The following is a 72,089-nucleotide window of genomic DNA, read 5'->3' on the forward strand; positions in this document are numbered from 1 at the left end:
AGACAGCATTTTGTCTGTCTTTATTTATATTTGTATCCCTTTACTTTCTGGTATTTTCCACCTTTTTTCATAAGTAAAAAAGTACATGAATAAATAAATACACCCCGCTTCACTTTAACAGATCTCAGTCCCAGCTAAATCTATATTCTTTTTTCATGCATGCTGACGAAAACGATAACCAGAGCTAACTAAATCTATACATAAGTACAAACATGTCCTGGATACTGCTAGAATAAAAGACACATTTGAGTGGAAAACAGACTCAAATAATATTGAAAGCTGGTGTTTCTACACAGGCGTGGTTCTTGAAACATTTAACATCCGAACCGTGTTAAAGGTCATGGAAAAGACTGTCATTCTGGCCTGTTCAGCCAATGCTTGGTTACCATGAAAAAGACATCTCTGTGGCTTTAGAGGAGGGGTCAGGAAAAGACTTTATCAGCTGAGGTTAACTGCGGCTGAAAGCTCTGTGGTGTGTGCGTGCGTGCACGCGTTAGAATAAAAAAAAAACAAAAAAAAACAAGAAACGCTGAATCATTTGACTGCAAATATAAATCAAGCATATGAGCAAGTTTCTTCAACATAAGTGGCCCATTGAACCTTCATAAAAAGACATAAACTGGTCGGGGCTGTGGTACAATGCCCTTCAAATACCCTATTAAACCACATAAAACCACTTTTTTTTCCTCAGAGTGAAGATTTCTGGCCGCTCTGTAATCGTACAATGTGCATATCCTTGGCAGGTTTGTTAAACCCAGTGGAAAAATAGAAAGCAAGAGAAAAATCCATAAACACAAATCCAGGCTGAATGAGTCTCCTCTCTCATTGGTGGAGTGTATTTTTTTTTTTTTTATCAAGATGACACAGTGTCATCCTGTTCTCATCCACAGGGTTAAAAATTGCCTCTAAATGGTTTGATAAGCATGAGAATAGCTTAAACCATATGCCATAGCTGTTTCAATCAACAAGTCTCAGCTCAGTTGAATGCTTCCAGGGAATTCTGAAGCCATGCTCAAAACAATTTTCATCCAAAATGATGGGATATCTTGCAGAGGAATGGCGCCCCACTTACAGCTGTGGACACATGTAGAATCTTTATCAAGGTGTACTTATAAGGTGTTCTTATTCTTTTCTTTTCTTTTTTTATGAACCTTTTTTTTCCTTCTCTTTCCAGTACATTTATTAATCACTACAGTTAAATTAAAACTTTATATTTGAAAATGATTAAAAAGCAAAACTTTCAATGGCATACAATGATAAAAAAAAGACACTTCAGCTGAGCAAGTCCTCCTTTAAGCTTAAGACAACTTTTTTTTTTCACGCATAGCCAGCCGCCCCACCCCCACCCGACACCCCTTGCCAAAATTAGGCTTGATAGCAGGGTCTGTGTGATAACTAAATTTGACATTTTATTTCATTTTTGTATTTGATCGTGTAATATCCTGCTGACACGATCTATTGTAATCATTGAACAGAAAAGACGTCCTCAACCAAAATTGATATTTGCAATGACTGCGGATTTCTCCATTAGTCGTACCATTTGAATACGATATCATATTGTATTAATAACACACCAGTGGGAATATCCATTGATGTCAGAGGCTCATAGATGTGGACTGCAACTTCAAGCGTGTTAAGGCAAAATCAGCACAAGACAATCTGGTATAAATGTTTATGGAAATGGAGCGTTGGTGGGAGAGAATGGGTGCCATCTTATAACTCTTGGTGGTAATAACGCCGTCTTGAAATCAGCCCTTTCACCGTCTGAAGTGGAGAAGCTGATGGACCGGTTTTCCTGAAGGAGAAAATGCATCAGAGAAGAGCCACTGTGTTTGGTGGGAAATGTGTAGTTACTGGCCGCCCATTATCATGGCAAAAACATGTTGTGGTTCAGGTAATCGTTGGTAATTGCTTAGGACTTTGTGACAAGCAGGGGTATGAAGAGATTACACATACTGATTCCCTCATATCTACTTGAAGCTTCTTTTACATGCAGATTTGACTTCTTGTTTGAGGAATTGATTGACTTGTACTTTTTGGTTTTGACTGAGCATCAGTGGATATATGCATGGATTTCGAAAGAAGTTTGTGTGGAGAACGATAATAAGAGATTACTGCATGCGTGCATGCATGTGTGGTGTGTGTGTGTGTGTGTGTGTGTGTGTGTGTGTGAATATATGTGTGCATGCACGTTGGTGTACATGTGCATGCACAAGTGTTTGAGAGAAAGGAAGAGAGAGAGAAAAAGAACAAGACAAAGAATTAGTGAACGAGCCTACGAGCATATGGAACTAAGACTGAGGGTCTGCATATTGCGATGCCATAGTAAAGAGACAAGAAGGAGATGACCTCCTGCATATGCATTAGGCAAGATCAAAGCCTATTCAAACAGATCCATCTCACACTAAGAGCGTCTATACATAATCTTATTTTTCAAACCATAAGGAGAGGAGAGATACAGGGAGTTATCCTGCTAAAATGAATTCAATTACAATGCATTAACCCCTTACTCACATGGTTAACACACACACATATCTATATCACAAGACCAATCAGTATGTCTGTCCACGTCAAACACAGAATAAAGCAAATCTTTTATTGTTGGATTGTATAGAACACCTCATGAAAAGGACTTTATACACTTATTTTTAACTTATGGATTGACCTAAAGATATTTTTCTACAAATAATAATCATCATAAAAAAAAAGAAAAAAAAACAAACAAACAAACAAACAAACAAACAAACAAAAGACATAATGCAGTTGAGACTGCGACTGAAAGATTTTTGTTCTTGATGAGGGTAATTGACAGCGAAGCAGGGATCGGTGCTTGGAGGTGAGGGCAATTTGTTTAAAGAGGTACCACCACCACTCCATAGTGTCCATTTTGTTTATTTAACGTTAACGTTGTTATTGTAGCGACCAGTTGCCCTTCTCTGTTGATTCCGAGGTTTTCACAGTGGTCCCTGAGAGCTCTTCAGTCATCAGGTTTTTCTGATCTGTATTCAACATGAAATATATGTTTACATTTGGAGAGAGAACCTGTTTGATGTCCTGACTAAAAATAAAGAAGGCCACTTTGGTTGTGTCATATCACTACAAACCTCTCAGTACAAGAGGAGAGATGCTTAGAGTGTTTCAAACATGTTGGTTTTAACCCTACTTGAGGCACATAAAAAAGAAAAAATAAAAAAGAAAGAAAAAAAAAAACAGAGGTATAAGAGTCTAATATCCTGCCCAGTTTCTCACAATACAGACTTCATGGCCATTCTCTGTTGTATGTCAGTGGTGTATTCAAGAGACACCCACCGGACCTATGCCAACTGATGTGACCACAAAAGAGCTGAACAGAAATCATAAAGGAAAATGTATATATTCTTCTAAGGCTGCATTGTAAAAAGTCTGTTTTGTGTCTGCTTGCCCTATTCAACCCTAGCCTGCTTTGAAAGGCAAATAAGTTATTTCACACGTAAATCCATGGCTCAGGCAGAGTCTCCCCAGACAGAAAAAATGAAGGCTGTATCACAATATGTGTATTGTCATTCTAAAAGACAATGGTCACAGAAATGAAAATATAAAATACAGGTATTTAATTGTCACAATAAAAATGAAAATTTGTTTAAATTGTTCTTTTACTTTATTCATCGTCATTTAATGCTTATATTCTGATTTTTTTTTTTTTTTTTCAGAAAAAAAGAAAAGAAGCCTAACACAAAATCGATATGATAAATTATCTATAATATCCAGTAGGAACAGTATTATAATATTTTGTGTCACTCCATGTTTATTACATAATACTCAATACCAGTAGCTTAACCTGGGATAATCAATAGCAATAGTTTAACCTGGGATTTTCCTCAGAGCCTATGATGTAGTGATTACACATGATCGCACACTTACCAATTGTGCTCTTCTGACTGTGTGAGGCGCTGTCACGCAGGATCTTGATGCAAATCGATCACTTCCCATTGGCCCCGGAAGTAAACTCTAACATTGTACGTAACAAACTAAGCTAGTTAGCATGAGCTCAGTGCGCGTTGTTATTTCACAAGCAAAAGCTAGCTAACTTGTTAGCTAGTCTTCTTCGTGTTTGTTGTTTTTAAACCAGTTTTAAAGCACCAAAATTCAATATTTTTGTGTCGTCTGCTCTATTTTTGGGAGATGGGAGTCCCCGCATTTTTTCGTTGGTTGAGTCGGAAATATCCGTCAATAATCGTAAACTGTATCGAGGAGAAGGTGAGCGTTTGTACACAATTTTTTTTCTTATCTAGGCCAATACTCAGTGTTTCAACAAAGCTAAGTTATTTACCGTATTCCGTGCAACTTTACATTTATTTCCCATGTGTAATGCGATGTTCATTATGTATTGCTCATTCGACTGTTTCAGGGAGATGTGTTGTGAAATATTTGTACGTACACAAACAATAGAGGGAAAGCCAAGGAGCTAGATAAACTATTATATCGCCTCTAAACTAATTTAGTTAGCTGACCTGGGATAACTTATTTCTTTGGATATCCTAGTAACACTCTGCACCTGGGCAACATTTTTAATTTGGGTATCAAAAGATTATTTGGGTAAAAGATTATTTTACGATGGTTCATCATTGAATGCACCTTATGTAATAGCCAATAAACCTGGTGAAGGGGCTCCTGCCACCTTTACCTGTGGATTAGTGAAGGAACATAAACATTTGAATGGAGCAATGAAAAAAAATCGTTATGGACCAGTGTTTGTCCTAATCTATTACAATGCCTCTGCATAGACACACCATGTAGCAGAGTGCGCACGTACGCAGTCTTTACTAAAAGTTAAATTCTTTGAGGACGCTGTTACCCATTTCTTTCTAGTGTTTTCCATAACTGTTTAAAACATAGTTGGCTTAAACTGGGCAGCTGAATTAAGGTGAACTGTCGTGAAATCGCCGTTCAAGAAACGAAAGTTATCAAACGCTTTTGATCCCACAAACGGAGGCGTGCCTTCCTCAGAATCCACGCGTGGACGTAGTTTTGTCAGTACAGTGTTTCGCACGAAACACGATCAACGCTTGGGAAAGTAACGCGTCAATTTTTTGAAAATACGTTTGGTCTTGACAGGAAAGACTGAGAATGCGGGTGATAACACTGACTAGTTAGAACTGTGTTAAATGGAGTAAAATGACTTCGTAGTGCTTTCTGTGCGCAGGCCAAGGAATGCAATGGAGTTCGAATACCAGTTGATACCAGCAGACCAAACCCTAATGAGGTGGAGTTTGACAACCTGTATTTGGACATGAATGGAATCATTCATCCTTGTACACATCCCGAGGATAAGTAAGTCTTGTTTAAATGAATAAAAATGTGGACCGGTATGATAATGGAGTCAGGCTAACACCATTGTTTACCCAACTTCAGACCTGCGCCCAAAAACGAAGATGAAATGATGGTTGCCATCTTTGAGTACATTGACCGTCTCTTCAATATCGTGAGACCAAGAAGAGTTCTGTACATGGCCATAGATGGTGTGGTGAGTGGTCTTGTTTTTCCTTTTTTTTGTGTCATTATAATCAAAAGGCCTGTATGAAAAATAAAAAAAAAGACATTCATTTCATGTGATGGGTTATTTGATTTTGAGATTTTTTTAGTGCAGTTATATACAGACGGTGATAAAGCGGTTGATCTGCCTCGTCTTTGTAGGCTCCTCGTGCGAAAATGAACCAGCAGCGATCCAGGCGGTTCAGAGCTTCAAAAGAGGGAGTGGAGCTCGCTGAGGAAAAACAGAGAATGAGGGAGGAGGTCTTTCAGAGGGGTAAGTGTGGGCGCAGAGTAACCCCCAAAAAATCTCGCTCACGGCCTTTTAATAATGAATGTACACAGAGCGTCCGCCCCCCCCCCCCCTCTCATTTTTTAAGGTCAGGCCCTGATGGGTTTTATTTCTCTCTAGCTAGAAAGTGTAAAGAAAAAAGAAAAAGTGTGTTTTGAAATAAATATAGAATGTGTTTTGGATTTGCAAATGATGTCTTAGCCAGGACCCCCCCAGTGGCAGCTCATGACATTACATGCTCCTCGTTAAAAAAAAAAAAAAAAGAAAATTATTTAAACGAGGGGGAAAAAAAAAGAACACGCCCAGAGTACCTTATGGAAATTAACTTGAGAGTAAGTCTGTCGGGTTAATTTTCTCGGACAATTTGTTGACTTAAAGTTATGTCTTTGTGCGTTTGCATCTGAAAAGCTTGAGAACTTCATTTGGAAAGTTCTGCATGTTTGTTTCCCATTGTGGAGAATGACACATTTTGCCTCTCTTTCAGTGGATCGTTTTAAAACGATATGTTTTCACTTTGCAATTTCAGGAGGATACCTGCCACCAGAGGAAATTAAAGAGAGATTTGACAGCAACTGCATCACTCCAGTAAGTCTTTAATTGCACACATACCTGACCAGCTCATGTGGTGGAGACAAGGTATTTGAGATACTTTTTTAGGGCTAGATAAGGGTTTGTTTGTGTGTTTTTTCCCTGGAGAAAGACGGAATGATGGAAAGAAATGACACCATAGTAGCATAGCCTGTTCGAAGAGCTGCTAGATTTAATGGCTGTTTAAAAGACGTGGAGTTGGTTCCATAGGAATGCATCTTCATATTTTCCTCCAGTCCAACTGCAGCCATTCAGCTGGGGGAAAAGGGCACTATTCGAAGAAAACCGTTTAGAGCAAACACGTTATTCTGCTGCCTTGAAACAACCTTAAATTGAACTTTTATTTATTTATTTTTTTTGCATTGGTTAACTGTTTGGTGCTCGAGAGAGCTTTTGATAGATTCCTAGTTGAGCGAAAACCCATTTTTATATTTCTTTATCTTTAGGATAATTGTGGCGGCCTATTAGTTCATTCATCCCTAAGCATAATAGGAATGCTGCTTCACTTGAGTCCCACTCAAAATCTAGTATCAGTCTGTTTTGCTTGTTGGGAAGCATTAGATAACGCATGCCTAAATTCTGTGCCACCTCTCACACACTCATTCACTCCGCCACCCACCCACTCTCATCTCCTGCACAGTGTAACAGTGAATTTAAAAAAAAAAAAGGGTATGGCCCACACCTGAGTGTAGAGCAGCCTTTAAGACAATGTGTTTGTCTGCATGAGGCAATCACTCCTTTGTTAATTATCATTTACTCTGTAATGAATTTAAAAGAAGAAGAAAAAAAAAAAGAACAGTAAATGAAGACTTTAAAGGTATTTTGTGTTGCATTTCACGTTCTGTTTCTTAAACGTGCATCGATGCAAATTTGAGACTGATGCAAATACCAGGTGATTAGTTTTGGAGTACTGACAGATGCCGATTACAGATACTAGACGATATTGGGAGTGGGAGGGGCAGACACATTATGGTTACTCATAAAAAAATTGTAATCATGTTGCATTTAAATGGAACGGTATTGTGTTCTGTGCTCTGTTGACTGTTCTGGCAAAACAACAAAGTTGGCAAATACTTACCGTAACCCCGGGTCATAACTCTGTAAGTCATTCTAGAGGAAAGTAGAAATATCTAAGTATCTTCTCTGCGAAGCCAGTAGCCAGCTGAAAACTGTCTGGTTGATTTATAATAATAAGCCCTGGGTGGCTGATCTAGCTGGACTAGGTAAGTGTAAGGAGAAGCGTTTTCCTTTTTAAATAGAAGCATTTCTGCACTCACAGGTAAGTCTGTTTCTTCTCTCCTTAACGACCCCGCGCTAAAGAGCTGTTCGCTGTGGACACTGGTACATGGTGCTGAGACATTTCTGATCTGTGGAAGTCAGAGTGGGCACTGAGATTGCTTTGCACTCTGCTTTTAGTTTCACTGAATATTTACAGTTATGTCATTATACATCAGTGCACCTGTACTTAAATGTAATTATGACGCCGATACCATGTATGAGTGTTTACTGTGCCGAATCAGCCTAATATGAGTACTAAGCAGTACTATTGGTGCATCTCTACTATTTCTGTGTAACCTGGGTAATTAATTATTTGATCCGTTGTGCAATTTATTCATTTTTTTTAGACAGTGAATTCTCAGTGTTTACCTGGAGATGATGTCTCTCAGCTGTTCTGTTGTTTCTGATACTGTGCTGTTGCTTCATGTAAACAAAACTTTCACACGGTTCCTTATTTGTCACCGTTGTGGGGTTTTTTTTTGTTGCTGCATTAATGAAATTTTCTGTGTTGATCTTGTTTTTCTTTCCTCATTTAGGGCACAGAATTTATGGACAATTTGGCGAAATGCTTAAGATTCTACGTAGCTGACAGATTGAGTAATGATCCTGGATGGAGTAACATTACAGTAAGTCATTCACTCCGGTCAGAGTCAGTTGAGTTGATTATGCATCAAGGCTCTTTTGGCAGTCATTTTTATGCATTCTAGGTCTTTCTGTCTGATGCCAGCGTTCCTGGAGAGGGAGAACATAAGATAATGGACTTTATCCGGAGACAGAGAGGTATTGAACAAGTGCTGATTTTCCTCAGTTAAAATGAACAGAGTACCTTATGGAATCACTCTTACTGTAATATCATTTCTATATATTGGTTTATCAGTCGGAAATTTGAATTTTTTTTTCCCCTTGTTTTCAGCTCAGCCAAACCATGATCCCAACACACATCACTGTCTTTGTGGAGCTGACGGTAAATATTCTAATTTCAGTCATACAGTTTTAAATTTTATTTTTGATGTGTTCTATTTTTTTAACTCAAATCCAGGTTTGCGCTTCACCTGATAGCGATTGAGATTATAATGACGATACGTTTTTTGGGTGTTTTTTTTCTCTCTTTTCCAATTGTTTTATCGGGCGTTTAAAAATAGCCATATTGCCTTAATTGAACTCACTGATGCTTGAGAGAAATTTAGCGAAATGAGAGGGAAACAGTCTAGTTAAGCTGTTTTGAATAGGTGCAATTACACCACACATCTGAACTAAAAGCTCTAGCATTCAATAGTGTTTGATGCTCTTAGTGGACAAAGGAAGGCAAATATTGCATCTAATTAGTTCTGAGGAGAACTTGACGCTTCTGTGTCTTTCAACGCATGTAAAGCACGCGTGTTGCTGAAAGCTTTTATTGTATGCGTACAGGAACCACGTTTACCGTGTGGACGACATGAATGCACAAGGCCCCATCACTCTTTGAATTCATTGTCTCCCCATAAACAATGTGTTTAAATATATCCTCCGGCTTATCACATTTTTCATTCATCTGGACTCTGAATAAGTGATGTTAGCGCCTTGAGTTAGCACTAATGCATCCGATTGGTGTTTCTCTCTCTCTCTCTCTCTCTCTCTCCGTCTCTCTCTCTTTCTTTGTCTATCATTTCTGTTCCAGCTGATCTGATTATGCTTGGACTGGCCACACATGAGCCCAACTTCACCATCATCAGGGAGGAGTTCAAACCCAATAAACCCAGACCATGTGCTCTGTGTGGCCAAATGGGCCACGAAATTAAAGACTGTCAGGGATTGGCCAGAGAGAAGCAGGGCGAGGTATTTGTTCCTGTCCTTTCTCTGCCCGGGGCCTCTGATTATTCAGCGGCCTCTCATTTCCACTGTTTGGATGCACACACATACACATATTCATATTATCGCTGGCTCTCTCTGTATCTCTCTTACTCTCAGAAGAAAATGCCATCTAGCCAAAGTGTTTGTAACACTGACTGATCTGTCTTTTGTCTGTTTCTCGTTCCCCTTGCCGTGCCCTTCCAGCACGACGAGTTTGCCGACACCGTCCCCATGTCTGAACAGGAGTTCATTTTTATTCGACTCTGTGTCTTGCGTGAGGTGTGTTCCAGTTTTTCCTCATTTGGTGTACTGACAAAAAAAAAAGGCATCTGTCGAGAACACGTTGTGTTGCCCCCTTAAGTTATATTTTTGATCCTTCACAGTACCTGGAGAGAGAGCTGACGATGGCCAGTCTTCCGTTTCCGTTCGACTTCGAGCGGAGCGTGGACGACTGGGTCTTCATGTGCTTTTTCGTGGGAAACGACTTCTTGCCCCACTTGCCCTCCTTAGAAATCAGGTGCGTGCAGCTCAACCGACCTGAAATCCAGTATGCAGGCAAACTGACTTGAGCGTGCAGCTCAGGGGAAAAAAAGTATTACTTGACGATACCCTTCCGGTACCTCCACGCTCTTGATTTGTCGTATGAAATGCTCTTTTCAGGGAGGGAGCAATTGATCGACTCGTGGGAATCTATAAAGATGTCGTGCATAAGACTGGGGTGAGTAACGCATCGCCGCCTGGTTTTGATGCTTTTTTTTTCTTTTTTTTCTTTATTAACTCCCTCACTCCCTTACTAGAGACAATACATTTTCTCAGAGATCCAAGCCCAAATTGTAGCCGCGCTAGAGCCCCCCCCCCCCCCCCCCCCCGCAGGGGGTTAAGTCATTTCCCCGAAGGACACGTCGCGCGGGTCAAGAACGTCAGTTCATTCTTTCCGAGTTCACGGCCGAGATGACATTCCTACGTAGGAGCCGAACGCGCTTCCTTCTGGTTGCAGGTTCTTTAGGGCTAAGCTGCCGCTGTTTAAGCCGCCTCTTTCAGAGTTTCGGTTTCTCTCCGGCGTTCCGTGGTCATTGACCCGTTTGTTCGTTTCTCTCAGGGTTACCTGACTGAGAGTGGCTTTGTGAATCTGGAGCGCGTGGAGCTCATCATGCAGGCCGTCGGCGTGGCTGAAGACAACATATTTAAGAAGCGCAAGGAGGATGAGGTAAGAAATCAACTTCACTCACCAACTCAGTTCACTTTAGCAAACCTTAGCACGAGTTCAAAATGCCTTGAACAGACAACCTTCAGAAGTTTCTCGGTGGACGCGGCGTTGGAAGCTGTCGAATTTAGGGATTAATTGAGTTGGGGGGGGGGGGAGGGGGAGGGTTTGAGATGTAAGGAGATTGACCATTTTCATTTTTCTATGCCTTTTCATCTGCAAATCCAAATCTTTCAAATCAGTCAAAACAGTTTGAATTTGTTCACGCAGGAGAATTTCAAAAGACGCATGAAGGAGAAGAAGAAGCGATTGAAAGTAAGTTGAACGCGTTTCATTTGATCTCTCTTTAAATGCATCTGTATTGAAGGCTCGCGATGTAGATTTGGGGGGGGGGGGGGGGGGTTCGTCTGATCATGTTTTCTCAAGGTGTCGCAGTGGTGCGCATTGTGTTTAACGTACACAATGAAATTAGATTTGAATGATGACAATGGGGAAAGGTCACTACTTTTCAGTGTACCTTAGCCAAGTTTTCTTTTCTTTTTTTTTTTTTTCTCCGCCGCTTTTTGTTAGAGCCGTTGTGAAGGCTTTGTGTGTTCACGTGTTGCTGTATGGAAAATGCATAAAAGCTGTTCTTACATGTACATGCCCTAATACTGTTTTAACCAAGGCTACTTCAGAGAGGAACGAGGCTCAGGAGGTGCGGCCAAGCTGTCTGGCGCCCATCCAGTTTTCCCAGTTTTCTTTTGGTTTTTTTTGTATTCAAGTTTTATTTTCCCTCGTACAAATCAAGGCCAAAAAAAAAATGATGGTTGTTTCTGATTGATATATATATTTTTTTTTATTATTATTATTATTCATAACGCGCAAGCTGCCAGTTTCTTACAATTTTCCATGAACGTGTTGCCTCTTATCATGTAAATACAGAATGGTTTTTCTAAAGGGAAGACATTTTTGCCTTATCATTTCACGACAGTCCCTTATTTTCCAAAACAAAGAGGAGCTCTCTTCGTGATGGTGCACATTTTAATCGGAGCAGAAAAGTCTTTCTCAGCCTGGGGCGGACGCTATGGTCAGCCCACATCAGATTCCTCTGGTCGTTAGCCAGCGATCTTCACACCCACGCAGAGTATTTACAAACGCTGCCTTCCCAGACGGTCTACAATGTCAGTCTGGTTGGCTGCAGGATGACCTTCTGAAAGTAATCACTGACCTTAAACACCTTGACAGTAGCTTCATCAGAGGTGGTTACATTAAAGAGGTTCAAGGCTTTCAGAAGGACCATAATGGGAAAGGAAATGTCACTGCTGATTTGGAGAATATCTAGAGCAAAGGGTATAGGCAAGTCTTTGCTCAGTTAGATGTGATTCTGTGTATTAGTGGAGGAACATTAGACTCTGCGTCGGTAATACCGTCAGACGCTCGAGTACGCATTGGTTGTTCTGTCATGTGTTGTTGTAACTGTCAAGTCGGTAAAACGTTATGCAGGAAAAGGGGGTATCGTTCGACAAACGGGGTATCATTCGACACTTCTGTGTTATTTAATCGCCAGGTGGTTTGGCAAGTCCATCTGGTTTGAGTTCTGCTCTATATTTCTGAGTTTTGGGTTCTCTTCTCTTTCCCTCCCTCCGCAGGCAGAACAGAGACCAGCATTTCTTCCCACCGGTCAGTTTGCCCCCCAGGCGCTGGGCGGGTACGGCAGACCTCAGTCCATTCAGAACGCACGGCACACGGCCTACGAGATGAGAATGCACGGCCGAGACCAGCAAAACAAGGTACGCCCTCTCCTCCAGGATGTGCATCCTCTGCTTGTTTGGCCCACTCAAAACCCGACTCTGTTCCGTTACTCAGGGCACGACATTTGATTGACATTTGATTTTGTCGTTCAGGGACCGCGTCTTGACCAGCTTTCATCCTCTGACATCATTATTAACTTTGAAACGCGCGTTTGACCTCCTGCTCTCTCTCTCTCTCTCTCTCTCTGTTTTTCAGGATGCTGCTCAGTCTTTGAAAGCCACGCTGAGAAACGGCAGCAAGGCATGTATCCATCCCGCCGTCCCCACTCCCTGTGTTTGTTTCCTTTTTTCAATCCACAACTCAACTAAACAACTACAGCCTACAAGCATCAAAAAAAAAAAAAAAAATATCGCTGTCTCGATAATGAAAAATATTTTTCCCCCCCTTAAAATTACTACCTGACTCGTGTAACGTTTCCAACCCTTTGTTGCGGGTTCCCCGTGCAGAGGACATAAACCTTGATTTACATGCAAAGTTGGACCTGCACTAGGAATTTCTTTCTTTTTTTTTTTTTTTTTCTCTTCTTCTGCTTCTCTTCTCTTCCTTCCATATTTTCTTTTCGATCTATCAATTGCGAGGCGTTATAGCCTCTCCCTATTTGGGTGAGCTCTTCAGCGGCAGATAGGAAAGCACAATGACACGAGCTGTCATTTGCACATGAATAAGGGGAACACAAAAGCGTGGAGGTTAAAGGGAGGGATCCGGGGGGGGTGGGGGGGGGTGATAGATCTTGGTTCTTTGGAACCAGGCTTTTTTTCTTTGCAGCTACATGTCTAAGTAAGATCCTCCCCGTGTAAAGGGCAGTAGTAAATCAGCCAATCAGTTTGGCTTCCCGTTAAAGCCCCCAAAGGCGGAAACAATACGCTGAAGTGTTTGATCAATATGTCCTCAGATTATACCCCCCCCCCAAAAAAGGGGACTTTTTTTTTCCAGGTCCGTATCTGGACGACGTGCATTTCAAAAACGTGCATTTTTAGGCTGTGAAGAACGAAGGCCAGAGTCTCTAAGGAAAATCGTTACTTTTTGCTTTAGACAAGTAAACTTGAAGGCTGATGGGAGACTGATTTTTTTTTTTTTTTTCTCATCTCCGTCTTTCGTTTTCGTCTTTGCTGTTGCGACCAGGCTAACGAAGGAGCGAGCGACAGCCTCGACGGCCGCGGGGTAAAGAGGAAGGCGGAGGACAGCGACAGCGAGCCGGAACCCGAAGACAACGTCAGGTAAACAAAAACAACAACAACGCCGCCGCCGCCGCCACCACCACGACGGGTCACGCACAGACACCGTTCTCCTCTTCTGTCGAAACTCTCGACGCAGCCCCTCCCCGACCGCGTGGTGAAGTGGTACATTCTGCCCGTGTGCTCCACTGATGAATATGGAAAAGAGGAGGGAAATGTTCTTGCAGATTCCTCTGTGATGCGTCTGCCAAAGCTGTTAAGCCCATCAGGCTAAATTGGTATTCATGGAGGCTTTCCGTGCCCCCTGCGGGACAGTGGAGAGGATTGAGCAGACAGATGCAGCTTACGCCTGATTATGTGAGCAGAATGGCGCTGCATTTATGGCGGCAGGGGGAAAAAAAAATATATATATATATATATATATAAAATAAAAAAAATCAACCCCGTCTCTAAGGCGGAAAATAAGTTTCCGTCCGTCCCTCCCCTCGGCGGGAACCGCCGAGGCGATGAAATGTCAGATTGCACCTGCACAAGGTTTGCTGAACAACTCTGCCAATTGAGGAGAGAAGTCTATTTGACAAACTTCTTAATAGTTCAAATGTTCATCTCAGCTTTCCTGCAGTCTGCCCTGAGTCAAAGTTTTTTGTTTTGTTTTGGGGTTTTTTTTTGAGTTGTTTGAAAGCATTTTTATGCAGATCAGTTCTCAAGGCCCAGAGACAGAACCGCGCAGGGCTTAGGGTGACTTTAAAGATTTAGGATGAGAAATACTGTTTTAATGTATCCTCTCGACCACCTCAGGTATCATGGCACGTGGATGTGTTTTTTGTTTTTTTTTTCCCCTCTCAGGTTATGGGAAGAGGGATGGAAACAGCGCTACTACAAAAACAAATTTGATGTGGACCTGACTGATGACTCCTTCCGGAAGAAAGTAGTGAAGTCGTATGTGGAGGGCCTGTGCTGGGTGCTGAGATACTACTATCAGGTAAGGGCAAGTCCACAGGGAAAAACAGGCTACACACACACACAGAGCCACACTGACACACACACACAAAGATTTGTACTCTGTATTACACCAACCACTCTGCTTCTCCTTTCCCTGGGTTCAGTTTTCAACAGTTTCTTGCTCTCCACCACTGATATTCATCATGAAAAATTAAGAGTAGGTGGGTGGATGGTGGAGTGTGTGTGTGTGTGTGTGTGTGTGTGTAAAACAATGACTGATGAAGTGAATGAGGTGCAGTGTTTTTATTTCCTTTTTTCCCTCCAGTGAGCGTTATCAGTTGAGACTTCACTCAGGTGTCATTGGACTCTGCAAGACACCGTTTGTTCAAATCTCCCACTCTCTACCCTCAGGGGTCTGTCAGAACCCTTCCCTGACTTCCTGTTTACTCACCATCAGCGGGATCAAGCTGCCCTGCTTTATTTGGATTGCGGTTTTCGAGCAGTGGCGTATTAGGCCCGGCTCTGTCGAGTCGTTGTAAATGCAGGTCCTGATCTTTAGCTGTAAATTCAATAATTAGGCATCCATTCTCTCCAGCAGATCCCTGTCTGATTAGGGCCGGGCTGGGGGATTTGCTGGGATGTAATTGGAAGCCGTGTGCATGCGCGGCCTTGTGTTGACTCCACATGCTCGGCCATGGAGAGCGCTCCCACGGGATTCGCTCAATTGCTTCATTATGGAGTCTCACTATTGATGGAGACGTGTCATCTCCCCCCTTCCACACATTCGCTGATTTCACACACACACACACACGCGCGCGCGCACGCACACACGCACACGCGCTCTCTCTCCTTTCACCCAAATGGTGCTGTGAGTGAAAGCAGTGCAAGTGTTGGGCAGAATTGACACCTGGCTGTAATTCATCTCCATTACAGGGGTATCAGAAATCATGTACCGCGGGCCCGCAGGTGAATTTGTACCATCGAGCCCCCAAGCATCTTAGAAAAGTCACGCTGTTGCCTGTTTATTTATTCCACACCAACAGTTACGGCGATATTAACCGGAACCCAGTGAAACCTTTTCAGCAGATACAGCGAGACATATTAGAGCTGAATTGGTTAATAACTCAGCCACACAACACGCTCAATTCTCTCCTGCACTTAAGTGAAGGTCACCTCTCAGTGGAATGGCAATTCCCTCGCTGAGGAGCGGCACTCTAGGGATGGATTTGAAGGGTTAATATCATTTGCACCATAACTGCGCAAATGCTGCTTTATTCCGTTTTTAAGACTGATGGAAATGAGACTCTATGTTAATTTTGTGTGTGCTTAAGGAACGGAGAGAGAGATACAAAGAGACAGAGCTCATTCAGAGATGTGCACGTTTGTTGACATGCCCTTGTTCGGTTTTTTTTTTTTTCCTTTCTTTTTTTTTTCTTTTTCTTTTTTTTTTTTCCCTCCTCCTCAGTAAATTGTAGAACTTTAAGCAACCTCAATTCACCTTCCTATCCAATTTCAAAGACTTAATTTAGTAAATCCGAGAAGGTATTTGTCGAGTGCATCAAGGTCTCGTCGAATTCAAACACGTAAAGCAAAGTGCTGATAGAAAAAGAACTAGAGAAAAAAAAAAAAAGCCTCTCTTAAAAAGTTCAGCAGTTGAATATCATATTTTGTATGACAGAGAGAGAGAGAGAGAGACTCTAGGTGTAACAGTAACACATTTTTTTTCCTCTTGCATACACGTCTGTGAATGCTGTGGGACTTGACTGCATCTCTATTCGATTGTATAGAAAGATCTTACAGTTAATGGTCATTGACTCTTTCACAGGGCTGCGCGTCTTGGAAGTGGTACTTCCCGTTCCACTACGCCCCTTTTGCATCTGACTTCAAAGACATCAAGGGGATGTTCACAGATTTTGAGACCGGGACCAAACCGGTGAGACAACAAACCGAGAAAGGAAAAATTGTTGTAAATCCTTTTTAATAACTTAAAACTGAACGCCTCTTTTGCTTGTTTGATTTTGTGCAGTTCAAACCTCTGGAGCAGCTGATGGCTGTATTTCCCGCCGCCAGCGGAAACTTCCTACCCCCGACATGGAGGGCGTTAATGAGCGATCCGGTACATTGAACCGTCTTTACCGTATTTAAACACCGCAATTTCATCTTCAATGGGATCATTAGACCACAGAATATTGTTTTGGGTTTTTTTTTGTTTTTTTCTCCCTTTGATGAGGGGGGTGAGGTTATATTCTTTTATTTGTGTTGAAACATGTAATGTTAGATTTTTGTTAGATTTTAACTATTCACACACCCCCCCCAACAGGACTCCCCCATCATTGACTTTTACCCTGAGGACTTTGCCATCGATCTGAACGGGAAGAAGTACGCTTGGCAGGGTAAGCAGAGCAATCGTTAAAGCAACGCGCTGGTTTTACTACGCGCGGGAAAGTAGAGCGTTTCCGCTGAGGCCTGTTATTGACGCGGTGTGTTTCAGGTGTCGCTCTGTTGCCGTTCGTGGACGAGCGCAGGCTCCGGGCGACTCTAAACGAGGTCTACCCTGACCTTACACCAGAGGAGGGTGGGTAATCCGTTCACGACCCGTCAGCATCCGTAAAACGTCCGCATTTAGGCTAGTCCTTACCCAACAAAAGCTGTCATTTTGAGGCAATATGTGAAATATTTGTTTTTAATATTAACGTGACGGGTACGTTACCTTAGATGTTACTGAAATAATAATATATGAAATATAGTACTACCTTGGTGTTGTTTCCTGTTTGTTACAGTGAGGAGGAACAGCCTGGGCAGTGATGTGGTGTTCGTTGGAAAGGCCCACCCTCTGTGTGACTTCATCCACGAGCTCTACCGTGCAGAATCTCACCAGGTACACGTAGTCATTTACATTCATTCATTTAACGGCCCAGTCGACCGCGTAAAGCAAAATCCCGCAGAGACGGGGCACACAAAGAGCACCACGGCCAAAGGAACAGATCGAAGGATCTCTGATGCACATCCGTCAGAAAACGTGGCTATAGAAATAGCAATCCTAAAAAAAAAAATAATCAATCACTAATGGCAGGCTCATACACCATTTCTAAAGAACTATGTAAGTGAAACCTGCTACCAGAGAACAGATGAACAAATGTGTTCAAGTCCTGCTCATATCAGGGAGTTTGCCCTCATTTTGCCTTGGAAGAGTTCAGCTGCTGACAGATTTGAGGATCCATAAGTTGTCCTCCTTGCTGTAGGGTTAACTAGAATAAAAGTTTTACGTTGCCATATGAACGCCTAACAGACAATGAGGTGGTTCATAAAATTATTAAAGTTGTGAATAGTTAGTCTATGCAATGGTGAAGATCTGTAATGGAACAAGCATTAACGTTTTCTGTAACAGTCTGCACACCTAAGGTATTTTGGTATACTTTTAAAGGACAGCTAAGGTTTTTACTGATGCATACCTCCAAAATTCATCTTTTCTGTCAGGAAAAAAAAAAATATTGATCAGACTGTCTACTCTCTCTGATCTTTTATATTTTTATCCCCTGTAATTTAATGCTAATTTGACTGCCATTGTCAGGTTTACTAAGATCATGTTGGCTGTTTTATGCAGTAGTATCTGAAGACGTCTTCCTGAGTAAAACCAGGTCTATGCGTCGGCAGTTCATTTGTCACAAAGAGAAGACGCAGTCACAGAAAAGATAACGATGATCTCAAAGACAACAAAACGAACTGATTGTTTGACACACTGTCCACAAAAAATAACGTGTTATACATAAAAGTAGACAACAGAGCTAGTGCTGATCTCAACACTGTTTTTCTCTCTCTCTCTCTCTCTCTCTCTCTCACTCACTCACTCACTCACTCACACACTCACTCACACACTCTCTCTCTCTCTCTCTCTCTCTCTCTCTGTCTCTGTCTCTGTCTCTGTCTCTCATCCTGTATGACTGAACAGCCTGTTGAGATACCTGCTGAACTGTGCCATGGAATCCAAGGTACATTAAATCTTGATGAAGAGCCTATTCTACCAGATAAGTAAGGAGCAGCCGTTTTATTCCCGTTTCACCACCGCATTTTTACGCCTCAAGAATTTTGGCATTTCTCGGCCCCCGTCCGATGAGACCGCCGAGCCGGTTCTAACGTGTCGTTTTAAAACGATTTCCCCTTTTCCGCAGGCCCGTGGAGTCTCCCATTCCAACACTGAGAGACATTGCAAACAACTGTGCCGTCGGGTAAGGCTCAGCTCCAACAGTGCCAGTCAGATTCTTCTGACGTTTTCGTCAGAAAAAAAAAAAAAAAAAAAGACTGACGACTTTATTATTTCCAAACGCACTTTGATTATGGTGTTGGGTAACCGTAAATGAGCTGCCTCGTAATCTCAGGTCATTTTTGCGAAGTCTACCTAATTCTTCTTTTCTCTGACACTCACACTACGGAGGACGGCGCGTTATCAAAAGCAGGATGAGCATAGGCTCTGAGAAGAACTGGGGTCAAACGGATGGCCTTTAACATTGTCCTTGTGCTGTAATTACCCGCTGGCTCCTCTGGAGGCCAGTCTGTGAATGGAATCCAGCCATTTGGCAATGCCCCGCACTACCGTTCAGACAAAAAATCCAAACCAGCACCAACGCTGGATGTTTTTTAACTTTAGAACATTTTGAAAGTGAAATGATTTGGAATCAGCTGTTTTGTAGAATTTGTCTGTACCTCTCAGAGAAAGCCCATCATGGGCGGGGGTCAATCATTTCTAAGATAACGTCCAAGGTCATTCAATATGCGCATGGTACAGGGAGTGAAACGGCTCTGTTGTCTCATCGACAGAATCAAATTTAAGGATCCGCAGTACGAAGATGGTCACGTGTTCAAGGCTGTCATCCTTCAAGGAGCAAAGTAGGTTCTCTCACCTGCTTGCCTTTTTTTCTTTTTTTCTTTTTTTTTTCTTTTTTCAGTGATTGAATACTTGAGGTTTTTATGGGGTTTTTTTCTGCATTGCTAAGATTGTTTTTTTTTTTTTTTGTTAAAAACATACATGAGCTCTGTACAATAAGCTTTTTGGACAAAAGACATGATGTCGGAAAAACACAGCGGAGCCCGTGGCTGCTCTCTCGCTGAATGCTTTGCGTGGGATTCAGCATAATGTCTGATTAAGGCTTTATTTATGCCAGTGAGATTATTCACATTTTCAAAGCTTTAACGAATGCCTTGCTATACCTATGTCCCTGAGGCTCCCAGTTTCAAAAGAAGCTAATTTCCCTCTTTTTTTTCCCCTCCCCAAAGGTCAATTTCATTTTATAAAACAGCTTTTTAAGCTTATGAAATAATTTCAATTATGATTTTTTTTTTGTTTTGTTTTCAACTGGCAGTAAATTCATAGGCATTGAAGTAGAAATTACTTGGTAATTAAAAAAAAAAAAAGTCTCTTGTAGTTTTATTTTATTTATTTATTTGTTTTTACTTATTTCTTTCATCGTACCTAAGTTAATAAATTCCATTAAAAAGAAATTAATAAATAAATGTAATTTCAGGATCCCCAACAAAGTACTGAAACCGGGAGACTGGGAGAGGTCAAACAAGCCATGGAGACCACAGCTAGGGTTCAACCCTAACCGACAGCAGGTCCACCTGGATCAGTCTGCCCTCAGAACGCTAGGGTATGTATGCCCGAACCCCGAATCTTTACGGAACCCTTGGTTCTATCTCCACATTCAGTATCTTTATTCATGTTTCATGGTCGATTACTCACTATGCTGTTTCATATCTACAAGGTCTTAGTTCTTTTAGTTTTTTATGTTTTTTTTTATCATGCAGTTGTTACACGGGAATTTTTTTTTTTCTTTGTCTCTTTGTGTAACTGTCAATTAATTTACTTTTTTAAGAAATGTACAGAAAAGGGGGAATGTACAGAAAAGGGGGAATAATTGAACATCTGGCTGAATCGGATGTGACTGTTTGCAGAATAAATTAGATTCAGGGCTGAGGAAGCACAGCATGATGTATGCAGATTTCGGCCCCAAACAAAGCTTTAATTTCTTAATGAATGCCTGTTATTGGGCTTGATTAGAGTGGGCAGACAGGTGTTCACTGCTCTAACAACCAGAACAACACACACACACACACACACACACCAAAAAAAGGAAGCTAGTCTAGGGTTGTCCTTCATCATTACCGTGATTTTGTGAACCGCAGCTTTGATGTTGAATCTCTCAGTCGTATTATTTTCCTTACTCCGGACTCTGTCTTTGCTCAGGAAGACATCATTCATATTGTTTGATTTTTACATTTAGATCATGTTTTGATTTATACACTTTTTTTTTTTTTTAATTCTTGCTCAAATGGCCTGTGGGTAATAATGAATGTGTAACTGGTTGTGAGCTCTGTAGTTTGTGCTGATTTTTGAGTTTCCTCTCATAGCCACCACGTGAAGCCACAGCATGGGGGCGGTCAGTACTCCAATGTCCCGCCTCCCAGGGGCCCACACATGAGTGGTCAATACAGCAATGCTCCGCCCTCCAGTAGCTATCACCAAGGGAACTACCGTCCTCCTCACAGAGATCACCAGCCTCCCTACCACCGTGAGTGCCCTACCATTACTTATGCAGTCTCTCACACACACACACACGCACACACACACACACACACACACACACACGACACTGCCTATGATAGGCTTTACCCCCCCCCCCCCCCCCCCCCCCCCCGTGTCCAAAAACACGTCATGTTTCTCGGCATCTCACGTTAGTCCCCTAGGTGCAGCGTCAAAAAGAATTCATATAAAGCCAGGTTGTTTCAAGTCATGCATAACCACACCTCCGCAGGCAGTTTTTATGGTCCTCCCCGTCCCAAGTCATGTTCATCTCTTAACAAGCTTTCTCTGAGCTTGTCCCAGATGTACCGGAGTTATTACCGCGGCGGCATATTAGACATGCTGTGATACAGTCGGGCTTCAGCACTGCAGTGCCCATCAGGGTGATCTCAGCTCTCTCGCTCTCTCTCTCTGTCTCTCTCTCTCTCTCCCCTCCTCACCACCTCTGCTGCAAGAGATTCCTCTCTGGCCCCCATGCCCAGCCTGGAGCCCCCGTAACTGCACCCCCGACTCCTCCCGACAGCGCTTCAGCCGCCGTGACTTTGATGTGCCAATTTGCAAGTTGATGAATAATTTCATCTAGCCGCTGATAGCTTGTGGGGGTGTTGAGGCCATTCCACTGGCACTTGATGCAAATGGAGGTTTTTTGGGGGTTTTTCTAGCAGATCTCACTCTCACTTTCCCCTTGGCCTCAACTGTTCATTCCTGATGGTAAATTTGCCAATTAAGTACAGGACACACAGCCCCCCTCCCCCCACACCCGCCAACCCTCCATTCTTTTGAGGAAGTGTGTTTTTTGATTAAGGCAATCAAAGTAAATACTCTCAACTCTCTGTGATTGTTCGTGTGTGTGTGTGTGTGTGTGTGTGTCTGTGTGTGCGCATGCTGCCTGCGTCTTTTCTGATGAGTCGTCTCCTGAAGTTGTCGGAAAATTAATTTATTGCCTTTGTAGTCGTCAAAAGTGAGGTAATTACCTTGTTCTACCGTAATATTGAAATTTCCGTCGCCTCGGTGCATACCGCCTGCCGACGCTGTAGTGGGTGAAATTAGACTATGTCCCTCATTCTCTGAGCCAAATGTCACACACCCTATGAAGGCTTTGAGGATGGACAATTAGCATAAATTGCTCATTGTTAAATCTGATATATGGAAAACTGGCTTGATAAGCAAAGTCCACTCCATAGTGGAAGGCTCTGGAGAGCATATTATCCTACTTTTGATGCTATGGGGATTTTATTATCCTTTGTACTGCTATTTTCATTTTAATTAGTGAAGTATAATCATTACCCCACATTTTTTTTGGTTAAAAAAATATAAAATAACAAACATTTAAAACTTGGATTAAATGATTTTAGCAAAAATGTTCCGGCATTGATAAACTTTGGAATTTTTTTTTTTTTTTTCCCCCCCAAGTATGAATTGCAGTCACTCAGTGTCTGGGATTTCATAACAAAATCTGCAGAATTTCTGTAGAATTTGAAACTTTGTCAACAGTTGCTCAGTATCTCCCATCTCTAACTCTCACGGTCTATTATCTCTTGTTTCTCGGTGAATCATGCATTTGAGGTATGCAGTGCTCAGGCCGACAGGCACGCAGAGGGGTGTGGGGGTGTGTGTGTGTGTGTGTGTGTGGAGTCATTACTCCTATCTGATATGGCCTATATGAGACTGTGATTCAAATAACCCATTATATCCCCTAATCAGCCAAGAAACACTGCCCCCCCCCAAAAAAGTCTATTTGTTTAACTCAAAAATAATTTGAAGGTTATTGGACAATAAAAGATCAGCGGTACTCTGCCCACGCAAAAGTATGAGTCTTTTTGTCCCAGTTCTAGCTCACTGCGAATATGGTAAAACCAAGCTCACGGCATAGACTGAAGCATGGGCCTTTTTCCCAAGGCACTTTGGGTAGTGTTGACGTTTGATTGGATTTGCTCAGTGCCTTGGAAGAAAAGGGGTGTGTAACCAAAGTTAACTTCCCTCTTTCTCCCGTGCCTCTACCCCCCACGGAGATGCGTCAACTGCACACATTGTGAACTTTTGTTAGGCCTAATCAACACAGCTGGTGCTTTCCTAGTCAAACTGATCCATATGGTTCCAGTGATAGCAGTTTTTGAAATATAGTTACTGGAATGTAATGACCGAAGAATCAGTCTTCTGTGTATCATCCGTTTGACCACCATTTGTTACGTTAGTGTCTAGCCATGTGGGCCACTATATCAAACTCACCTTCCTAAGGAAAGAGGCCTTAGATTCTTTGTCTGATCCATCTTTGAATGTTGAAAGAATGCAGGGGGGTGGGGGGTGGGGGGGGGGGGGTCGTATCTGTGTTTACTGTATGTGATTTGGGGTGAGACGTAATCCCTGTGTTAAGTTAATGAGTGAGCAGTTTACGGGGGGATTTTTCAGTGTAATCTTGTTTGTCCTGTGCATCAGCAGTTCCCTGAGCTCTATAGAGTCAGTTGTGTGTTCATTACTGTCTAGGGAGTGTATTAGCATTGAGAAGAGAGAGACCATTCGAATGAAATGCCTCCATACGCTCATCTTGTCCGCTGTTAGAGTGACCCGGCACAGAGAACTTTAGTCTTAAGGGGAAGATAATTGGGGTGAAAGTGGGTGGTCCCCCCCCCCCCCCCCCCCCTTGTGTTTTGGACCAGTGGTCATTACATGTGGAATTGAGGGTTGTTAGATTAGGAAATGGGTGAATAGCAGCTTTGGAGGTCTTTAGGTAGGACAAATGAGTTTAATATCAAGGCACTGCAGGTTGTCTCCAGAGCTTCTGGATTGTGTATTCCCTCATGGATAGTTCCAATTCAGTCCAGGTTTAGAGTCAGATGTGGATTTTTTTTTTTTTTCTACCGTTTTCAACTTATTTTTAAATAATTGTTAATAGCTGTAATTGTCCAGAGTTATATTAGCTACCACTCATACATTTTGAGAATAACAATAACAAATACTGCATAACCCAGACAGTGAGATGGTCAAAATGTCAGCAGTGTGTACCATTTAGCCTTTGGGTTATCAGGTGTTCAACTGTACACTACTGGGCCAAATGTGCAATTTTCTGTAATGCAGAGGCATCAAACCTGTGTTGCACTAGCTTCAAACCCAGGTTTGTAATTGTCAGGCTTTTCTTCGACTGAAGTTCTTTTCTTCATTTGGTCTCCCCTTCAGCTCTGCTACACACACACACACACACTCTCTCTCTCTCTCTTTCCCTCTCTCTTTCCCTCTCTCTTTCCCTCTCTCTTTCCCTCTCTCTCTCTCTCTCTCTCTCTCTCTCTCACTCCTCTCCCCATCCAAACCACTCACCGGGCCTGCCCCTATAAACAAACAAGTCTGAGGCTTGCAGCTGGTCATTGCCTTGGCAACAGCAGATTGGGAAGAAGCTGCTTCGCTACTTTGAAAAAGTGTGGCTTTGTGAAGGGCTTGCAGCACTGGACCTAGAGCACTTGAGCCTGCCACAATGCCGCCAGATGAATGCTTATTTCATTTTCGGGGGAAGAAATGCAAATGCAGCAGTTTTTTTTTTCTCCTTTCTTTTCTTTCTTTCTTCCTTTCTTTCTCTACCTTTTTTTTTTTTTTTTTTTATCCATCCCTGTCCGAGCCTGCCCAAATCCTATTGTTATCTGAAGCGGTCATATAACAAAATGGACTTAATTGTATCACTGCAACTGTTTTCCCTCGATTCATTTTCAAATTGCAGGCAGTTGTGATACCGGGGTTGAAGCTGAAATGAATTGGGTTAATTAACTTTGCTTTCAGGTTGCCTGCTATTCTCTGGCTTGGATATTTTCCTGTTGTCAAGCAAACATTTCCACAAAGTGAAGCTGTTCAAAGAACAGGGTCAGCATAGCGTGTTACAGACCTTTACAATGAGCAACTTTTTTTTTTTTTTTTTTTAAATGTTCACATCTTCACACAGCTTTTTCTAGAAATGATTACCCTTTCTGAATATTGCAAGATGGTTTTTTTGGGGGTTTTTTTGGTTTTTCTGGACATGATGATGGCTAAATACACCCAGGTGGATTTTCCTAGAAATTGAACACACAGTCTGTGCTCCTCCTATATAGTAAGTAGGTGGATAAGTTATACCAGCCAAGTCAGCATACAACTTTCTCTCTCCCCAGTCTTCAGTCTGCACCACTGACTCAGTTAATGTGATCCAAATACTGCTGTCCTTGATATGGAGTGAGTGTGTGTGTGTGCATGTGCTTATATGAACACCTACACACACACACACACACACACAGAGCTAAATGACACACTTGTTACTGAAATAAATAATTGCAAAACAATACTAGTAACACATTACCCCCCCCCCCCCTAGCTGAGATGTCAGTTTTTGTAACTGAATAAATTTTCTGTTTTCTGTTTTTTCTTACACTCTCTCTCCTAACAGATTCCTGGCAGCAGGGCTTTCCGCGAGGTCCCCGTCCGTCTGTTCCACAGCAGTACCCAAGGTGAGCAGATTAGCCTCTGTTTGATGTTTACACACGGCCCAGGTATGTTCAGGATACGTGTCTTGTTGAATTACGGAGGTCATTGAAAGGCACCAGACATTTGTAATAGTATAGGTTTTTCACACACATGTGCTATAGACTTACTTGCTATTTAGTTGATATCTGCAGAGGGCATGTGTGTGCTCTGTGTATACTACAGATTGAAGGATGAATTAATGTTGTAAGATACATGAAGTTAATGCTATAATACTGGACTCTATTTTTTTCTTTCTTTCGTTCTTTTTTTGGTGTGTTTTTTTTTCTTTCTTTCCTCTTTGTGGTAGGTGCTGATGGGCAGATTTGGGTTTTTTTGTTGTTTTTTTTTGGGTGGTGTATGGGGGGGGGGGGAGTGGAAGGGTGTCTTTGGACTGGAATTAGTTTCTGGGCAGGCTAAACAAATTTCTCTTGAGAAGGTTCGCGAGACTTAATGAGGCAGCACTAATGCTGTCCTGGCAATATCGTTTCTATACCCAGACTCGCTTGTGTTCGCAACAGACCAGCTATTGATTCTGGCTCCAGACCTCTTCAGGTCCCCTAATCAGCTTCTTTTTGGGGCCAACTTTTCTGAGTCCTGCCCCTTCCCATTGTGGGCCTGCCTCACCTCGGGTCAGTAGTTATTAGCAGTGACTGAGCACAGTTTCTTTAACTACTTAAGACGGAAACCGAGTGAGACGTAGAAGGAACCTGGAGGAGCGGATTATGGGTTCTGCTGTCCCTTCTAAGACAGGCATTGGAAGAGAATGTGACATGGTTTAGTAATGAGGGATGGCTCACATTCCTCTCTCTTCTTCTTCTTTTTTTATGTCCCCCTTTTTCTCTCTCTCTGTTGAGGAGGAGTAGGTTTAGAAAGAATAGAGCTGCGTGGATTTATGGATTGCCACATGTTGCTTTCTGGTTATTCATAGCAGGCCGTTAGGTTGGACAGGTCTAAGGGGTGTGTGTGTGTGTGTGCGTGCGTGCGTATCGAAGGCTCAACAGGGAAGGCTTAGCTCACCTGATTTGAAATATTTGTTCTGCAACGCTGTCGTGTCTTTTGATAATCACTTGTAATATGCTTTTTGGGATACCATGATTTTTATAGCATTTGCATTTGGAACATAGAGATATTTGATTTTAAAATCATTTTTAAAAATCGTCCGGTTTTAACGACAGCGTTAACTGTCACACTAAGGCTTAATTTTCAAACTGAAGCGTGTTTCATTTCCATTTGCGTGCTGTCCCCATGTGCTTTTCAGCATATTACAACTGGGGCATTGTACTATAACAAAAACTGCATCAGTCGGTCTTTTGTCATCTGATTGTACCATCATACGTGTTAACTCGCAGAGTGGAATGGAAAGAGAAATCAGAGAAGTTAACTCCCTGTGAAAGGGCTCAAAAAGTCTAAATCTCATAGCTCCAACTTTCTCCCATAGAGCCTGAGTGCGTGACAGAGGGCGTGTGTTTCAGTTCAGAACATCACTCATTTTTACATGTGGTTTCCCATGTGTGTGAGTTAAGTGTTCCATTGCTACCTGTATTTCTGTGTGTGTGTGGGTGTACGCCGCGTAGCCCTTTGCTCACACTGGTTTTTTTGGTTTGCTGTGTGCGACCCATACAGGCAGCAGTATGGAGCCCATGGTTGGGAGAGGTCCATGCAGTCCCAAGGCGCTGCCTACCAGCAGAACATGCAGAGGGCCCCGGGGGGCCCGAGGGGCTACCACCAGCAACAGGACAACCGCAGACAGCCACAGGTACGGCCTAACAATGTCCAGCCCCACACGGCTATGGGGGAGAAAAAAAAAAACCCCACCAGTCAAATTATAGTTACATGGTTCCTTGTTGCACATCTCACTGTTCAACAGTTTTGATTGGTTTGAGTGTATGTATGTTAGTGTGATTACGCTTCCTAAATTTCATTAGATTGAAATGCACGGTTTTACACAGAGGTCTTTGATAAATGAGTAGGGGGGAGAAAATGGCAATTTGTTTCTGAGTGCAGAATATTTGCGGAAAGGGAAGAGGAACTGATTACCACAAATTGCTGATTTGTTGTAATTTAGCATTAGGGTTTGTGTATCAGAAACGCACCAGCGTGTCTTTGTGTGTGTGTGTGTAATGGTTGCTTCTTTTTTTTTTTTTTTTTTCTTTTCCAGGGGTATAACGCAGGGAGGAATTTTCCTATGCCTCCCCCAATGAAACGTTACAACTGGAGCTGAATTTTCAGTACCGTTTTCAGAAGGCTGGAGGACCTTCCTTTTTTTTTCCCTTTTTTTTTTTTTTTTTTTTTTTTGACTTCGATTTATTTTTTCTGTGATTTTTGTCTTTAGAGGGGAACTGTTTATTTGTAAATTTACTTTCTCCTTTGTCTTACGGGGAAAAAAAATGTTCTTATGTACTGATTTTTAAGAATACTGCCTGTAAAATATACAAGTATGTTAACAAAAAATGTGTTTGAATTTGTCTCATTTTTGGAAGAGTGAAAGTGAGAGTACTGTCAGTATCAACTAAGAACAGAACATTATTTAACATCCCACCTCTGAATGCGTCTTTTCCATTTGGGGTACTGATCAGTATCGGTTTTTTTTTCAACTGACCCCCGCCAAAAAAAAAAAGGTTTACACTTTTTTCTTTTTTTTTTTTTTTTTTTAAATCTGCCATATATGGATTGTGGTCTCCAGATTCTTCTTTTTTTGTGAAATCATGCTCCCTGGTAGAACTGAAGATGGATCTTGCAACGTTTTAATTGCAGGTTGAATATTCATGTCATTTTCATAATCACCAATTATGAATGTAGATGGACAATTGAAAAATTGCCTTGAAATGAGTCCGGACCTAATTGGCAGCGATAAACTGGCTGAGATTTGAATTTAAAAAAAAAAAATCCCTTCCTGTCAAATTTCTGGCCATTTTGACTGACTGCCCAGTTTTATGCAGACTTACAAAAATCATTTAAGAAGCGTTTAAGATTGTGTAGCTTTTTTCTTTTTTTGGTCTGAGCAATTTCGTCTAACCACATTTAGATTTCGAGGATTACGCGGCCAAAATTATTTACAGTTTTAACATGTTTAAACACTCGGGTACAAAGAGGGATTTGCGGAATTAGTTTTCATTCTTCCTTCCTTTCATCAGTTTTCCCCAACTTATGGACTGCTTTTTACAATGCACATTCCTTTTATCTCAGTGGCCGTTACTGCCTTTGGTGGTACAGGTTTCCCGCCAAATACCGTTTTGTCTCGCAGAATTTGAATAATCATTTAACATATTTAACCGGACAACTCCTCAAATAATTGATGTTCATATTTACAAATATAAGCATACCGTCGAAAAAAAACACGTTAAAGCGTACACTGCTCTTTTCAGAAAAACAGGGCCTTAAACGGATTTAAAATCTGTTTAATTTAAAGGTTTAACCACGGTCTAACGTGGCATGCCTCGGCCAGGACATTTCATATTTATGTCGAACCAAATTAGCCTAAGCAATGAAGCGCAATTAAAATAGAACCACAGAGCACTAGCCTTATAAATTGTTGAACTGATTCGCAATTTTCTGAAGTTGTCTGAGAAACATCATAATTTTAAAACGTATAGGCCTAAGAAAATAATACAGTCAACTGAAGAGACGTACAAAAGAATTCTCAAGTTCTGCCGGTGTATTTCTATAGGCCTTTTTGAGATCCACGTAAATGGCGAAATTTGGTATTTGATTACTTCCTCCCATAGATGAGATGATTTTCAGTTTACGCCCCTCCTGCTACACCTTTACGTATCGGTATAAGCCAAACCAAACAATGATCGCCAAAACAGTAGGTATATCATGTGGATACTTTCGTGTGTGTTTCTGTCCATCGTTTATTAGTCATTTTTGATATTAGTTAATAGATTCGGGGTGGATACAAAGGGTTTTTTTTAATAATTCTTGTCGTTCGTAATAGGTCCGAATCCATTCCTTTCGCTTGCCTCTCAGCTGGGCTGTAGAAATCAATTTTCAGAAATGCTTCCACGTCAAGTGATTTATTGTTAAAATTCAACTGAACTGTATTTCATAGAATTATATATGCAGCAGTTTTTGTTCGTTTGTTTTTTAACTTACAAAAAACACATTGCCTTTTTGCCAGAATAATCCGTAAATTCTGCATTCCGTGTTAGATATATACAAGTTCAATCATTCGTTAAACTAAAAGTCTAACGTGTTTAACAATACTTGAGAACGAATTATATTTAAGTAAAATGACCTTTTAAATGGTGCCCATATATTGACAACACCGTATTCCCCCCGCCCGATTTAATCCCATCCCATTCAGCAGCGCGTACAATCCTTTTTCAAGCCAAAATTGTCCCATAGTAAAATTGTTCAGATATACACGAATGAGCGACCATATCTAGGCACGGAAAAGGGTTGCCTCTTTTAACAGGGTTAGAAAAAAAAAAACAGTTGCCCGTCAACCTAAATTCTCCATGGACATTACACACAGCGTTCTCGTGGGTGTTCATCCACGTTGCCCCATCATCCTCTTGATTTGTCCCCCCAAAATGAAAACTGATAAACAGCAGATAATCGCCGGCTCTACCAAGTTCTTCCATATAGCAGGTTAGAGCTGACCATATTATTGGTGTACTCAATTAGCGCTGCGTCCGTCTGAGCCAGGCTGTTCATCTGGCTGTGGAGGATAGGTGGGCTCGGTGACATCTCCTCCAGGTCTTGAGCTGAAGCTAACGCGCTCACCGTCTGGTTCTGGTGTTGGTTGATCGTGCCTCCAGCTGCTGTCATGACTGCTCCTGAGACGTTTTGCTGCTGAGCCTGTTGATGTCCAGACGTTGGCGTGCTGGAGCCGTTCTGACACGGCTTACCGTCCTTCACTAGTACGGGGACAGCCACTCGCCTTGGCGACTGTTGTTGCTGCTGCTGACATAAGTTGCCGTTGTCCTGTTGCAGCTGTTGTGTAGCTTTGTCCTTCGCTTGCCGTTTCATTTTGTACCTGTGATTCTGGAACCAGATCTTGACCTGCGTCGGAGTAAGATGGATCATGCTGGCCAAGTGCTCCCTCTCGGGTGCGGAGAGATATTTCTGTTGCTTAAACCTCCGCTCTAGCTCGTACACCTGAGCCTGTGAGAAGAGGACACGACGCTTTCTTCGAGGCGCAGCGTGTAAAGTTACCATGGACTTAGTGGCATCCATCCCTGTTAACGTCCCCATGTTCATTCCAGTGGAGGTTCCCATAAATCTAGAAACTTGCAGAAGTTGGAAACATATCATTAACATTAATTTGTTGTGTTTATGTGTTCAATAAACAAGACATTATTTATGATCATCTCTAAGACTGTGCCACTGAATAAAAAAAAATGAAAATATGCTCTTTGGTAAAACAGAGAATATTTTGACGGCTCTATGGCCTATGAACCTTAATTTCAATATATTAGAAATATATTTTGAATATTATAATGTTATAATTGTCCAACACCCTTCTGCATGAACGCCAGGACAATAGTCTTGAGAGCACTACTTACTTGTTGGATAGCGGGGTTCTGGGTTTGCGCCGTACCAAGCTGTTGCGGTTGCGCCATTTCTCATGGTTTCTTGGTACGATGGAAGGTCTCCCATGTTGCCAATGCTCCCGTTGCAATATCCTCCCATGGCAGTGTGTGAGAACTGAGACACGCCGTGTGGCATATGATAGGTAGTGGCCACCGCGGCATTGTGACCCATGCTATGTTGCTGCATGCTCGGCTGAGATACCTGAGTTTGCCGGTATGCGCCAAGAGGAGAAGCGAGGTTCGCGGAACTGTCCATGCCTGCAAACTTTTTGTAGGTCTCCTCTATCGGGCTTAAAATATCTGTCACTGAGAAAGGTGTTGAGTGCTTTGGGCTCAAGGACATGGTTCAGCCCGCAGGTAAATTTGCTGAAGCCGCCACAAGCCCCTGGTTCTCTTTGCTTGCCTCTTTACCGCTGGATGCTTACTGTACGTCAGAGAGCGGTCGTTGCTCGCTGGAGATCCAATTGATCGCCTTGGAAGGAGGAGAGTCGTGGACGCTCTTATCTTGGGTTTATTCTAGCCAGGCGCCAGGTTTACGACAAACATGGGGGGCGGAGCAACGGCCCCAACGAGCCAACAATAGTCATTGACATTTTACCAGGGTAATTGAAGAAAATGTTACATGCGAGTGAAAGATAAGCAAAGATTCCATGAGAACAGTTTGATTTCGAGTGATTTACTTTATAAGCTCCATTACGATGGTGCCAGTTTCTATGCAAGCTTGAGTCCGATTACTACAACAGTTTTTGCAATGAATCGGGTCATCGGATGTTGCCATAACAAGAACCACGTCATGTAGACCACTTTTATTATCTCGAAGCCAGTTTGGACACGCAAAAAATTTAATACGATGTGCGGAAGGAATATAGCTTACATGCGTTGATGGAGAATAATAGTTGGAATATCGATTTGAAGGTCACGAATCGATCATTTTCACACTGTGTATTATTAATGTGACCAGTTACTGACACATTCGATATATCTCCTGAAAACAATGTCTTTTCACAAGCAAACTGAAAGGATTACGTTCATTTGGTCGGGCAAACAATTAGTGCTACACACAATGCGATAGATAGATAGATAGATAGATAGATAGATAGATAGATAGATAGATAGATAGATAGATAGATAGATAGATAGATAGATGCCCGAAACATACATATACCTTCGCTTCAAAAAGCTTTTAGACGTTAATATCGCTTAAATTAGGCTTTAGTTTGTGTGTAAAATCAATTAAACAGTTTTCATTGAGTGTGATTCAGTAACAATGCTTTCTCTTGGCGTTCTTCTCCTAAAGAATTAAAATGTGAACATGCAAAATATTAGACAACAAAGCCAATGTTTAACATCATGAATTGAAGCATGGAGAGTTTCTGACACTCAGATGAGGACAGTCACACACACTCACTGATAAATGCTGATTTTCCATACCAGTCTCACATTTTAGAAAAGTCATAAATGTCCCGAATTTGTGGCGGCATTAAATCTTACGTTGACAAATATCTATTAGGAATATCTATACGTTATTAAATATCCAATATAAAGCGTCTCTCTCCAATTAGAAATGTGTCTCATAATCTTATTAATTATGATTATTGATGAGCTTGTTATTCATTCGTCTACTTGTTTCAGTAAGTCATTCTTCATTTTTTACATATCAGGTAAGGCAATATACGGCTGCTCTCAGTGATCCCAATACTATGCTCAAAAATCGCATACAAGATCCAACATTGCCACAAAATCTTCACGTCTTCAATTTCTTCCATTTCTTCAAAACAACAGGCCTATGACGATTCTGCTTTGATACTACAATTTTCCTCTCTTTTTCAGAAACAGGGGGCCAATATGACAGACTGCGAAGTGCAATTTATTTTATATGCAAATAGAAGAACCTCTCAACCTTGTGAACCATTAAGTCAGAGGGCATGGCTAAGGGCCTCAAAAACGCACCGGTATCTCGCCCGGCTCCGCAGTCCGTTTCGAGGTGAATGTAGGAAGACTGGAGAAATAATAAAATTTTAATTCGTGCAGTTAAAATTCGTTTATATAATGTTAGACAGACTCGTGTGACGCTGTTATATCCTGTTTGACTAAAGGCTTCCTCTGCGTCTTTGTTCTTCTTCCTTCTTCTCCTTCTTCTTCTTCCTCTTCTTCTTCCTCTTTCGAGGAAGGGGACAATGACAGCGTACAAAGGTTAAAATGAAAACTCGTCGAAGCAAGAAGAAATGCATCAGGTATCCGACTTTTATTAACTAATTCACAGTTGTCTCTCTATGCTCCTTCGAAACAGTTTCATTATTTGCTGCAATATCCGCTTTATCGATCCAATATTGGCTACATTACACATTCGCTGTACAATACGAAATACAGTGCCATCTGCAACTTTAAGAGGTTTAAAAATAGCTATACTATTTTGATCATGCAATCCATATTGCTGAATTATGTCCAGTTATAATATGCCTTCAGTGGTTGCTGGTCGCCAACTATGGGTAAGTTTTAGTTTGAGCAGGGTAAGGCCTTAGCCCATGATCAAATTTCGGAGAAATATAATTTCTACTATTTTGATTTGGCGAATAAGGTTTAGTTGGTTGACATATTCAATACTGGTATACTGATGCCCTTAACAGCGGATAATAGGCTAAATCAACATTTGTCACTGCTCTAAATGATCAGCTTAAATTAGTTCCACTACATGGTCCTACAATTAAAGTTTTTTTGCTGTAAAGACAGAAAAATCGCTCAAAAATGTATTTTTTTTCTTGTTCAAAGATTAGTGCGAATGGCAGACCTTGATAACCTACTCATACATCAGCAATTAAAATGTATTGACATGAATTAAACCTGAAATCGGTCTCTTGTAACAACACATTTCCCTTCTGAGCACACGAACCTTTATGAAGATATTATCCTAGTTAATTTGCAATTTGTATTTATTTCGCTTGATTTGTATTTTTATTTGTAATGTGGGAATACAACCAGGGAACCAAAAGGTAAAAAATAAACTGCTCGAACTAGCGTCATGTACGACATAGCTAAGGTTAATTTAAAAAGTCTTGAAGCAGGTGGTTGATGTGCGGGCAACGGGACTATTGATGTGTCCTCTTCCTGCGATGCTTAGAGATGAGAGTTGTGGAGAGGTCAGGAACGGGGTTTACGCGCTGTGAGAGAGCGAAAAACGGGGCCAAGTCTCGACCGTAGACCTCTCGAACATCTCATAGATGTAACTGAGGCAAATAAGTCTGACAGGCGTTGTTGCGGATGTTGTCGTCGTTGTTGTTGTTAGTGGTGGTGGTGGTGATGGGGGTGGGGATGGGGGTCGTTGACGACAAAATCTCGCAGTAGAGAAAATCTTTCATTTTTCCCTTAAAACGAAAAACGATCAAACTGGTGACTGGAAATCCTCGTGCATTCGTGTATGCGACAGGGATGTCTTTGAAAAACCGTTGGCGCGTCCACCTCTACGTTTTTTTTTTACTTTAATATGTCTTCCCACAAATCTAAACCGGAATACATCCTAACCGAGGACAAAAGAAAGTGTCAAACGAGTCCAGCCAGATGTGTGCAAAAGCTTTCTAAATTCAGTCTGGACTTAATATTGTAAATGCATCATTTGTACTGAAGTAGGATATATTTTCTGGCAAATTGATGGACTGGTCGGATCAACAAGATGCGACATCTACTTTGTTTGCCCTATATATTAAATCAGTGTAAACGGAGACAGGTCATAGGCCTAATAGCAAGGCTGCAATTACACGTGAACGTCAAGAAGCTCCATGTCCTATGGGGAAAAGGCGATTTGCTCAACACATTTTAATTTAACTTGAGCACATTGCACGCAAAATATAGATTAGTGTTATTGCAGTCTTATTGATCAGAGACAGGCCAAGGCCAGGGGCCAGCGTCTCAATGAGAGATACAGATAGATGGTAGTAATTTTATATCACATCACTGATGGGTTGAGAAGGAGAATGAGTCAAACTATGAAGAGATACATATTAGAAAATGGGTTCAACACTACCGAACGTTATGAGTCACTAGTAATAATAATAATAATAATAATAATAATAATAATAATAATAATAATTGTTATTCATTTTATTGTTGTTAGTACACGTATTATTTATATCATTAGCATAACCGTGCATTGGGTCTATATTATTTACATCATGCAATTCGTCGAAATGTTGCCAGTTATAGAGAGAGCTGTTGTCATTTTGAACCTCATTAGCTCGTTTAATTGCTCCTAAATATGAATTGTTCGTTCTCTCTCCCATGTTTCAGCTTTTCTCTAGGATTTCTTGCCAACTGCTCTTGAGATGAAACCATCCAGGTGTACAACAGTACAGTTGCGCTACTTGAGGATGCATACCTTCCCCCCGAGGAGGTGAAAGGTCCCTCCCAGCGCAGCACGCAAGTGACAGCCCACTTGAACGCTCTTTCTTCCACACCCGGCTTCTTTCTCCCGCAATTAATGTTACTCAGGGACTGAAATGATGCTAATAGATTGTAAAAAACATCAGGGGCTGCATTGTGGAGAACGAAAAAACTGCCATATATTGGATTCGGTGGTGCTATGCTGAACAGTGGAGCCCTTGTCAAATGACCAGTTTTTTTACCAACTTTATTTTAAGGTAGCATATAGTAAACAATATGCGACTGGAGATCTCTCTGTTCGGATTAAATAAAAGGTAAGCGCGAGATCTATAGGCTGTTGTGGAACTTCGTATAGCTACAGCAAATTTCAAATCTAAAAAAAACCAAAAAAAGTTTTCATTAAAATGTCGGCCCATCACAGTTCCATCTGTGACCATAAAAGGAAAGGCATTTGAGAGTGCTCTCAGTTGAAACAAAAGAGCTACAATAAGAGCGCGAAAAAAATGAAGTGTGAGCACATTAACTTTTCCAAGAATAATTTTTCTAGCTCACTGTTTTGGTGTAGAAAGACTGCATCATGTATTGTGCTTATATGGAATAGACATGGAGAGATTTATCAGTTTCTTTTTAAATCTAATCCCAAACGGAGATGATCCTAAAGTAAAATATACGTTGTAAAAGACTCGACAACGTTTTAATGCAGATCGTGTAATTTTCCGCGAGCGTCAAAACTACTTGGCACGTAATCTGACTTTTCAGATTGTCTTGCCATGGTAGTACAAATCTTAATTCATTCTTTGGATTCGTTTCGAAAAAATGTATTTTTCCTGAGATGAGAATTCAAAGAGAGATCCTGGCTTGTTTTACAGCCGATATAACGTAGTGTTGAGTTTAATATTGGATCTCCTATAATTGTCCGGTTATATGCGATTACATTTAACATATCCCATGAAATATTTTCAGCGTTGACTAAATATTTGATGAATTTGAATACCAGTTTATCTAAAATGTTTTATTTGTTAATTAGAAATATTCGTCCTGCAAAAGTTGTAACTCCTAACAGCTGTTTACCAAGATAGTACCTCTAATAATAACAATAACAATAACAGCAACAACACCATCAACAACAACAATAATAATAGTAATAGTAATAGTAGTAGTAGTAGTAGTAATAATAATAATAATAATAATAATAATGACGACGACGACGACAACAACAACAACAACAGTAATAACATTAACAACAACAGCAATAATAATAATAATAATAATAATAACAATAATAATAACAGTAAAAAAAAAATAAAATAAAAAATAATAATAATAATAATGCCGCCAGCTCTAGTCTGATATTAAATAATTATCACAGTTAATCTGGTTTCGCGTTTAACTTTCTTTTTTGTCTCGCGTTCTGTGCGTCAAGATATGAAGGTTTTCTGATGTAGGCCTCTTCAACCCCAATAACACCAAAACCAGTGTAACTTCAGCGCAGACACCATCTATCTATCTATCCGGAATGTATTTTTCTTTGTATTTACGCAGTTTGTTTTCAAATTTTTGCTGCTGCTCCCAGTTGCGTTATTACTGTGCGATCAAAATTGTGCTATTTCTTGCTTCAAAAATGACAGGTCAGTCAAAGGCCGTATGCGACATTTAACTACATCGTAACTTTGATTAAATGATTTAAACCCTATGTCCTTCCCTTAGATAGTCCAGATTAGTAATTCGTAGTTTGGCTTCAATGCTTTCTCAATATTTATCTCTACCGTCAGACCCGTAGGGAGCGTGCTGTATTTCTAAGACAAAAACGTGATTAAAATTTCTGGCAAGGAGCTGAGGGATTTGTGCGAACCGCTGGAACGTGCTAGAACGTGCTTGTAAAACTTGTTGTACGTTTTCAAAATATGCACGCCCATGTTCGATTGTATTACAAAAAACAAAACAAAAAAAAAAACCCTTCGGTGACCGACTTTTCCATACTGTGATGTAGTCTATTACGATTCATATTGAACATGAAACTGAAACATCATCAAGCAACCAGAGACTGTGTCACACACCACGTTGTGTAAGCCTACAGTAATAAGCTTGGACCAAAGCTCGTATCTCACCACTTGCGTTGCAAAGATGAAAGACATGCCCTAAACACCCTGATGCTAAAATGAGAATGACCAATAGGGCACTGGCCCACTCTAAAATCTGCTTGGGACGCACTTCAGCTGAATCTCTCAGCTCTTCATCGCCATCAACATATCCAAAGTAAAACTGCTGAAGAACTTCGTTGGTCCATTGCCTCGCACTTTGTGTATCTTAAGGGAAATAATATGTAACTGACATGTTAAATGGCAACCGTCCTGTTTCAACCATTCACTAGCTGGCCGGGATTCCTGCCATTTTGTGCATCAGTACAAAATTCCTCCTCTGTACGACAGGGCCCCAGAGACAAGGGGCCTGAGACCAGCTCAATGCTGAGAAATAGTCGCCTAGATTAAGGAACTCAAATTCCTTCTGAAAGTTACAGTCTTCTCCAAAGATCCTGATTCCTATCGTTCATTTTTTCTTCCTTCCTTTCTTTCTTTCTTTCTTTCTTTCTCTCTTTCTTTCTTTCTTTTGTTCTTTCTTTCTTTCTTTCTTTTTTGGTTTAAGTTTTGTATAAGACATTTTGGTATTTGAAATCTAGCCTTGAGACACAATTGTTAATTACAGCAGCTGAACAGAGAGCATGAAATGCAAACAAACAAGAGAGAGCCTCCTATTTCTCTCTCTAGGTGTTCTCAAGTGTAGCTAATTGCTTCAGGGAGTTAGAGATGAATTATAGTGCATCTGATATTAAATCCTGTATCAACAGCCGGATATTGCTTTAGCCAAAAAAAAAAAAAAATAGGAAAATATGTTAATGAAAACAGTAACAGTATATGGCTGCATAAACTATGGGGTTGTGATTGGACATTTAAAAGGGGATAACACTCTTTTTTTTTTTTTTTTGTTCTTTTGGTGACTGTTCATTGAGAGATGTTATATTCCTTATAATTAATTATACTGATGTAGTGGAAAAACAGAGAGCTCATGCTATGTTTATATTTGCCATGTTTTCCTTACAGACTCTCCTTACGTTGCCTGAGGCCAAGTTGCCTCAGCGCACACAACATCTGTAAACATCTGTAAACCGTATACTCAGTAAGATCACAGTGTGTCATTTTTGCCAGCATCTTGTTTTCAGAAAGCAGCCCCTCGCTATCTTCCTTTTAGGGTCTACCCCTAATTGGCACTGAAGTAAATTAAATTTTGATTAAATTGATTTTTTTTTTATCAGCCTAATTAAAGTGTATAGACTTATATAGAACTAAACCAGCGGGCTCTATGTCATGTCCGTACTTGAATAAAAATTGATTTTGTGTCTGACATGTTCTTTGAAGCACATGTAACAATTCATTCACGAAAACAACATAAACACTCAAACCCTGGTCTGTGATTGGGTTTCAATCCAACAGGTCTATTTCCATGTGGAGAAGAACTTTGGACAGTTTTACTGAATGAATAGAAGGAGTCAAAAAGTGAGATGAGGAAAAAAAATGCAAAAGAAAAGACACAGAAATAAGAGACATTTAATATTGTTTTTGCTCTCTTGTGTGTAATGGTATCTATAGCGAACTTGTAACACAGTAAAACATGTATTGACTTCGACAAGTATTAAAACCTCTTTTTGTTAGTTGGACAAAACATATATTCAAGGAGAATCTGAATAAAATCCAGCTGACCAGAAAAATCAAGATCGAATACTGTGTCCCACTGTCAGCTTACTAGATCAAAACAAGCACAGGGCAAACAAGTTCCTAAAAAGTTTATGAAGCACCGCCTATTGTGCGTGTGTGTGTGTATACACATACATACACATACATACATATAAATTAAGCTTCCCACTGACTTTATGCATTCAGTCCTCACAAAAACGTCCTCTAAATGAACCATAGCTATACAAAGCGCTCTACGTCTTTTTGCCTTTACTAGCCTCTCTTTCTCTCCCTCCACCTCCCCTCTCAGCCCAACCTAACCTACCTACCCCCAAACTCTTTCTATATCACAAATGCTCTCTCTCTCTCTCTCTCTCTCTCTCTCTCTCTGTCTCTCTTTGGTTTAATCCTCTGCTGCTCTTGTGAAGAGCAATAGGCCAAGCAGCTGTGCTGCAGCAGCACTTGGAGAGGCAACCACTCAACCCACTTAAAGGCAGGGTCCAGACCACCTGGCTCCCCGGCAGCTGACCTTCCGTCCTTCCGTTCAGCAGAGCACAATCACACACACACACAACACACACACGCACAACACACACACACACACATACACACACACACCACATACACGCACACAACACACACACACACACACATACACACACACACCACATACACGCACACAACACACACACACACACATACACACCACATACATGCACACACACATACACACGCACAACACACACACACACACACACACACACACACATACACACACACACCACATACACACATACACACATACACACACACACACACACCACATACACGCACACACACATACACACACAGCACACACATGCACACATACACACACACACCACATACACACACATACACACACACACACACACATACACACACACACACACACACAACACGCACACACACTCATACACACACACACACACACACCACATACACGCACACAACACACACACAACACACACAACACACTCATACAAACACAAAACATACACACACACCAATTGCTCAATTGCTCATCTCTTATGCTCAGAGGCTGTGAGACTGCTCTGTGAGGATGACGTTTAAGAGAGGTGACATGAACAGGCCGTAGAATGCGGCTGAACCCGCATATAATGTTTTACACAGAGGAGCTAACATACAGGCCTGTGACCTGCTTTGCCTTTCAGAACTTGCACTGAGAGTTGGTGCAGTACCCACTGAGCACAACACAAATAGTATTCTGGAAATACTGATGGTCTAAAGTTGAGGTAGGAAATGATCCTCACGGAAGACCTCATTTTATTATACCACTTAAACTTAAAAAAACCCTAAAAACTAAAAGTAACTGAAAATGTAAAATTGACTTCCAAAGGCTCCCTAAACCTAATCTGAATGTAACCAAGCCATGCTGTAAATCACCAGGATTAGCGTACGGGGACTGAAGTGACATCATAAACTGACCAAAAATTAGTTCACAGTTGAGGTCAGATTTGCTTATATGGAGAGATACCAGATTCATATTTAATTACATGTTTAATGTTGAAATATTTGGTGTCAGTCAGAATTTTAGAAATCAAATGCGAAGACATATTACTCAAACACAGTATGTGTACGCTTAGCATCGTGCAACTCGCAGCTTTCTTTAAGAACAATCACGTTTAACAGTTTAGCAAGGCAATTATCTGTGACACATTAGCTATAGATAATTTGTCTTAAAACCCTCTCCTTAAACAAAGTTACTGTCCCTTTTTTAAATAAAGAAAAACTATTCATTAAATTTAATGAATGGACCAACACATTAACTCATTGACATAAACGATTTGGTATATGTTGAGGATATTCAATTTGTTCCGTTCCCTTGGTCTGTATGTGCCTTCACATTTTCTCCGAGTTTCTGACTTCATCATTTGTTTGAGGTGCAAATATATATTGGACTGCATCGACTGTCTTATTGAGTTAATTTACTCCACCTTCGCTTTTTGAGAACAGGGACACTGACATGTAGCAGCCGAGTTTTAAATATCTTCAAGTTTTAAACATTTTTTTCAAATGTGTTGCAACATATTTTGCAACTTTTCTTTTGGTGTTCTGGCTGCTTTCCTTTATATCAGTAGAAACTTAATTATTTCTTGTATGAGATCTCCGTTATGTAACAAACTGTGAAGTAATCGACATAAACTTTCTTTCGCAAAACGAGCTAGGACATATAACGTAAAGCTTTTTGAGTCTTTTTGAAGCAACTGAAGCACGTTTTTCGGAGTCTTAGTGAAAATGATAAACATAACTCAAATGACTGCGATGGACTCGCGACCTGTTCAGGGTGTTTCCTCCGCCTTTCGCCATGTGAGCGCTGGGATAGGGTCCAGCACTATAATAAGCACTTTGGAAAATGAATGAATGAATGAATGAATGACACAGTCCTGTGTCCAATGTTTGTTGGATCACTTCTCAGATGTTCCCGCCCATTACATCAGTTTGATTACCTAAACTAGCGTCTTTGATTCCTCTGCTGAAATGATTGTTCACCAGATGTTTGAGTCAGATTTCATGAATTTCAAATTACAAATATGTTAAATAACTGGTTATAGACCAGGGACTACGAAGGATTCCTAAAAGTCTTTGACAAGCTGGGCCTCACCTTTTAGGTCGGAGTTCCAAGATGTGCTGAGGTAGGCAAGTGGTCTCCCCTTAAGAGCTCTTAAGAGAGCAGGCCAAGCGCAGACACGACCCTCAGAGAATCAGTGACGGATTAAATACTGACGCTAGCATTAAGTGTCTCAGGCTCAGGTCATATGATCGTTATTTTTGTTTGGGAATCGTCGGACGATGTAGTACAAATGTATAAACATATTGCGCAGGGTACAAGAGTCCCTACGCATGAACTCCTTCTAAAAGACCAGTAGATACTGGTAAAAGTCTCTCTCTCTCTCTCTCTCTCTCTGTGTGTGTGTGTGTGTGTGTGTGTTAATAAGGGCAAAACATGTTCTGTTGAGACTGGGCACTAGTTTGTTACTGAGATGCTCTCAATGTCGCCCTGAAAGTCATTCACATGTCATTAATTGGCAGCTTCTGATAACAACAGTTTTAGACGGTTGTCTAAAGGTTAGTGTGTATTATTGTATCTAAATTATGTAACTTTTTTTTTATCTCTAAAAGTCTTGAAAAATCAGAGGGTGCTCGTAGATGCCAGTGTAATTTTTACGTATTCTCATTCCAAAACCACAACCAAACACTACTAAATCCATGTCGAGCTTATCATATTTCTTCCCAAGCGCCTTAAAACCAGTGTTCCATGTTAGGCCACAGCAAAATAGCCTGGGATGTTACATCATCAAGTGGACTAGACCTGTGCTCACGTGCTTGATAACGGCTAGATATCACTTCATCCTATGCCATATTTGAAAGTCTTGATATTTTACATTGGCTGTGGTAAATCTGGTAGGAGCGCATAGAATCTTTGGAGAACGTTGGAAATCAAAAATCAGAAATCAGCCTTGTTCAATCAGGTAACATCTCTATGCCCATCTGCCCGCCTTGGACACCAGATTACTCAACAGTGACCAGCTGCTCTCATCGCCATGAACGTAGCCTAACGTAACATACACGTACATCATTTCAAAAGAAATGGTAGCAGTCAGCTGAATTATCTGAGTCATTTTCAAAACGGAGTTCATCGCTGGGGAAAAAACACTGACACTTCTAAATCAGTACGAGACAGTTATTCGGCGTCACTACACCAACGTTACTTCTCATAAGGCAATACTGCCATCGTGTGGTGATAAGTACAGCTACACATTCTGCGCAGTTCTTAGGTTAACAGAGCAGTTTACGTAAAAGAATTACGGACAGTTACGAAAACGGTTTGAAAGACGCAGACCTCCTTGCATCTAGATGTATATCTACTCGAGCGCAGATTCAACCTATACATTCTTTCTGGACGTAGATCGGAGGAAATTACGAAATATCACAGGAATTAATAATTGTAGCAGTGGGCCTATGTTACAGAGAGGCAGGGTAAAGACAAGAGGTGACGGGGTGACAGTAACTTTCGGTGTAAGGGATCCCTACCTAAGAACAGGTTTTTACAACAGAGAAACTGAATTATTTTCCTAGTAGGCCTACCTAATACCCACAACCAAAGATGTGCTATCAAAGGTAGACCTTAGATATCTGAAATAATTCTATAGACAAGCCTTTAGGCCCTGCAACTTGACCACACCGATCTCTGGTCCTTGCTGCTACTTTACAGTTCGTTCGGACATACCACAGAATAAATGATAGCATCATTCCACTTATAGGCCTACATTACTCCAAAATCTATGATAGGTACATAGTTGCTTTCGTAGGAATCTTGGTAACATCACACATAGTTTCAATCAAAAACGGGTACAGAGTCACATGGAACATCTGAATGTTTATCGGCCGCGTCGTACAGGTGCGCATGTTTTTGAGGGCTTCATAACCATATCTGTGGCTTTGGTCTGATCATTACGTAGAATTTCTGTGTTCAAAAGTCAGCGCTTTCTTCTAGCTCCCATTAAGTAGGTCAAAGGAAGAGACGAGGTTTGTTGTTAAAATGACAGGAATGAAATAAATGAATTCTGAAATTGTTAGAATTGTTGGCCAGTAAAAATAGTAGCGGTATTAATCCAGATGGTAATCTAAACGTATTTATCCAGATGGTAATCTAAAAAGTACGTAAAAGTAATCTAGAACGGCTGTGAATGTAATTTGGCGTGCTTGCAACGCTAAATTAACCCTCTATGAGTAACGTGCTGAATGCCTATCGGCTAAGTGAGATATGCCTAATATTTTCTCTCGTAAATATAACTAAAGGACATTTTTTTTGAAAAAATATTTTAATATTTCACTATTATATCTGCATATCATGGGAATACTCTTTTAAATCCTATCAGAATGTATTTAACAGCTTCGTTACATACTGGTTTCATAAATTTTTTGGGTCAAGACTTTTTGTCTTTCATTTTTTTTCTCTGTAGAGTAATATCAAATACATCAATAACTCAGGAACAAACTACATGTTGAGGGTCCTATTTTGAATTGTAAAATATTTCTACAAACGAAACCTAACAACTGTTAATATATCAAAGACCTATTTAAACAGCCTGAAGAAAATTCAGTAAAACAGGACTTTTTCGGACTAATTCTGAATTTGGACAGACTGAACGCAGTCTAATATTTCAAAATTATTTTCAAATAATTGTGCACAGAGAATTGTGAATAGGCCTATAATTTTCGTACAAATTAGAAAATAGTTTGTTCGTAAAATTAGACTTGGTGGGAATTACTGTTAACCAAATGTTACGATTTTCCTATTACCGTGGATTTACCCGAATCTTGTCTGTATGCTTTTACCGATTATTTATGAAGAGAAACAAATCAATGCTTTGCCGAAATAAATATGATAGAATTATTCGAAGTTTATTGACCATAAATATTCATATTTGTGGTACAAAACACAGTTCTTATTTATAAAAAATGTTATTACCCATACATGACCAATGTAAAACCTACTACAAAAATGTAGAAAAACAAAGGCAAAAAGGAATAGCACAAAAACTGTAGAGACTCTTTGACCTAAAATAGACTAGGATAAACAACCTCAACACAGCTTGAGAATATCATGTCAAGTATGAGACGACAAAAGCTTAGAATTCAACATCCTTAAGTTCGTTAACATGTTCCAAATTTCTTTTAGAGGCCAAGAGGCCTAAGATTCACCAAGTCCAATGCTGCATTTGAGTCAAATGATGGACCGCTGGGAGTTGTGAAATGGTGTTGGAACCAACATGACAACTGAGTTGCATTTGGTGGAGAGTTTGGGGGCAAAAAGGTGAGAGGGGCATCCCTGCATGCAGTGTAGCCGTGAGATCCTGAGGTTTAATTGTGTGGCACGGCCTTCCATCTCTAACCAAAACAGGAATAGCCACCCGTCGTGGTGAGGCGAGGTGGTGAGCTAGTTCCATGCCCTTTTCCGCCCGGGCCCTCTTCATTTTATATCGATGGTTCTGAAACCAGATCTTCACTTGAGTGGGTGTCAAACGAAGCAAGCTGGCGAGATGTTCTCTTTCAGGCGCGGAGAGGTACCTCTGTTGCCTGAAACGCCGTTCAAGTTCATACGTCTGCGCCTTGGAAAATAACACTCTTCTTTTCCTTCTCTTTCCAGAATCCTCACTGTCACCAGAAGTGTCTTTGTCTCGATCTTGAGATTCGTCGGTGGACAATTCTGGTGTTTTTAGGTCCTCCCGAGAATCCGCTGACAGGGTGTTCACTGCAGGAGAGGATCAGTTTATTACACTAGCTTATAGCAGGCGTGAGTGCCACCAAAGAGTTTCTTGTGACTATTTTACTTTAACTGTGATCATGTGCTTTGTAAGTGAACTACTGAAATGTGTGTTCATTTTTCATCAAAACGAAGAATCAATGACTTCACTCATTATGAGAACAAAGTATCTGGTATCTGGTTTGTTTTCACGTAACGATAAGCAGTTGGTCCTTTCTCATTTTTGAACATAACTTTGCAACATTTATCTGTATATATTTATATATTTCTGAATGAATTTAGGGGTTAAGGAAGATCAACACTTTAAAGATCAAAGGGTTCGCAGAATTCTAATGACGAAATGACGAATCCATGCTATACTGTGTGCAATTCACTAATAAATAGATAAATAAATAAATAAATAAATAAATAAATAGATAGATAAACAAACAAAACTCATATGACTTACATGAACACTGATAACCGTGGGCAGATGCAAGCCAGTTTGTACATCTTTCATCAGTCTTACATATGATATTCCTCGAAGGCGACAGTTGAGTAGTTTCAGAGAGACTTTGTGAGGCTCCAGTGGCGTCGTGTTCTGTTTCATCCTCTGTGCTTTCAGTTCCAGACCCTTCATCGTTCGTATCAGGGAGGTCTAAAATATCCTTTACGGAGAAGCCGGTTTTTGTGTTGCTCAACATTTTATATGTGTTATCTCTCTCTCTCTCTCTCTCTCTCTCTCTCTCTCTCTCTCTCTCTCTCGATATCTCTTTAGATATGAATATATCTACGAAGGTTCTGTGAAACCCGCAAGATTTCTGGATAGAGGTGCTCAGACCAAAACTGATAATCCGTCAGTGATGCTGCGAATCCAGAAACACTGTTACGAGTCGCCTTGTTGTATTGGAGAGCATAGACGTGCAAGACGGAAGCACCGTGCTGATGAAGCTGATGAGCCGAGACTGTGAGTGTCAGGCTATTGCAAGCCATTACCAGACCGATTGGTCCACATGAGGTCGATGTCAATACTGGACGTGTAATGAGAACGCATAGCAAAACGCAACAAAAAACGCATGCACACGTGTGGGCGGGTCTTTGGAGTCAAGTGGATGAGCACTGTTTTGCAGGGTGCGAAATAGTGGGGTTTATACGCTCTATCATTGGCGCATCATAAATACGATGAGAGGAATTATGGGGCACAGAACCACAGGGATGACGAGAGGCCGTTTTACGCCTCATTTACATATTAGAGGCGTTTATAGCAGAAATGGAAACCTTTTTGTAATAATTACATAGCGCTTATGCAGGAAAAACATTTGGAACGAAATTTGGAATGGAACATTATCTGTTGGCAGTTAATGGACTGTCTGTGTTGAAATTCAATTGTTTAAAATGGCAAGTGGCCAATTTATGGAAACCTTTTCGGTCAATATTTTGCTTCAGGCTTAAGTCAAGTGGCATAAACATCAAGCGCCTGACCTGTGTTTGAGAACAAGGACAAAAAGCCTCATCGCCGTGGTCCTTCAAAGCTCTTGCTTTCGTAGTTATAGGTTATGTGATCTGGGTCATTAATGCCTAGATTGGTCCTTAAAAGCATTTCATGCTCGGCAAAATAGAAGAGTGCAAAATTTCACAGCTGATGATGACGGCAGCTGTGACAAAATGTTGTAGGCCTACAATGGTCATGAAATTACTCTCTTTTCCGAAAGAATAAGGGTTTAGAGAGTAGACATGTGTCTACGTTGAATTTAACTAAGTGGATTATTTTCAGCACCCTAAATTGCTCATTAGATATAGCCTATGCCATCGTGGTCATGGGATAAAACTTCACAAAAATAATTACCCTGATTTTGCCTAAAAACAAAGAGTATACACTACAAAGATCTTGTTTAATAAAAGGAAAAAATAATTTGAGTGATTTGAAAGTACCCTGTACATGATCTCATCGCAAAAGGACATTTTATTAATTTCAAATTAGACTGAATATTGAGATAAAGGAATAGTTTTAAACAACTAATTCAGTGTAAATACACTTTAGCAGAGAGTGCACACTCTGGTCTCTTTGCATAGGCCTAAGCCAATGACAAGCCCCCGTAAGAGTAAACGTGGTCGATTGTTTTTGTGGAGGGTTATGCCGTCACTGTTAGTTTATTTAGCTTATGCAATGGTGGTTTCATACGGCTTGTGTTAAACTGAATGTATGCTCTATAATTTAATTTTAAACATTTTTAAGTGCATCAGGGCTTTTTTTCCTACATTCAGTATGTGACGTGAGTCACAATGCGCCCCATTTTCAGCTGGTTCTACGAGCCTCCTGGGTGGTCGGTCCGAGCAAACACAGATACAAACCGACTGCTAAGCTGTGGACAATGGGAGATGTGTAGACAAATGTCCGGCTCCTGTTGGAAGTTTTTGTGCAAGATCAGGTTTTGCATTTATTTGGGGGACGAAACAATGGTTGATTGACGCCCCTGCACAATGCTCCCTAACTGTTTGGAATAAATCTGAGGTTGCTTCTAGTTGTCATGGTATTCAGCAGCCATAGGCTATCTCTTCATTCATGTCTGAATCCGCGGACGTGTTTAATCAAAATCAAACCGTTATGCTTGACAAAAAATTGGTGAAAATATCCAAGAAGAATGTTTATCCGAGCAAAGCATTTTTTTTTTACACTTTTTTTTTCTACGACTATATTCGTTTCATTTCAGAATATTCATCTTTATTCTTACGGGGTTTGGCTCATTTGCTTTTCTGTATGGGTGCTAAAGAATAGTTACATAAGACAAAACTTGCAAAAGCAGACCTTATAAATCAAAGCAATCTAGAGATTCTAGCAGAAAGGATCCAGAGGTTTCGTTTACGGTTCTAAAGACAAGGCCTCTATCTGTACAGCAAAATGCTTAAGCTGATTTCGGCCTGATGAACTAAGCACGACATAGAGTTTGCTTCTAAAATATTCTATTTTCCACAAACGAGAAAGCCGAGCTTTACAAACGAGAAAGCAAGTATCGCACTATTGAATATTACGCCATATAGGCTATCTAACCTCCTAATGTCCATCCATTTTTTTTCTGGACGAAATTACACTTTTGTGTGACCACAACAGGAATCTGTTATAGCTACATCTTGGTAACAATTCAAAAAGAATAAAACGATATTTACTCTTCCACGTGTTTCTGTTATGTATGTGTGTGTTTGGATGGGGGTTAACGACAGTTCTGAGATCCAGAGCTCGATTGAAACCAGTCATATTGTAGGGTAATGGGTACGATGTCCCTTACATGTAGTCATGGAGCCAAATTTTCTCATATCGAGATTCAACTTGGTCACGAAACGGGACTTGAAGGGTGTCAGCGTAAAGCTATGGAGATGTCAAAAGAAATTCAGAGGGCGAGATTTTCAACCTCATTTGGATTCAGTTAAATTGAAGTAGTGGCAGTCTTCCTCACACAGTTTCTTCCCTTTCTTGCGCGCGCGTGTATGTGTGTGTGTGTGTGTGTGTGTGTGTGTTTCGCCCCCCTTGTACTACGTCACCCTCCAGTTTCGTGTTCTATATTTCACCGATTGGCAAACCAGAGAGTTATGCTTTTTGATATGGAAAGCGAACTGCTGTCCAGTGAGTAGGCTTAATGAGAAGTAGTCGAGTGAAATAGTGGTAATTATATCTTAATCTTTCAGTTTTATCTCTTCAAATTATGAAGACACTCTCCGAATCACTAAAAAATAGCCTATAAAATACATTCAATGACACCATTATTTTATTAACTGCATCACCACCTCTGTGTGTCTTTGTTTTCCCGGTGGAAGGGCTACGACGCTAAAATATGAATAGATTGTGTTCGGCCTTGTTGAGTGAAGTCAGCTCTCTTGCCTTTGCTGTACTGAGGTGATGCAAAGCTTGGTCCATCAGCAGTAATGACGATTTTTAAAACCACTTTATGTTAGCAAATAGCTCCCTCTAGTGACCTGAAGTGACAGTGACTAAATCGCTCTTTTCAGCATTGCACGAGGCCCAAAGCTTCCTACTTACATACCACACATATTTGCTGTTGCATTGCACAAATTCACCGGGCTTAAATAATTCAGCACGACTTCGATTAGCTCAACTGAATGTCTTAAGGTTAGTTGGTCCTACGCTATAAACAAAACTCTGCATTGACAAGGCACAGTGCGCAGGGCAAAAGTTGGTAAACCCCGATTTAGTTCACCAGTTTAGATTTAGTACGAGGTCGCTCGGTATTTCCTAGCTGTTACGTCCGTTTGTCCCTTGTGCACAAGTTAACTGTATTCTATGTTGTTCCATTAACGTCATTACGTTATTTGGTATTGTTTAGTATTCAGTGTTTAGTTTTATCCAGAGCATTCTCTGCTATCTTATCTCAGTCGTATCATGTGGTACCAGCAGCATTGCACCCTACGTCTCTGACAAGATTTTAAGAACAAATATACCAAATTGTAAATGTGGCTTTCAACATAGGCCTACATATTGTTTAATTTATGACTGAATGTAATGCCTCCTCACCAGTATCTCACCTGACCTGAAGTGCATGGTTTTGTCCACCTGGGGGCACAATGCGAATATGTGTACAGAGAGCGTTCAAATGAGCTGTCAAAAGAGCTATCACAGTGCAACGCTAGTAAAGACGTCATTCTTTGACTCGTAAGAGTGGACGTTTGTTTGTGCCTGTTGTGTATTTCTGAAAAACTAAATCTAAACTGATAAACGTGTATGCAAAAAGAAAAGAGTAATCTTGCTGCTTTAAAAAAAATTACTTTTGGAAAGTTAGAGAATACTTGGTTAAATCATCAGAAACCTCCAGACTGTGAGTAATTTTATTAATATAGCTTATCATGCAGCATTGTTACTATAACGCATGATCCTCAATTAAAAATGGTCCATCCTATCCCTGTAAAAATCCCCAATGTTATCATAACCCACGATAAAGCAATTTTGATGTGATAATTCATATGTATCAATAACTCGCTGCACTATAGCCCTATTTGTAAGGAGTTCACAGAAATGTTTGCTCTAGACTTTGACACTGGTGACTAGCTCGACGAGAATCCAACTGGATCGATCGTAGAAAGAGCAAGTTTGACGACCTTTGAGAGATCCACCATTATTGTGTGTGACCTCATCGTCACCTCACACAGAACAGTATAAGGTGTAATCACTTTAGCTCTATCATTTCATTCCTTCAGCCAGGGATAACGACAAAGAAAATTTGAACCTTGGCCGTCCTTCCGCAAAAAGATATAAATATCAGAAAGAATGAGGACACCCGATACCGACCTCTCATTATTTACGATTAAACGAATCTTGCTCGAAAACATACACAACTAAATCGCAATCCTCATTTAAACATTTTCTTATGTTTTAATTGTGGAGCAAAGACATCTAGAACATACTGTACGTCAAAGAGCAAAGCGTGATGGGGAATTTGATTCATTGTGTCGCCCGAACTGCCATTGTTTGTGTACAGAAAGTAGAAAAGCTGGTCCCAACAAATCTAAAGGCAATACAAGGTCATGGGCACAATGCCCATAACACAGCAGCGTGTCTGGCATAAGACAAAGACAACCAGCCTTAAGCTTACCTTTGTTCAAACATATATGCCACGCTATAGGCCTACGTATGAATTCTTGTACTTCATGGCCCCGTATCGCCCGGAGCGCTTGTGGGTTTGTGTATCGAGTGACTTTCCTTAACTAAGGATTTCCTTTATCGTAGGCTACAAATGATTAATCACCCGAAGCCACAGAGAGGAAAATTTGCCTGTCTGGGTTTACTGAGAAATTCAAGACAATGACGACACAAAAACTATTGCGAATTACGGCAGACAAGAGTGCAGATGATGGGATAGGAATTGTTAACACAAAGGTTTATACACATTAGCACGGGACGTCTAAGTGTGTAAAGCACGCGCATGCCACATGGTGTTATTTATTATGTAAGGCTCTTGATGAGACGATTGCATAATTTACTCTCAGTCATTATTTTACCATAATATCATGCGACAATATGTTCACAGTGAAAAACAGGCCATATATATTTACGGCACTGTGCAAAATTATAATAAGATTTGCCCACGAGAAAATGTTAAGCTGATGAATCAATGTGACAGTCCAACTGTTGTGTGAAAACAGGCTATGTAATTGCAAATATAATGCACCATAAGGTCTCTCATTTTTATTAGAATTCCAGCGATTGAATAAAATCTTTCAGTAATGACGTTTTAAATAAACTAAGGCAACAGTCGAAACCTGGCTGCTATAAAACAGAGTCCCTCCTCTACTTCGCCTTTACTGAGCCCCTTGAGTTTTATTTGCATTTCAAGTATTTGACCGTTTTATTGAATCTCACTCCTGTTCACTGGACAGGGGCTGTGTGAGGCAGGTTCACGTTCAAGTTTAGCACAATTTAATTCCTTTTAAGCTTTTCATCGAAAAGCAGTGAATATTTAAACAGCTAGCAGTTTGAATACGTAAATTTGCTAACATTGAAATAGACAAAATCCTGGGATTCATGGCTGATTTGAATTCTGTTATCAAAATATTTTTATTTTGATGATTACAACGCCACATCGTAAAGTTAAGTTGAAAACACTAAATCACTGTACCGATTAAACTAAATGATTTTTTCTGAATAACTGACTTACAGGCTACATAAGATGCATAAGTAGAGAGACTAACGAGTGTTCGTCTCGTAAGCAATAAATGAGCACGAGCCTAGTTGTAAAGTGGTAAACACATTAAAAAATAAAAAGAGAACGAACACTGAGGAGACCAGCGCATGCGTACAGTTAATCAAATGTATGTTAATGCTCATTTATACATGTCTGTATAAATGTCTTTATAAACATATCCCCAAAACGAGGATAATTAATTGTTAAAGGGTTAACCTTGATCTTTGGGCCTAAATGTCTTTCAAGATACGGATAAAATACGTAGACAGCAACTTCTAGTAATTCTTCATCGCTTCATCTTGACGCACCAGAGTCGGCTATCACATGTTTAATTTCGCATGTCACAACGCAGACACTTCCATGCCATATTTAACAGATTCATCTCTACGCATCAACAAAAGATAACATCGACTATAAATAGCGCGTGTCTATTTCCTGTTCGCTTTCATCTAGAGTATCGATTACCTTAGCAGTGGTTAAATTGACCTTGACTCATTGTGAAGAAGTCCCATTATGAAAGTCAGTGACACATCTCAGCAATGGTACATCTGTTGTACCGTCTCCGTTTAGTGTCACTCAATACTAGGATACATTTGCACCTAAAAGTCTACCTAATAATCCATCAGATATTTACATCTGCACGTTTTAAATTCAATATTACATATTACAGCTACTCAATCTAAAAATCATTTACACAACCTATTTCAGCATGAGCTACGATATTAATTCGCTGACTGTAGCCTATTTATGTCGTATGTTGTACAACTTAAAGTAAAATATTCAGAATGTCATTTATACCATACGAAAGAGACTGAAGGACAAAGAAAATACATTTTCAGAGCGCTATTAAATCTGACTGTGGAGAGACGGTTCATTATCAACTCTCTTCCATTTAGCACCGTTAATTAATTAGGAAATAAAAAAATGAAATAATTTTCTGACAAAAGTTTATTAATAAAATTCCCGTCCAAGTAACAACATAGCTAATAACATTTACATGTTACTTTTTTTCTTGGATTAAAACCAATTATTGAAATCCATTTTGAATTGTATTTATATAAGCATATTTAAAGTTGAACATAAAGCGATTTGTAAAGAGAGATACACTGTCCATCTTTGGGAAACTACACAATAATCTGTATTGACTTTAGTGTCAATTAGTTGCAGTTGTAGAATTAGAATTATGACAGATTCAACACTCTCCAATAACAAAGCAACGAAATTTCCCATGGAACATTTGGGACATTGGCACGGAAGGTTTGGGAATTTAGTTACCTTATAAAACAGCTATGATATTCTCAGCTACAGATTAAACCAGATGTCCCGAAAAACAGATATTTTAATTGTACATGACTATGTTCCGGACTTGAATTAATTACACGTAAAAATAATAACACGGATTTACTGTTAATAATTAAATTAATTAAGAATTATGTAATTGGAAATGTATAGGCTACATTTTAAAAATTTGTTGCGAACATGTATATTCTTTAAACTGACTGCGCTAAATATGGTATGATTTACCAAGCTTATGTTCTCGACCTAACAAAGTAAATTAGCTGAAATATACGGTGTAACGTGTTTCCAGGCTTGCGGGGATGAGGAGAACATGAACAGCGCTTCAACGGAAGTAACTGAACTACAATAAATCTGAGCCCTTGGGTACAATTTTACTCTGCCAAAGACATATAGTACAGAACAATTTTATGACATCCAAAAAACCGAAACCCGATACTGCAGATTATGAAAACAAAAATCCGTTGGTATATGTCCAAGAAAAGAAAAAAGGGATGGGATACCCCAAAAATGATTCTTGTTGCGAGTCGATTGAGAAAAATGTGTAGAATGTGTATAGTTAAAGGCAAAAGCGTATAATTAGAGATTACACTGTGAATGGGGGTTTTCTTAAATTGCTTGTGAAATGTTCGTGAGTTTCATGAGGAGTAAAAACAAATAGCACTACCGTAGCAATAGGCTGTACGATTTCAACTTAAGATATAATGTAGAAACAGCATAGACTATTCAGTATATTCAAATTACAACACATTAAGGACATTACCTAAATGTCATAACTGTCAAATAATTACAAACATAAAACGTTCGATTTGTCTGAGAAATGTTTACCTTTACCCAGGGTCCTGACATGAGTAAAAAAGATTCTCATTGCATTTCTTGTAGTACCACGACTCTCCATAGGGTGGCGACTCTCTCTGGTCTTCCTTAGGAAAAAAAGACCGCATCTAACTGTTCAATGTACGGTTTAAACTCACAGAAGAGCGTGTTGTCCTGTGCCTTTCAAACATGCTATCCGTAACTTTTGGGGAGCCGTTGCAAAAACAGGTTCTATGAGATAAAAACGAAGCGGCGTTCTCGTGCCCAAATTGTTAGGTCCATGTCAAGTTAAACTCCCGAAATTTCCGATATAAACAACAAAAGAAGGTATTAACACAAGTGCCAAACTCACAGAGCCCACGCAGGCGCATTCAGGTGGTTTCCAGTTGTATTGATTTTACTGAAGTCAACCTGGTTGCAGAGCTCAACTGTTTGGTTAAATCGTGAGGTGATGTCCTACAGTTTGACAGTCTGTCCAGAGGATATCTTAGCATCTGAGGACCACTCTTTTAATCATCAAATGAAATTTGTCCTCTCTGTCCTAAATAACGTCGTTATTATTACATTACATCAAAGTGAAATTTTGATTGTCGAGACATAATACACTGACCAAGGGACTTACATTGTTCTGTAGGCTTTTTGGTCAGGCTACTTCTCAGCTGTATGATGTTCCCTATAGTAGACCCACACTGTGATATTTTCTTGAAATATATCCAGCTGAAATGACACATTAGCATACTGAAGAATTCAAGTCCAAAGTAAAGAATTTCCACAAGAGTGAAGCAGAAAATCGAAAAAGACACCGTTGCGTTATGAGATTATATTTAATTGCCAATCAACGATACAGTGCAAATAAACTTGAAACCGTTGTAAGATCTTTAATAGAGGACTACTCTTGAGGACAAAACAATTCGCGTCAGTCCAAAGCTCCCTTTCCACATTTTTCTCTGCGCGAACAGGCCTCCGAAAGGGGTTTCAACTTTAAACACCGGAAAAGACTGCGTGGAACAGGAGACCAATGAAACAAGGGAGGAGTTTTAAGCGAAATTGACGCGTTAAATCAAGCAGACCACACTTCAGCTAGCGGGATGGACACATATCCGTATATGGGACAAAGATCGTAGAGTAGATCTTCCCTGTCACACACCTTTACTTACAATCTTAAGGAGAAGTAACAGGGAGAAGCACTGCAAAGGGGAGCATTTGGAAAACTCCTTTCCTCATGTGCAGACGGGAGTGCCAGCACTGTTCGTTTATTGGTGGACAAGTAATAAAAGTCGAACATTGCAACGTCGATGCAAATGGGTAAGAACGTCTGAAATTTATATGAATTTTAGTCAGCATTAAAGCAATCACCAAGTATCTCATGTACGCATGATGTTTATCTTATCTTTTCTAATTTATACGAATAATGGCATAGTCAGCCTTTGAGATACTGTATGTAGAATTCAAGTACACCTTAACGAATCTATTTGTTTATTTCTTTATTTACTTTGTTTAGATCTTCGTGTAATCTTTCATGTTTTGGAAATAGTACTGTATTTGATATGGACAGTGAACGGAGATCTCCGTGTGGGTATCCTTTAGGAAAAGCATATATGTGGTTTGCTTTGAACAAACGCTGAAACCAAGAAGTAATGCAGGCTGCAGTAACCCGATAGTAATACAGAGGGGGTTCACCGAAGTTAAGTTTTAACTTTTTTTTGTTTTTGCTTTTTGACAGAGCAAACATACGGCGAAGTAAACCAACTCGGCGGTGTTTTTGTCAATGGACGACCGCTTCCCAACGCTATTCGGATCAGAATTGTCGAACTGGCACAACTTGGAATAAGGCCGTGCGACATCAGCAGGCAGCTCCGCGTCTCCCATGGCTGCGTTAGCAAGATTCTTGCGAGATACAATGAGACTGGCTCCATTTTGCCTGGTGCCATTGGTGGAAGTAAACCGCGGGTTACTACACCCAACGTTGTTAAAAGTATAAGGGATTACAAGCAAAGTGACCCTGGAATATTTGCCTGGGAAATACGGGATAGACTGCTGGCTGATGGGGTGTGTGACAAATACAATGTTCCATCAGTGAGCTCCATCAGTCGCATTTTAAGAAATAAAATTGGAAACCTCTCTCAACCAAGTCAATATGAGAGCACGAAACCATCCCCTCCGCAGCTGCCCTATAATCATGTGTATCCATACTCTTATCCTAACGCCATGTCACCCTCCGGAGCCAAACTTGGCAACCCACCTGGTGTGTCCGTGACAGCGGGTCATGTCAGCCTTTCCCGTGCCTGGCCTTCGGTACACACCGTAAGCAACATTTTGGGGATCCGAGCCTTTATGGATCCTACTGGTTAGTATGTGAGCAAACTGCAATTTTTCGTTAGTTTCAGTTTTCTCCGAACATGGCGACCATTGTCAGTCCTGCTCACAGATTTGAAAAACATGCAGCAATTCACAAAACTGTGCTATATCATGATTTAATATATTATTGCTTTAAAATTAAATATTTGGTGCATAAACCGAAAGAATTATTCAGGTCATTAAGGCTCGGTGTAAAACCGTACTATGCATTGCTCTGATTCGAAATGAAATAATTGCGTAATAAAATAATTATGTAAAGTGTTTAGAGTGATAGGACTGTACCTGCACTATTGTAGATTATGGCAAGCTCTTGTTGTGAATGGTCTGCATTTTCACACAGATTTTAGGAATATTTCGAATAGCAGGTCAAGGGCACTACCTGCTCATTCACTGTCATATTCTCGATATTGTGTGGTGGCTGTAATTATTATTCACTGTAACTTGGTAAAAATCAACGTTGGTTTCTGTGAGGTAAAACTATGCTACCTTCCAATTTTAAGGCTTTAAACAGGCCTATGACTGGATCAGTGGTTCCTAAGCAAAACAGATCCGTAAACTGTCACCGGAAGGCCAGCCATTTAGAGTAGGCTTAATAGTACGGCTACAGTTACAGGTGTGCAAAGCTTGGACTACTGGTTCTCAAATGTAACGTCTTAAATGACAAACTAACTTGATGTGACATTAACTTAATGTGGTTCAGAACAGCGTCAGTTTTAACGAATAACGAACAGTGCCCGAGCACCTTTATGCTGTTGTACACTGTACCGTAGACATTTCCGTGTTTAGGTTTACAGTCTCCTCGCCGCTGCAAAGCTTCAAATTTGGAAACATTATGGTATTTTGTGCACTTTCGTGGAAATGTTATTATGGCAGACATTACAGAATGCAACAAATGTAAGCCATAGTTAGGAAAGATATCAAAATCGTCCCTAAACAGTTTTCCCAAACCATGATTTATTCTGTTTGTTAAATTCGCGGTCTTTGTGAGACAAATTGGTCTTTTTTTATTATTTAGAATAACAAATGTACCTTTAAAACGTGTTAAAATTTTCTTATTTTAAAAAACACACTCAAAATTCAAATATGAAGACGTGAAATATGGTAATTAACCTGTTACTCCTTTTAATCAACTTCCCATCGCCAGCAATCCCAGGAGCAGAGAGTTACCAGCCGAAAATGGAAGACTGGGCCAGCGTTAATAGACCCACATTTCCCTCCGCGCATGGTGTCAGCGGCATTGAAAAGCCACCTATCGAAGCGGACATCAAATACACTCAGGTAAAACCATCATCAGGCGCAATTTTGATAATATGCTATTAAAGCAAAGATAGCGTAACGCACATTACTATTAACGGTTATTCATTCAATGTATTGTTCAAGATGTGAAAACATCCCCTCGTGACCCTAACGTCAACACAAGCAGATACATTTGCAGGACATATGCAAAGTATAATTGGTTTTCTAGAAAACGCACCTCATCTGAGGCCATTTGTCTCAAATAGCATATTTAGCAAGACTCTCACCTTCCGACCTTAACTAATGGGGCCTAAAAAAGATGATCACTATGACTGTAAAACTGCAACTTGTCTTGTTCTTCAAATAGCCTACGAACACAAAAACTTTTAACGCGCTAAGGAGATGCACGAACATTTATTGCAAATTACCAAATGATCACAGAATGTATTTTTTCTAAATTCCTTTTCAGCCCTCATCCAACTTGTCCAGTTATGTCCCTGCATGTGCCTACTCTGCCACCAACCAATATGGAGTATACAGCGGACCCGCCGGGAACTACGTCACCACCGGGCACCACTGGCAATCTCAAGGGGCAAGCCTTGCCCATCCTAACAATGGAGCAATGATGCACGGCCCAAACATCCATACAGCCATGTCCTTCAAGCATTCACCACGAGAAGGTATCTAAATGTAGAGACAGTTGTTCATCCTAAAGACTCCTTTTGGCCAACCATGTGTTTAATGTTACATCATAATGGGGACATGTATTAAATATTTATTTAGGCTATTTGTGTTAAAGCTATTATTACATTTAGGGATTACTATCATTATTATTATTATTATTATTATTATTATTATTATTATTATTATTATTATGACTGATACTACTACTACTAGGTAGTAGTAATAGAAGTAATAGTACCAGCAGCAGTTGTAGTAGTAGTAGAATGAACTTCATTTCAGGTCAGGTACTAAGTACCACCCTAATTAGAGTTTAATCTAGTGAATGCACATTTTAAATAAGACTTCAGATTCTTTTTCACTCTACATAAATTCAAATAAAATTTGCTTATCCATAAAATTATGTAAAAGTAAACAAACATTTCTTTCTGCAAAATCATGACCACCTCAGAATATGTCTGTATTTTAGTGTGTCCCGACTTTTTTCAACTAATTCTGAGGAACTGGTTATATTTGAATGTCAGCACAAACTTCTAAGGAAATGTTATTATACATTTTCAAGATTAAAATATCAAAGTGCTTTCAACAGATGCATTTATCTCGTTTATCTATTTGTTTACTTATTTGTTTTCGCTGTTCTAAAGGTCATTTATTTAAGAGTTGCGGTAATTCATTAAATCTGGGTGTCAACGACATATGGGTACATGTGCTGAGTCCATAGTTCTCCCTAAACTACCACCCATTGTGCCACCTTGATGCAAGTCTAGGCAGCTTCTCGAGAAAATAAACCTCCGGTCCTGCAGGCTTGTGATTTTTTTTATTTTTTTGGTCGACAAGTTATGTGTGCTTAAATGCAGCTGAAGGGCTGAAATACGACTTATTTGCTACATAAACACTCCTCTTGTTTGGTTTCAGCGGGAGACAGAAAACCTCCTAGTCCTCTGAGCAAGCACCAGCACGAGGCGCTAAGCAGCGTGCACGGGCTCCCGCTTCCTACCTCAGCTTCGTAACACAACAAATGGTGCAGTGCCTTCAGAAATCCCATCAAGCTGTACGCCATTGGCCGTAACAGCTTCTCGACGCGCACTTTCAAGAATCACAACAGTAAGTTAAGACAATTTAGAAAGTTCAGTGGAATGTTACCTTGGTGAGCAAGACGCAGTCTGCATTGAATCCATTGAGGCTGATGGATAATAAATCTGGAAGGCTGTGGAGTGATCTCACAGCTGATTTCTGCAATATTTGCGGTGCTTCTTTGTTGTATTTTGTTTGTTTGTTTGTTTGTTTGTTCGTTTGCTCTACTCTTTTCTCTTCTTCTAAACTGACCTTCTTAAACCAAGCTGACAGAATCTTGACATGAGAACAGTGAGAAAAATTCTTTAAAACAAATGCAGTTATAGATGAGATTTTGAAATAGTACGTCATGAATTCATTTGGTTTTGCACAGGCATCTAAATAAACTGTCAAGTGAATACATGAAGCATGTAGAGAGCTGTTGTAGGCCTACGGCTTGTGCAAATGCAAACCAAGTGGAACGGATTAAGTTTTTATTGTATTTTCGTGTATCTGTTAAACTGTTTTCGAAATTGCGCTTTTATATTTTTTATAAATCCTTGTGTAAATATGCATAATAAAGGCATGTCAAAAGGGGAATGTCTCTCGTCCATCTTTTCCTCAAATTCTGCTTACCCACTGCATCCTTAATAGAGTATTTGCTTTGAGATTACAAGCTTGCATATATATATAGACACAGTCACATTTTGAATAAGATGTTAGGAAATAGGCGACAACGATGATCTCATAATATCGTATTTACAGTGAAAATGACTTTGTACACGACTTTTTTTCTTTTTATAATGTTTTATGAAAAACATATTTTAGTTCACGAACAAAATTGCGAAACCTGTCTGCCTTTGCCAAAACTCAGTCCTTCATACCAATTTTAAGTGGCGGTAATGATGCAGTGCTAGCATCGGCGCCTTCAAAGATGCTATCTCTGTTTCGATTTGGCCTTGTTATCCCAACAAAACGACCTCTCTCTAGCTGCCGAATGGAAAGAGGAAACTAACTTTAGAAATGTCAAAAAGTCAAGAAACTCGTTAAAATCAGCCTTGAAAAGACTTTTGTTAAACTCAGTCAACTCTGCGTAAATCTTATGTCAGCTCCATGGAAGGGTGACGCATCTTCTATGCGTGACGGGCCATTCTTCGCTCCTAGGTTATGCCACCACCATGTAGTCAGCTTAATGATACAATGATAACACTTGGGCCGTAAAGACAATAAAAACTCCATCAAAACATCAATACAACAGCCAGCAAGTGACTCAGAAACAAGCAAGCTGTTTTCTTTTGGTTAACTGCAAGCAGGCGGTTTTCTTCTGGTTAACTGGCTGTCGTGCAACTCAAAGCAGCGAGCTATATTTGCACACAAAATTAACGCAGATTTGAAAAAAAAAGAAGAAAAAACTATCTATTATCAACTGAGTTCTGATAAAACAACCGTATTCAGTAGTGTCAACGTGAAGTAGAAACTAGCAAGTCTGACGAGAGACTAGATTTGCCAAAACCAAAAAAAAAAAAAAAAGAAAGAAAGAGGAGAATCCACGCGGAGCGAATAAAAAGATATTGAACTTGTGAATGTGGAACATTTTGTACATTCCTTAGACGACCTTATGTAGCCGTCCACAATAAGTACGCCGTTATACTCATTTCCCTTAAACCATAGACATTTTAATGCACGATTAATTAACTTCTGAATCTAGCCAAAACCTTTTATGACTGTGTTACAACATACGCGCGGAATTCCTCTCCGCATAGCGCTTTGCGTTTTATGAAGCATCAGGGTCTCATTTCGGAAATGGTTTTGAGACTTTTATCAAGACAAACCATCTTTATGGTTTGAACATATAGGTCGTGTAGCTTGAATTATTGATTTATTGATTGTAATTATCAGTGTAATTGTCATACACTAAGGAAAATATTATTATTATTATTATTGTTGTTGTTGTTGTTGTTCCTGTTATTACTATTATTATTATTATTATGATTATGATTATTATTATTATTATTGTTATTGGGTGTTAATATTATTTCTATTATAAGAATTAACTTTGTTTGATAATGGTTCAGTATTTAACACATTTTACACAATCAGCAAAACAAAACCGACAGAACAGTTCGACTGAAAACACTGTCACACAAATTATTTCAAACATTCCCAAAGATTCTAATTGTTAATATTATTTTGGATTCTCACGCTAATTTCAGATTGACCACAGCCAAGAAAACATTTAGCATGATTAAATATTGTACAGTGCCTCACATTTTCTGCTTTGAAACTGTACATTTACTCAAAAAAAAAGAAAACTAAGTATAAAATTGACTACATAACCTCTAAAATAACAAATATGGGAAGAGATACACTAAATGTTCTTGCCTTTGTGAGATGTGAATCTAGTGTTCTTGTCACCAGCGCAGGGGCTGTTTCATTCATTTAATTTTTACAAATATTTCTTAGCCAAAGAAGGTCATCTAAATGTGTTGGGGAAAGACTTGTTCACAAAAGGAGACTTCAGTACATTGAAGAAAGCTATGATTAACAGCCAAACCATTTTACCTCAGCCTATTGTCATGCTACAGGAAAAGAGCATGACCTAAAACAACTACTCTTCACTCTCTGCTGTCTTGAGACCCGTTTGTTGTCATAGTGTTTGATCAAACTGAATAGAAAAACCTGAGCCTCAGAGATCCAGCTACTTGACACAGAACCACACAATGTGATGTACTTGGAACAACTGAGTTTACTTTGAGGACAATGCTGAGTCAGCGAGAGGGAAAGTTTTCACAGCGAAGACAGACTTAACTCTGCACTATATCTACAACTCAGTCACCGAGGAGCCGTGAAAGATATCGTCACAGAGGCCCTGAAACCAGCATGTACTAACACCACACATACAAAACGCTTACAGGCCTTCTCTCTCTCTCTCTCTCTCTCTCTCTCTCTCTCTGTCACACACACACACACACACACACACACAAGGGCATACAGACACATACACGCATGCACAAACAACAGCCACACAGACACACACACAAACACACACACACAAAATGCCCATATATATAACCTGATTCTTCATTGATTTTAAAGCCTTCATTCTCTTAAAACACTGGTTTCATTTGAACTGTTCTCTAATTTGTTCAGAAATGACTTTGCAAAATGTTTTTGGAAGTACTTAAACATGGTGCTCATCAATAAGGAAAAGCTTGTGTTTCTGTTCAGCTGGAAATCTGTTTGTATTCAGCAAAGTAGAAGGATTATTTGTTGTTGTTGTTTTATCAGACAGAGAGTAGTGTTCAGTTTTAGGAAATATTGAAGAATGACGCCCATTTTTTCCATACTAAATTCTAACATATTATTACAGATGCATCCAGAAACATGGGAAATGACCTCACACAGCGGTGCTCTATAATTTGAACACACAGGAGCGATTCTCATCAATACATACTTCCATATGCAGAATTCGAGTTAAATTCTGAGGATAAAAACAGGCTTTTCCTGCTTTATGCGGGACGTGAAAAAAAAACAAACAAAAAAAAACCCCAAGAAAAAATCAGCTTGAAATTTAAATTGCATTGCACTTTCAACAGCGGCGCAAGCGGACATGAGTCCTCTTTCATCCCTTTCTGCTAAAAGTTTGACTTTGTTTGCTGAGGCAAGTCTAGTAGCCTCTGCAAAGTAATGAGACATGTAACATGATCCTACAGCAAACACATATATCTATACGAAGGCATGACTTCAGTGACAGAGGTCTTAACTAGGCAAGGATGTGGCCAGGCCAGGTAAATAATCAGCTGCAAATGAACCACGGCACAATTGTTTACAGCTGTCATTTGGGATCCTCCAGAAAGTGCTTTGAAACGCTCACACCGGTAATGAATCAATTTGCAGAAACACTTTTAGGCATTCAGTACCGCTATCAAACATATCAAATGGCAATTGGTGTTTACAACCTAGAGGGACCTGGAATTTTTTTTTTGTCCCCCTTCAACTATTGGGTGCTTTAATTTTTTTTTTCTTTTCTTTTTAGTCACACGCTTATCTCGAAAATGATCCTTCGGTCTTTAAAGCACACAGCTTCATGTTTATTTAGTCTGTTTCATAGCTGTTCAATGTAATTTAACCACTGCAGATTCGAAACAGTATTAAAATGCAAAGTATTTTGTTGCACACCTGCAATATGGAATTTATTCTCATTAATCTCTTACCTCTTGCTCAAGATCTAAGTCTGTGCGTACATGCATATTAGAAAACAATACACAAACTCATCCATCAACCATTACCACATGACTTAATATCATCACAAACTTTTTCTTTTTTTTTTTTTGGGGGGGGGGGGGGGGGGGGGGGGCGCTGGAATTTCTTTGCAAACTGCGCACTAGCAAAGATTTAAGATACATCAAAGTGTATTTCAAATCATGTCTAAAAGTTAATAGCTTATATGAAAAAACAAATCTAAAAAAAAAAAGGTTTGTCATTTTCTAATTACTGATTATTAATAGCTAGTGATATGTCAAACTCATAGTAAGACATAAAGGAATGATGTTAGAGCTGCTGACACGCTAATTATGGGGTATTATGGTCTAAACAGTTTTGTAAGGAAGTTGTTTGACTCCTGTTATTCTTAATTGTTCCCCACACCTTGGAATCAAACATCATTTATCTTTGCCAAGTCAAACATGATGAAGTACACTGTACACACCCCCATTCCGGGATGCATGCTTTCAATGTCTCACTCATAGCAGTGCAGACTCTAGGCGCCATAAGATACACTGCAGCCAGAGCGTGAAACCACAGACTGATGTCTCCTCCTCCTTCAAAACTGTCTTCGTGAACATGACAGTACATCACACACACAAACCAACATGGTTGACTCTCCACCGACATGAGACCAAAACGCTAGACAGTCGAGAAAAGCAAACATTATTCGCTCACACCGCAATCAATCTACCGCTGCCCATAATGGGTCAAAACGGACAAAACATCACAATAATCGACATATTCTTATTCGGACGGACCACTGGAGAAAAGGTGCTTGCATTCCCTGATGGATACAAAGGTCCAAGTGACCGACTCATGTTACAGTTTCTTAACAGCGCCAGAGCTAGCCTGGAGTATGAAACAATAAAGAACAAGTCTAAAAACACATTCTGTCTGACTTCACAGAGTTAAACAAAAATGTCATCTCCTTGTCCTGAAAGGCTGCATAACAACTCAGTAAAGTGTAAAAAACTAAAATCTGCTGTTGGCCTTCTATCAAAAAGCAACAACAACAAAAAAAAAAGTTCCCTGAATTTTATAGACTAGATGAAGCTAATCCTGAGTGTTTACTGCTAGAGTGATTAGTGACACATATCTTTGCCCGAACGATTGTTTAGTGCGCCTGCTCTAGCGTGAGGCACAGTCATATGCAAATGCTTAGCTTCGTTGGAAATGACAGGCATTGCGCTTGCTCTAAAACAGCTCCTTTTTGGGTAAGATAACTGTGTTTATTTGTTCTTCTCAACAAAAGCCCTGTGTGTGGTTACATTGTGGAATGGCTGCCCAACTCCTCCTGTGTCTGTCCATCTATTTGCCTCTCTAAGACTGTGTGGTCATCAAACTCTAGTTCAAGTGAAACAGACAACCACAGGTTTTGGTTTCAACTGGAGACTATTGCTTTTCTGCTGTTCTTGTCAAGGAGTGTTGACCAACTCGTACAACTCATATTTGCTGAAGAAACATAGGCTCAAACAAATGTTGTGTTATGACTCATTTTTTTTCTGGTTTCGGAAGAATTCGTCAGGATCTTCCTGCCATATGGATAAGAAAATGAATGAGCAAAAGTCTAGTTAAAAATGAACTGAAGTCATTCAAAGAAAAGTATATCTTATATCTAAAAGTATCTTATGAATTGACTGTTAGCATCAAGGATAAGATCGAACGGTGAAGCTCCTTTGACTGTACCTCTAGATGATGGCCAAATACACTTATCTGTACACCTTATATGGCCAAAATTGCAATTCTCACTTATGTCATTCAGTTGAAAACATCCATTATGGCTACAGATGGGAACATGTCTTTGGTGACATGTCATAGCTTGATTTATCTCAGGTCCTGTGACTTATTCTCATTGTTAAGCGGCAACCGAACAAATAGATCATCTCTCCGGGCCAGTTACCGACCTATATAGCCGGACTTACTTTGTGCCTCCGGACACAAGTTGTTTGTATCGTGGCCATTGTCAGAACGGACTGCGGTCGTGAGGTGTTTTGAGGTGAGTGTGAAGTGTATACACACGTGTGCACTCTGAAAGAACAGAGCGTGACTAAATGGCACAGTGTTCCGGCTGAACGCACGACTGCCTCTCAGGTCTAGTAGTGAGCTGAACATAGAGCACCCAGCTCTAAAGCAGGGAGATCTGAGCAAATTTCCCCTCTGTCTAATTGCTCCAAACTAGCTTGACTCACAGTGATTCACGACAACACACCAATTACGACGTAAAGTTTCCCTTCATCGCTCAAATAGGTGGTTCCTTTTTCATTTTAAACGGCATTATGGAGAGCTGAGGTGTGTCAAAAATTGAGATAATACTGCTGGTTCAGTACAAAGTCTGACACTAAAACTTAAATTATGCCTTGCATTTATCTCCATTTATTTTGTCTCCTCCATTGTCCTTTTTCTTTGCTAAGCATTCTCTCCACCTCTCTCTTTCTCTCTCTCTCTCTCTCTCTCTCTCTCTCTCTCTCTCTCTCTCTATCTCCCTCTTTCGCTCAGTCTTTTTCTCTCCCCTCTACAAACCTCCAGTTCAGAGCTCCTGTGACATCATTTCCTCTTTGTATTTTTTTTTTTTTTCTGTTTCGTTGCTATGCTGCCTTGTGACCTCATGAGGAACAATATCAATATAATAACATACATTAACAATTTAGAAATGAGAGGTTAGCAAACTATTATTCACAAAAAAAAAAACAAAGAAAAAGAAAAAAGGAGTATTGTGGCCTAGTTTTCTAAATTACTTGAGAAATGTCTTGATGATCATTTAAACCTGAAACTCACGCATAATTAATATGAATCATAATCTATGGATTTGAAATCATACAAAAAGTGCAATTACATGCATCAAGACCCTCAATAATTATGTTTTTAAAAAATCCCCCAGACAAACAAGACAAATTGGAAATTTGGATACAGAGTAATAAACCTAAACAACAAGCATTAACTTCATAGATCAATGGAAATAAGACTTTGACCAATTTATATTACAGACAATGAGCATATAACAGATTGTCCACCTAAAAAGTTACCAGATCCTCAATATCTTAGATTAAGCATAACTCCTGAAAATTCTGCAGCATTTACTTATGTAGAAAGGAGAAGTTATGTTTAATCCAATCCTAACCATTGACTCAGAATTTAAGTCTGACAATGCTTCATTATGGAAAAACTCTGAAAGGAGATTTATAAAAAAATTCACTGTTGAAAGGAAAGGTTAGCAACAGCATGTTAAGTAAACCAGACCAAGTCGAACTTGTTTTTCCTCTGTGGCATCAGGTCTACTGGCCAGGTTCAGCAGCTCAATTGAACTAAACTGCACTTGTGTGAAAACAAAAGACACGCTGGCTTAAGAATTGAGATGTTCTCCATTGATCTCAATGCAGTGACTGCCCCTGAAAAGCATCTGCTTGAATGCCTCTGTCGGCCGATAGCATCTCTAATGAATAGCTGCGTGTAGCCTACGCCGCGTTGTTGACTGATAGCAATCGGTCTACGAGGGGGAGGGAGAGTCTTGACGGCAATCTTCAAATTCCATCTTAACTCTCTGGATGTCTTCCACACTGTCGAACGCCCTGCCGGTGCCCTCTGAACAAGCCTGCAAAGGAGGCTGTTCTCAGGCACCACCCAGACTTCACCCCCCAGTGAGTGTGTGTTCTCTTTGCCTTACCCTATCACCACTTCGTAGGTACCGTGCTGATGGCAACGGCCGATAAAGCCATTCGTGCTTGCTCCTTCTGCTGCCTGGCTGTAACACCACGGAGTAGACCAGCAGAGTGTTTCAGTCTGCAATGGCACAACGCGCATAATTTTCCTCTTCTTCCCAAGGGGGACTTTATCTTTAGCCAAGGCAGGGAACTGTGAACAATTAGTGAATTTCTAGACTGGCACTGTAAATACTGTTGCTCAAATTGCTGTTGGAGCGGTGGGCATTTTCAAAGATCACTGGTTACTGGAAAACCCAACTTAAATCCATGCAGTGTACAGGCAAATCTATAGCCGCGTGGACCAAGCAGAGTTGAAAAATTCTTTACGATTCCTAAGCGCCACGTGTCGCCGCCAGATCGTTTGTAATCGAATAAGTCTCAGGTAGACGTCGTTATCACCTATTTATTTTCTTTTGGTCTTGCAGTGAAGCATTTTGTGGATTACCATCTTAAATCATCATAGCATACTTTTTTTTTTTTTTTATCTGAGATTGTGTTAGCATACGAGGTCAATGACCTTTCAGGAGGATGGTTGCCATGTTTTCAAGGAGTGTGTGCAGTGACTATAAACTCTGGCACTGGCACGACGCCTTGGACTGCAGTACACTTTGTGAGGCCTGTGAGCCGATCTGAGTAGGAGGTAGTCGAGTTTATCGGGCAGCATGGTCGATCGTATCTTTTACGGTCCTGCTGTTGGCTCTCCACGGGTGCAGGTCTCACAGATGCCAGGTGCCTACATCTGACAAGAGCTTGTGGTGGAGTTGTTCCAATCAGACTCTAGTTCGTCAACTTTGAAGGTCAGATTAATAAAATCTGTTGTTCCAGTTCAGGGGCGTAAGGCCAGAAATACGTGTAGTGATTAGTCAAGCTATCGTGATACGCAAGTCATGTTTGTCATGTTTTTGATGTTGCTCATGTTAAATCTTCAAATAGATCATGTTCTTGCACATCATTTTAGTTCTCAAGTGAGCTTGGTGTCATTACAGGTGGGTTTCTTGGTATCCCTCAAGGCGCAGTCATTGCTGGTACTATGTGTTTTACGCTTCTGGGAAGGAAATTACAGTCGCCGAGAGCAAATCAAATATATTGCAAGTCTTTGATATTAGGTAACCTTGTTTGGATTGTTTTATAATTATGTAAACAATCAGTCACAACAAAACAGTGACCGGAGTTAACAAAACAACATTAACCTTCGTTATCTGCTACTGGCTTGCGAGATCTCTGTTTAGAAGCAAAGAAAAAAACCTGCAGTTTTTTCATTTTTTTTTTCAAATAATCGTTTAAACACATTCATTTGGAATTTCTTGGTTTGCTTGTGCATTTTGACACAACTGAGACTTACTGGGTTGAAGAGGCTAAATTAAGGTAGCTACCAACAAACTGGCATTAGCAAACTGAAACTAGCAACATTAGTTTCCTTAACCATACAAATAGTCAGGGATATTGCTTGCTAACAATGAAGAAATGTTTAGCATACTACAGCTCAGTACAAAGGTGAAAATGAAAGGCTTAACTTGTAAAGATGGCTGTATACCTTCCAGAAAAGCACTGCTTGATAATCTGTCTGCCCAGCTGCACATGAACAAAAACCATATCTGGATGTTGAATGACTAAAACACTAAAACTGGATACATTTTTTTTTCAGTCACTGTTTTTAAGGGCCTACCTATGGACACTTTTAATGATACTTGTAAATGTTTTACTTCTGTTCGATTAGTTAGTTACTCTTCTTTGTTTTGTTAGTCTTGAGTTTTGTTTTTTGTTTTTTTGTTTTTTCTCTCTCTCTCGCTCTCTCTCTCCTCCCCTTACCCCTGTAAGTTTTTGGCACTTGCTGGGCTGTCATTGTGAATGAGAAATTGTTCTTAATGTCTTGCCTAGTAAAATAAAAGTTAAATAAAAAAATAAAATAAATAAATGACAGTTCTGTCTTCCATGGTGAATGGAAATGAGGAGTGTTCTTTCCTTTAAACTCCCACCATTTTTGGATTATCTCTGGATCATTAATCTGATTTTAGGTAATTAGGCTACTTTGAACACAGAGAGACAACATGAGATCAGTGGTGGAGGTGGAAATTCTCGAGACTGACGTGCCTGAGAAACTTGTTTATGGTTATTTGAAAGCGAGCAAGAAAAGAGAGTTACAACAGGCAATGGCGTACTTTACTAAACATTGCTTCTAAAGCCTTCTAAAGATTCTTTTTTTTTTTTTTTTTCAAATCCATAACTTTCACAAGTGAAACTATTTGGGACGAAACAGTCAGGAATTTAAGTGATGTTCTGTCAAGGTAATGGGTGACATGTTCCTCTTCGCCTCTTCCTGTCACTCATTGGTCGGTGAGTTTCTGAGAACATGAGGTCAGAGTTAACAGGATGTAAGGCTATAAAGACATTGGTCTCATGGGAAACCTGAACGCACAGCGTCGCTGGAAGATCTACTCCAGCTACTCGCTCCTCTTCCTCAGAGGAGGGTTAAAAGCCTTGCATCTTAATCCTCAAGATAAACATTTGGAGAAGTATTTTGTCTATTGTTGCTGTGAAGCTCAGCTCCTCTAGTCGATCCAGGGGATTAGAGAGATCAAACAGGATCATCGCAGCCTTCAGGTGGTCACACTGCGTGGAGGTAACTGGAGGCCGACACGAAAAAAAAAAAAAAAACCCCAACAGAACACTCATAAGAAAACAATGACAGTCTTGTTTTCAGAAGCCGACTCTTTGTAAAGAGGTGATTTTTCTGGGCCGACGCCTTTCTCAAGTCGTGATTTCGCTCAGGGTAGATCATTCAAATCTGTCGAAGTGAGTTCAGTTTTTGCCCCAGAGCTCCTCTCTGATCTTTCATGGGTGGCATCATCACACTCATTTCAGAAGTGTTTTTCTTTATGCATCATATTTTTTTTTGTTTGTTTGTTCTCCCTGTAATCTCAGCTGTGCTATAAACATCTTGTATCTCTGACAAAGACGCATGCTTACGTGGATTAGGCCCCTTTGTTATTATGGCTACACAGATCTCCTCCATCTTTGCGCTGTACTGATGGTCATGAGAGGCCAGAGCGAGTGTGGTTGGGATGTTTCCACTCAGCTCATCAGGCCTGAATAGGCTTTGTGTACAGTTTGCTGTGAGGATATCTATCTAAATGAGGGTGCATTCAAGATTTGCAGTGAAGGAGGATGTTTTGTGCCTTTGCGCCAACCCTCCTGGGTGGTACAAGGGGATGCCCCCCGAGATGAGATAGCATTGAAAGTGTGAAAAAAGGTGATGCGCTACAAAAGACTAGAAGGAAATGTGGGAGGGCTGACTGAAGGGGAAAAGACAGGTAGGCTGTCAGTCTTGTGTTTGTGCCCTCTGTTTGGTGTGACTGGCACTGCATCTGAAGGCTCTCGGCTACAATGAAAAGCACCGATATTAAAATGAAAAGCAGATGTATGGTACGCGATAAGAGCGCTTTCATTTTTTTTGTTGGTCGGGGCGCAGTTTTATAGCGCAGTGATTTTAAATAAGTAAGCATACAGTAGCTAATTTAGAAGTTTAGTCTCCCTCTCTCTCTCTCTCTCTCTCTCTCTCTTTTTTTTTTTTTCTCCTGACAGTCTCAAAAGTACAACTGCCAGTCACAAGTACAGTGTTGATAGGAGAGCAAAACACCACCACAAGTCAAATGATATTTTGTAAATATATGACAACATGATGGGAGTGCTAATTTATGATAATATTTACATCACCGAGGGGCCACAGATCACTCACGATTAACCTTTTTTTTTTTGTTTCTCTAACAGGTCATTTCAAACCCTTTCAAACTTAATGTCAAAATAATACTTTATCCAGTGTTTGTAAAATGGCAGTTTTTCCCCTAAATAATATGTGTTGGATAAAATGACAGTTAGACAGTGTTAGTACAGGCAGAGCAGGTTATAAGGAAAGAGGAAGTTAGAAACAAGTTGACAAACAAGCGAGACAGCTTTTTAATTTTCCTCCCTGTTGGCTAACAGAGAATTGCAATACCAGGAATTACAGTCAGATGGACTCTCGACCTGGAGTTTGCCTCAGTCGATGTCATTACGACTCAGAGCTGTCAGCCTCTTTCCGCTGTTCGTGAACGCGATGACCAAATGTGTTTTTGTGTCGATGTAAGAAGGACGAGAGTGAGGTCAAACCTCAGCTCGTTCCACTGCGAGAAGAACAACCGAACACGCACTTGTACTTTCTCCGAAGTAAACAACAGCGGATGTCCAGAATAAACACCTGTGACCCTTGATGCCCTTGCCAGCATACTGCTGTGACTGCGTCTCATTCCCAAGCGCTCTAGATCCTGATCTTGTATTTGGAAAGGGAATACTTCACAGAGGTTCCCATCAAGAGAGAGAGAGAGAAAAAAAAATGAAAAATAA

At 40.2% G+C, this 72,089-nt stretch overlaps 3 protein-coding genes across 3 annotated transcripts; 2 read left to right on the forward strand and 1 right to left on the reverse strand.

The window, feature by feature from the left end:
* The first annotated feature begins 4,094 nt into the window (after nt 1-4,094).
* xrn2 (5'-3' exoribonuclease 2) lies at nt 4,095-27,932 on the forward strand. Its single transcript, XM_030770587.1, has 31 exons — nt 4,095-4,236; nt 5,183-5,310; nt 5,392-5,503; nt 5,674-5,785; nt 6,327-6,385; nt 8,203-8,292; nt 8,374-8,446; nt 8,580-8,630; nt 9,324-9,481; nt 9,701-9,775; nt 9,880-10,013; nt 10,157-10,214; nt 10,596-10,703; nt 10,971-11,015; nt 12,332-12,472; nt 12,690-12,738; nt 13,630-13,711; nt 14,516-14,651; nt 16,437-16,544; nt 16,638-16,727; nt 16,932-17,004; nt 17,103-17,186; nt 17,392-17,489; nt 18,561-18,640; nt 18,781-18,837; nt 19,427-19,495; nt 20,131-20,256; nt 21,017-21,181; nt 26,186-26,219; nt 27,295-27,423; nt 27,826-27,932. The coding sequence occupies exons 1-31, from the start codon at nt 4,162-4,164 to the stop codon at nt 27,886-27,888; spliced, it is 2,862 nt and encodes a 953-aa protein (XP_030626447.1). The 5' UTR covers nt 4,095-4,161; the 3' UTR covers nt 27,889-27,932.
* Nucleotides 27,933-30,236: 2,304 nt separating this feature from the next.
* On the reverse strand, nt 30,237-31,547 carry nkx2.4b (NK2 homeobox 4b). Its single transcript, XM_030771875.1, has 3 exons — nt 31,178-31,547; nt 30,456-30,901; nt 30,237-30,398 (listed from the first exon to the last, which is right to left on the reverse strand). The coding sequence occupies exons 1-3, from the start codon at nt 31,545-31,547 to the stop codon at nt 30,237-30,239; spliced, it is 978 nt and encodes a 325-aa protein (XP_030627735.1).
* Nucleotides 31,548-55,712: 24,165 nt separating this feature from the next.
* pax1b (paired box 1b) lies at nt 55,713-59,702 on the forward strand. Its single transcript, XM_030772038.1, has 5 exons — nt 55,713-55,722; nt 56,141-56,764; nt 57,920-58,053; nt 58,481-58,691; nt 59,608-59,702. The coding sequence occupies exons 1-5, from the start codon at nt 55,713-55,715 to the stop codon at nt 59,700-59,702; spliced, it is 1,074 nt and encodes a 357-aa protein (XP_030627898.1).
* Nucleotides 59,703-72,089: the final 12,387 nt, after the last annotated feature.

This window comes from Chanos chanos, chromosome 4, assembly GCF_902362185.1.
Source record: "Chanos chanos chromosome 4, fChaCha1.1, whole genome shotgun sequence".
NCBI classification, from domain to species: Eukaryota; Metazoa; Chordata; class Actinopteri; order Gonorynchiformes; family Chanidae; genus Chanos; species Chanos chanos.

Bases quoted from the DNA above. Each gene is read 5' to 3' on its own strand.
- xrn2 (XM_030770587.1), top strand. From the start codon at position 4,162: ATGGGAGTCCCCGCATTTTTTCGTTGGTTGAGTCGGAAATATCCGTCA. The intron at 4,237-5,182 runs GTGAGCGTTTGT...TTCTGTGCGCAG, and splicing joins TAAACTGTATCGAGGAGAAG to GCCAAGGAATGCAATGGAGT. The intron at 5,786-6,326 runs GTAAGTGTGGGC...TTGCAATTTCAG, and splicing joins GGAGGAGGTCTTTCAGAGGG to GAGGATACCTGCCACCAGAG.
- nkx2.4b (XM_030771875.1), bottom strand. From the start codon at position 31,547: ATGTCCTTGAGCCCAAAGCACTCAACACCTTTCTCAGTGACAGATATT. The intron at 30,902-31,177 runs GTAAGTAGTGCT...AACTTCTGCAAG, and splicing joins AGAACCCCGCTATCCAACAA to TTTCTAGATTTATGGGAACC. The intron at 30,399-30,455 runs GTCTCAGGAGCA...CACCAGAACCAG, and splicing joins AACAGGCTCAGCAGCAAAAC to ACGGTGAGCGCGTTAGCTTC.
- pax1b (XM_030772038.1), top strand. The intron at 56,765-57,919 runs GTTAGTATGTGA...TCCCATCGCCAG, and splicing joins AGCCTTTATGGATCCTACTG to CAATCCCAGGAGCAGAGAGT. The intron at 58,054-58,480 runs GTAAAACCATCA...ATTCCTTTTCAG, and splicing joins CGGACATCAAATACACTCAG to CCCTCATCCAACTTGTCCAG.